Consider the following 70,143-nt stretch of genomic DNA (forward strand, 5'->3'; position numbering starts at 1 on the left):
CCAGTAGTTCGAGCTGGCTTCACCCCCCCCCCCCCAGGCTGGATACCTGGAGGTCTCCACCCACCTCCGCCAATCGCCCAATCCCATCTGGGGAGCCATTGCCAGGTGATTGGCCTGGTAGGGGGCGGGACCGCCCTGCCCACACAACAGAAGGTGAATCTTACCTACGAAGCGTCAGTTGGCTCCAGAGCTTCTCCCACCCTGCCCTCCCTCAGTTAAGCCTTCTTTTGCAGGTTAACCTCTTCTCTACAGGTATGCAGGCGCTGCTACGTCAGGCTGTTGAAGGGCCAGAAAGGTATTCTCCTGCATTGGCAGGTTTGTCTTTCCCGTAGCAAAACGTCACAACTTTGGCAGTATCAGGCCTTGGGCGGAATCCTTTAGTCTATCTTCCCTAAATGGGGGGGGGGCGTGAAGTGGTGACCCACGCCCCCCTTGCGGTGGTGATCCCAGGGTTCCCCGTTAAAGGGGTCTTGAGGGGAGGCATTGGCCATACGCCGAGAGGTTGTCATTGCTCTCCCCTGTGACAGCGACGAAACGGGGCCAGGCTCTCTGCTTGAACATATGTTCTCCAGAGCCAGCCCAATCCCCACACATTCTGGATAACCCTGATGTCTCCCAGATCCCCGGCTGGCGACTGGGAAGGATAAATGGCCAATGCCTGAGCCAAGGTCTCCCTACACCTGAAACTTAATAAAGTTGTGGCCAATTTTAATCCCATAGCACGTTGTCTTGAGTCATTATTCTGCTCAGGGGTCACCTGGGGTTGGGAGGACTCCACCTGTCCACGCAAATGTCAATGAGCAGCATCTTAGGCAATGCATTTGGATTCTAGGGTGTGTTGCGTTGGGCTGGGGCCTTATCCCATTTCTAACTCCTCTAATCAAATCGCCCAACAGAAGTAATTGCTGACCAGAGTTGTATGTTAAAAAACAACAACAAGCACCATTTATTGCATTTTTAAATAAGTGTGAGACAGTTCAGACCTCTGAGTTTTGCAGGCAGATTTTTCACCTTGTTACTTATTTATACAACACATGTTGCTTTAAAAAAAGTGGGGGGGGGTTGTACTTAGCTTTGCATTTTTCAACTCCTCAGCCTACATATTTAGTCCTTCATCAGCTCGTGGGGGTGGGGTGGGGATACATTATGGAACTGTAAATCAGTGCAAAAACCATCTCTTGTAACTGTCAAACTATATAATGGGAAAAGTCATAACTCTAAGATGTTTCCCAACATCCCTCTGCTGCCTTAAATGAAGATATAATTAACCAGTGAAGTATTTTGAGTCAATTTGCTGTTTAGGAACTTCTCTGTCAAGAGCCCAGTGATTCACTGCTGTATCTTATGCATGTCTTGAAGTTGCCCGTTAAATCATCCCAAAATGAAATGCTTCTCTAGTGTATGTTGTAAGCTAATTGCTATATTAACAAAGCCATTAGTAGGGAATCCAACCAAATTTCAGAGCGATTTCAGTCATAGGCCTTATTAAAGAATAGTGCTTGCTCCCTTGATTGGAAATAAATGATCAGTCACTTTCACTGAATAACTGTTTCCTTACTAATGAAAAGTCAGTAGAATTAGGATCATTTTCCCTGAGTCGAGTCCTACTTCAGAGGGAGGGCAGCTCAGGTAGGGGATGACATGGTGGGGAAGTAGCAGTCTCCTGACCTCCTGACAGCTGAGTCAGTCAACTGGGAAGTTGATCACGGTGAGGGTTTGCAAAGCATGCCTTCCTATTCGCTTGTTTTTCCCTTTTGTCCTGAGTTCGAGTGTCTTCAAAGTCCACGACACCGTTTTGTAAAGGCTGTTCTCCAACTGGAGCACTCACAGGCCAGCATTTTCCGATTGTTTACAGTACTACATTTCTTTAGATTAGCCTTGAGAGAGTCTTTCGTTGACCACCAGCATTACATTTTAAAGTTTCTTGGGAAGACAATAATCAGGCATAGCCCAGGTCTATAAGGCTGCTTTCCAGGTGCTTTGAGAAGGTGGTGTGAGGCATCTGGACATTAGGAATACAAGCCAAGCCTGGCTCTGTGGCCCTCCTAAATTGAGGTTAATCTGTTCCTGGGCAGCTGGCAGAGCCCCTCTTCGCTGGGCATGGAACTGCCACATTCCCCGGCCTCCACAGGAGACTCACAGTCCCTCTCTGTGTCTGTTCGTTTTTGGACACCATCAAACGAGGGCAATGGCAACTGGACTTCTGATCCTAAACTGAATTATTATTAAAATGGTGTGAAGCTTCTGGGTATTAGCATTACAAGCCAAGCCCTGGCTCCATGGCTCACCTAAATTTAGGGAATTCTGTTCCCAGGCAGCTGGCAGAGCCCCTCTTCACCACATACCCCTGGCAACGTCGACTGTCCTACTGATCCTAAGCCCAACCCAGCTTCAGGCCCCTCACCAAGAGCCCCCCTTCTAGAACCCACCACTCTCAACACTCTCAATTGCCTCCCCCCAACATTTGAACTCCCTTTCCAAGCTTCCTCCAAGCTTCTCTCTCCCCCAGAATTCCACTCTCTCTCTTCCCCCCTCCCTCCCTTCTTGACATTCCCTTTGGAACTGTAATAGCATCACCTCAATTACCATATTGCAAAAACAGAGGAAGAGGGTACAGATGGGAAATGTCCGGGAATCCCAAAGTCTAAACTCAGAGACCCTGGCTTATGTCTCGCAGGAGAAGTCAGGATCCACCCTGGACCCCAACCTTTCTCTCTTCCCTCCCTGTGTCATATTAAAGATTGTAAGACCCCTTGGGGCAGGAACCTTCTCATCAAGGGTCACACGCAGCAATGGTGCAAAGATATAATATAAAATAAATCTCACTGGGCTCCTGCCCCGTGCAGACTGAAGCCCGCTAGACACCTTTCCCTTAAAACCAAAGGGTGTGCACAAACCATCCATTTGGGGCTCCAGCAGCATGAAAAGGAGCTAAGTCTGCAGAGCTGCACTGCTGAGAGACAGGGATTCAGACCTTAGAAATACAACTGGCAGAGAGGGCTCTGTGTGAGGTCCCTTTCCCTGCAGACATGCTTCTTCTGCATGTGCCTGGCGTTGGTTATCATGTAAATATCAGAACTGTTAAAAAAGCTGGGTGCCACCCCCACACTCTGCAAGATGCCGGGGGCATCTGACAGCCTGGTCCTGTCCAGAGGGGCTTCTCCCCCACAGCAGGGCAGCCCTGGAACCCCAGGCATCTCTCCCAGGTTTTCCCATGGACCACCAACCCCTTTGGGCCTGTTCCTGTCTCTATCCCAGGTGAGGCCCTGGCTTGGAAATAAATCTGAGCCTGCACTTTCCCCCTGACTTCCAATTTGCCCTTCAATACTCCAAATCTTCAAAATCTTACCATTTCTTAATCTCTAGGGTTTAGGGGTGACCCCTGCAAATGTATAACACACTCTTTTGCCTCCATAGATTTTTCTGCTACTGTTGCTATGAATTTATTATTATTATTATTATTATTATTATTACTCCTTTATGTATATGCCACTCATCTCCTCTGGGCCTCGGAGCTCCTCCTACCTTCACAGTTCCTTCTCATGATGGCTGATGGGCACATTTGTCTTGGCAAGTCCTTCACCATCATCTGACAGGCATCCCTCTTGCTGGCCACTATAAGGCTTGCATGCAAATCAGCACTTTGTGACATCAGCTGGCAACCCAGGCTGCTGGGTTGTCAGGCAGTTGAATTAAGAATAATGAAATGAGGGGGGGGGGGAGTCAAAGTGTGCTGGGATGAGGCCCCCGTGGGTCAGGCCAGAGGGTGCTGTTGGGGTGTGTGGTTGTGCCTCCCTTTGTTCTGCATCTTGCTCCCCTGCCTTTGCCACTTCCTTTGTATCTGGGATTGGACCCCCTTATTGACAAAGCAGTAGAGGACGCTCACCCACAGGCCCCGCAAGGAGTTGAGCAATAGCTCAAAGAAGAAGTTGAGGTAGCCCATTGCATGTTCATCAGGAACCAGCACAAGCACCACCTCATGAACCCCCAACAGCGGGATGAGGGTCACAATTGACTTGGCCAGCCTGAATCTGTAATCGGTAATGCATCTGTTGCGGCCGGAGTTTGCAGAGCATGATCTCAAGGAAGAAGAAGAAGAAGAGTTTGGATTTGATATCCCACCTTTCACTCCCTTTAAGGAGTCTCAAAGCGGCTAACATTCTCCTTTCCCTTCCTCCCCCACAACAAACACTCTGTGAGGTGAGTGAGGCTGAGAGACTTCACAGAAGTGTGACTGGCCCAAGGTCACCCAGCAGCAGCTGCATGTGGAGGAGCAGAGACTCGAACCTGGTTCCCCAGATTACGAGACTACCACTCTTAACCACCACACCACATGAAGATGTGCATGAAGATCACAAAGTAGAATAATGCCAGCAGTTCTGCATGTACTTGCCAGTGCTGAGAGTACATTGTTGTCGAAATCCACCAAAGTGAAATCCCAAGACTATGAAGAGTTCTTCAAAGAGGGAAGGACAAAATAAGGGTTTGATGCAAATGCAGCATGTAGCATTTTGGGATGTTTTTTGGAGCACCACCACCTGGCAGGCACATTAGGATTTTGAAACAGCCTGCCTTGCTGTTACATTTCTTAAATAAAAAATAAAAAAGACAAATTTCTAGTCCCCACGAGAAAATATGGTATATTTAGAGCTGCAGCTGATCATGGGACAAGGCAAAGTGGGCCGTGTTTGCTGCACGGCAAGATTGCAGAGTCCCCTCCCCACAAGAGACAGTCTCTGCCTCTCTCTCTGTGCCATCTCTGGGATGCATGGAATCAGATGGTGGGCCTTGGGTTGCTCATCCCAGCTGTCAACTGCCTGGCCATGGTTGTCCAAAGGGGGGCAGGTAGCAGTTGCTCCCAGCCTGGCCTAGATATACCAAAGATGGACCCACCCAGGGGCCTTTTTAGGCCATAGCTCAGCGCACGTGGAAGGCCACAGGGTCAGTCCTCAGCATCTCCAGGTGAGGCTTGGGAATCTCTGATCCCCAGGTGAGCTGCTGCCAGCCAGGCCAGAGGAAGGCAGTCTGGAGCTCCCGGGACCTGGCTCCTCAGGCAGCTGTCTATGCAGCCCAGTGGGTGAGGTCTTCTGCCAGGCAAAGGGCCAGGCGCTTTCCTGCATATTCACCTCTGGTGACTGAACACTCCGTGGCCGAGCTTCAATCTGTCTCTCTGTGTGCCTGTGTTGCGTTAGCACAGCAGGAGTGCCAATGCTTCTTGCATCCTTAGACTCAAAGAATCACAGAGCAGGAAGGGGCCTTGAGGGTCATCTAGTCCAACCCCCTGCATTGCAGGAAGATGCAGCTGTGCCAGATGGGGATCGAACCTGCAAGCTGGGCCTCCTCATCCCCACACCTGAAGCCAAGCAGGGAGTTGAATCAAGGCCCTTCTGGGTGCCCAGAAGATGCTCTGCCACTGAGCCACAGCCCCTCCCAAACAGAAACACAGGAAGGGGATTTAGACCCTGGATCGCTCCTTCTACCTCAAAGTAGAAGACAGCCTCCAGATTAGGACTGGAGACCACCCTTTCCCCCTAGATGTTGCCCCAATTGGTTCTTTTGTTATATTATATTATATTATATTATATTATATTATATTATATTATATTATATTATATTATATTATATTATATCACATTGAATTCCCTAAAACGATTCTCATCTTAAGTCTGCGTTACACCTCCTGCAGTCCTGCATCACTTTTGAGCTTTTCCATCATGCCCACTTTCCCTCCCCACTGCACCCCACCCTGTTACTCTGCTTCCCCTCCAGTTCACTCAGAGAAACATTCCTGGGTATTCCCAAGTCTTATTCACCACGCTGTGACTTTGCAGGTGGTGCTGATAAAGATATCCCCGAATGGCAGCTTTATTTCTTTGCCCACCCATTCCTGCATCCACACAGCTACAAGACGTCCAGGAATCAGCATCCCAGAAGCTGCCTGCTTCTTCTTGCACTGCTTCCCAATCAGCATCCCTCTCTTTACACACGAGGTGTCCGCTGCAGCCCTTCCCTGGGCACAAGGCAGCAAGCCATCTTAGCTATGTTGCCAGGGGGTGAGATTCCTTTCCCGGCCAGAAGGGTAAAAGCAGGCGGAAGTTGGGCAAAATAAATAAATAAATATTAATCTTTTTAAGATGCTTGAATGGAGTTGAGGAGAATTCTGGCTGGAGAAAAGCACTGCTGCTCCCTGCAATCATCCTGATAGAACAAGCACTTCATCATCCCATTCTGGGTTCCAAGGAAATGGGTGTGAGGAAGCTGCAGGTTCCTCATCCCTGTTCTAAAAAGCAGATGTCTTCCCCCCCCCCCCATGATCCTGGGAACTGTAGTTTGTTAGGGGCTCTGGGAACAGCTCCCATTAGCAGAGATCCGTGGAGTCCTAGGAACTCAGTCATGAGGAGGAACCAGGAAGGTAGGAGGAGCTCAGATGCCAGGTTTTTGACTTGGGGAGGGACCCCGTGCCTTGGAAATGGAAAACCGTTGGGTGTTGAGGGTCCCAGGATTGTGCCTTGCCTTCAAGGGGGCCGCCTGGGAGATGGGGTTTGGTCCTGCTCAAGCTCAGGAAGGGATTCCCCTTAGATCAGATTGGCTCAGGCATATCTGAGAGGAGCTAGCAGATGTAGCGACAGCTAGACTGGGAGCAGCTGGCAGGACCACAGAACACCGGTCCTAAAGGACGTATGGTGGCTCCCAGTACGTTTGCTAGAACAATTCAAAGTGTGGATTCTGTATACCTGAAGAAGGGTTGCCAGCTGCACCTTAAAAAACAGAATTTTAAAATCCCATCCTTGACAGAAACTTAAAAGGATAGGAATCAGGCTGCAAAACCTTATTTTGAGCAAGTCCAGCCATGAAGCTAGCTGCCTCCCCTCCCTTTTCCCCACTTAAGAAAGAATCAGGCATGAACATGGGAACTTTAAAAATAAGCTTTATTTACTTTATAAATCATGCATCAGTTCACATCAATAGTGGCATTAAAAACTGTGCAGGCAAAAAAGTGTTATACATTTGCCGGAGACACCCCCCCTCCCAAACCCCAGAAATACACAAAAGGTAGATTTTTGATTAATTGGGATATCAATGAAAGTACAGGCTGCACAACTGTGCCAGACAAGGAATTCCTGGGCTGACTTTTGCAAACTAGGCTCGCCGGTCTAGCAAAGAGCAAATCTGTTAACACACCTGAGATTGCTGGGCACATGACCCAAGGGGAAGTGGGGATGAGCCCCAAAGGTGGGGGGACGACACAGTCTATCATTTCAAGGGAAAGGTCTCTAGCAGGCTTTAGCTTACACGGGGCAGAAACGTAGTGAGATTTATTTTGCATTATTTCTCTGCACCATCACTGCGTGTGACCCTTTAAAAAGAGGTTCCTTAAACTCTTTAATTTGAGGCAAGGAGGCAACAGCGAAAGGCTGAGGATCCAGGGTGGTCCCTGAGTCCTGCTGAAAGACAGAAGTCAGGATTTGTCAATTTAGACTTCTGGGTTCCCTGGCATTTCCCATATGTATCCTCTGGGACAACACAGGGCCTCCACTACCACTGGCTATTCCTGGTCTCAGTTCGCGTGTGACGCTACAGTTCCCAGATGGACGCAGAGTACAATTGTGAGCATTAAAACCTCAGGAGCCACCAGCAATTTCATGTTCTGCGAGTTTGCCCAGCAGCATGGTGTGGCGATGCAATAATTGGGGAATCTGCAGACAGTGAGAGCCCATTCACATGAGAGCCCATACTGTATCCTGCTTCCTCCACAGGGCCAGGCTCCAGGGATGAGGCTCCAGATCCGGCACCCGGGATGAAGAACCGAACAACATCCCTGCGGTTCCCGGCTGACGTCCCTCGCACCTCTTCCCCACTGCCCCTTCTCCATGTGGGCATGGCTCCTTCCCGGCCCTGTTTGGCGCAGAAGCAGCAGCCAAGGTTTCCACCCATCAAAAACACTTATTCCAGAGCCGGGGGAGAATTTGGCTGCTGCTTCTGTTCTAGGCCGGTCAGGACGGAGCCCAGACACCCGAACGGAGGAGTTCAGGGTGGGGCAGCTTATAAGATCAGGTAGGAGGAAATACCCCCTTCCCGGATCCCCCACCCTTCAGACTGTGCTAGCGTGGCTGGGAGCTAGGAGCCTGCTGATGTCTCCGTTTTTTTGCAGGGAGGGAGCCTTTCCCCAACATAGACTTTGTTCTGGTCAAATCCCTGGAGAGACGTGACGACTCTCAGGTACTGGGGCAGAGGGAACAAAGGGGTCCTTCCATTGTTTTTGGCCCATCTGAGGCCCATTCTCATATGACGTCCTGCTTCCTCCCCAGGGCCACACCTCCAGGGATGAGGCTCCAGCGCCAGGATTATTAACAAGAGACCATCATGGCGGTTCCCAGCCCCTGACCCTCGGCTGCCTCACCCTCCGTCCGTTCTCCGTGCGGGCATGGCTCCTTCCTGGCCCTACTTGGCACAGAAGCAGCAGCCAAGGTTTCCACCCATCAAAAGCACCTCCCGAGTTATTCCAGAGCCAGGGGAGACTTGGGCTGCTGCCTCTGTGTCAGGCCGGTCGGGATGGAGCCCAGACGCCCGTAGGGAGGAGTACAGGTTGGGGCAGCTAATAAGATCAGGTAGGAGGAAATGCCCCCTTCCCAGATCCCCCACCCTTCAGACTGTGCTAGCTGGCTGGGAGCTAGGAGCCTGCTGATGTCTCCGTTTTCTTTGCAGGGAGGGAGCCTTTCCCCAACATATATACTTTCTTCTGGTCAAATCCCTGGAGAGATGTGACGACCCTCAGGTACCGGGGCAGAGGGAACAAAGGGGTCCTTCCATAGTTTTTGGCCCATCTGAGGCCCATTCTCATATGATGTCCTGCTTCCTCCACAGGACCATGCCCCCAGGGATGAGGCTGCAGCGCCTGCTCCCGGGACGAAGAAGAACAGAGCATAATGGTGGTTCCCGGCCCCTGATCCTCGCCTGCCTCACCCTCCATCCGTTCCCCGTGCGGGCATGGCTCCTTCCCGGCCCTACTTGGCGCAGAAGTAGCAGCCAAGGTTTCGCCCCATCAAGAACACCTCCAGAGTTATTCTGGAGCCGGGGGAGACTTGGGCTGCTGCCTCTGTGCCAAGCCGGCCGAGACGGAGCCCAGATGCCTGTACGGAGGAGGTCAGGTTGGGGCAGCTAATAAGATCAGGTAGGAGGAAATGCCCCATTCCCAGGTCCCCCCCCCTGCCCCAGACTGGGCTATCGTGCCTGGGAGCCAGGCGCCTGCTGATGTCTCTGTTTCCTTTGCAGCGAGGAGAAGGTTCAGCCTGGGAGCCGCTGCATCCTGGGAGGGACTGGAGCCCAGACAAAGGCCTCTCACCCCAGAGGTACTGGGACAGGGGGAAGGACAAAGACCCCCGCAGGGAGGCAAAGTGTGGAAAGGCTCAGAGTTCAGGTAGGGGGAAATGCCAATTGAGTGCTGGTGGGGGGGGGGAGCAGGCCTGTCTCTCCCCAGCCCCTCGCCCCCTCCTTCCAAGCCAGGGGTCTGGTCATTATGTGCCCAGGCAGGAGCAGCGTTCGTTGGCAGCCATTGGTGACGTGGGCATGGGCAGTCTGCCAGGGGTGCTTGTTCTGTCCCCCTCCCTCCCTGGGTCAGCTGGCCAGACACCCTCGCCAGCACTCAGGCTGTCCCTACAGAAGTTGGGGGGCTGCTCCGCCCGGGAGCCCTATGTCTCCACCGCAGGAAGGCCCTGCCTCTCATCAGATGCTTCCTGCTTCCCCCACAGGACCACGCCTCAAGGGATGAGGCTCCAGCGCCTGCTCCTGAGACGAAGAACAACAGACCATCCCAGCGGTTCCCGGCTGGCAACCCTCGCACCTCTTCCCCACTGCCCCTTCTCCATGTGGGCATGGCTCATTCCCGGCCCTACTTGGCGCAGAAGCAGCAGCCAATGTTTCCCCCCGTCAAAAGCACCTCCCGAGTTATTCCGGAGCCGGGGGAGACTTTGGCTGCTGCCTCTGTGCCAGGCTGGTCGGGACGGAGCCCAGACGCCCGTACGGAGGAGGTCAGGTTGGGGCAGCTAATAAGATCAGGTAGGAGGAAATGCCCCTTCCCAGGTCCCCCCCTCCTGCCCCAGACTGGGGCTAGTGGGGCTGGGAGCCAGGCGCCTGCTTATGTCTCCGTTTGTTTTGCAGGGAGGAGAAGGTTCAGCCTGGGAGCCGCTGCATCCTGGGAGGGACAAAGACTCCCGTACGTACAGGGCAGGCCTCCAGGGATGAGGCTCCAGCTCCCGGGATGAAGGGCGAGAGAACATCCCGGCGGTTCCCGGCTGGCAACCCTCGCATCTCTTCCCCACTACCCCTTCTCCCATGTGGGCATGGCTCCTTCCTGGACCTACTTGGCACAGAAGTAGCAGCCAAGGTTTCGCCCCATCAAGAACACCTCCAGAGTTATTCCGGAGCCGGGGGAGACTTGGGCTGCTGCCTCTGTGCCAGGCCGGTCGGGACGGAGCCCAGACGCCCGTACGGAGGAGGTCAGGTTGGGGCAGCTAATAAGATCAGGTAGGAGGAAATGCCCCTTCCCAGGTCCCCCCCTCCTGCCCCAGACTGGGGCTAGTGGGGCTGGGAGCCAGGCGCCTGCTGATGTCTCCGTTTGCTCCGTTTGCTTTGCAGTGAGGGAGAAGTTCAGCCGTGGAACTGCCACATTCTGGGAGGGACTGGAGCCCAGATGACAGCCTCTCGCCCTGAGGTACTGGGACAGGGGGAAGGACAAAGACCCCTGTACGGACGCAAAGTGTGGAAAGGCTCAGAGTTCAGGTAGGGGGAAATGCCAATTGAGTGCTGGAGTGGGGGGGGAGGAGCAGGCCTGTCTCTCCCCAGCCCCTCACCCCCTCCTTCCAAGCCAGGGGTCTGGTCATTATGTGCCCAGGCAGGAGCAGCCATGGTTGGCAGCCAGTGGTGACGGGGGCATGGGCAGCATGGCAGGGGGGCTTGTTCTGTCCCCCTCCCTCCCTGGGTCAGCTGGCCAGACACCCTCGCCAGCACTCAGGCTGTCCCTACAGAAGTTTGGGGGCTGCTCCCCCCGGGGGCCCTATGTGTCCACCGCAGGAGGGCCCTGTCTCCACTGGCTTGCCTGCCCATGGGCTGCTGCCGGGCTGCTCTGTGCCAAACAAGGGTGGGAGCTGGGAAGGCAGACGGGGGGGGGGGTAATATTGAGGTATGTTGTGACCTTGTGTGGCAGGGGAAGTGTTTCCCAGTGATCTTGCCAGCTGGAGGAGGAAGGCCTGATTTAGAGATCCCTATAGTTTTATGGAGAGGGTTTCTCTGTGGTCCACCTGGCCAGGACAAGGAGTGGGATCCTCTGCCAAGGCTGCGCTGGGGCAGTTTTAGGATGGCACGACAGTGGCGCTCACGCTGGGCACCATGCTGCAGAGGGGGCTAAAACAATGCGGGAGGGGTGCCAAATCGTAGGGTGGTACAGGCAGGGCCGTAGCTAGGGGGTGGTGAGGTGGGCCCCCAACAGGTGAGGGGTGGGGCACAAAATGGGCTCAAAAATATGCACATAAATATGTCTAAATATATAGATGATAATAATAAATATTATCATCTATATATTTATCTGGAACTCCTCCAAGCAATCAGAAGAACAGCTTGTTTCTTCCTCAGGCGAGAGGCCCGCCAGAACGAGGGGGGAAAGGCTCTGACTTCAGGTAAGTGGAAATGCCAACTGAGTGCCCCATATTTTAGGAATGCTTCCTTCCTGTGTGTCCCCCCCCCTCATGCGCCAGGCTGGTGCTATCATCTGGGGTCTAGGCGCTTGCTGATTACTCCATTTCCTTTGCAGGGAGGGAGCCTTTCCAGAAACGTCTACTTTGTGCTGGCGAAATCCCTGGAGGGACGTGGCGAACATCAGGGACTGGGAGAGCAGGAAGGGGTCCTTGTGGAACTTCTTTTGGGGGGTCATCAAAAAGGGGCAGTAGTTTTTCATCCGCCCCAGCCCCTTCTCATCAGATGCTTCCTGCTTCCTCCACAGGACCATGCCTCCAGGGATGAGGCTCCAGCGCCTGCTCCCAGGATGAAGAACAACAGACCATCACGGCGGTTCCCGGCCCCTGATCCTCGCCTGCCTCCCCCTCCAACCGTTCCCCGTGCGGGCATGGCTCCTTCCCGGCCCTACTTGGCGCAGAAGTAGCAGTCAAGGTTTCCCCCCATCAAGAACACCTCCAGAGTTATTCCAGAGCCGGGGGAGACTTGGGCTGCTGCCTCTGTGCCAAGCCGGCCGGGACGGAGGCCAGACGCCCGTACGGAGCAGGTCAGGTTGGGGCAGCTCTTAAGATCAGGTAGGAGGAAATGCCCCTTTCCCAGGTCCCCCACCCTTCTGCCCCAGACTGGGGCTAGTGGGGCTGGGAGTCAGGCGCCTGCTGATTTTTCCGTTTGTTTTGCAGCGAGGAGAAGGTTCAGGCTGGGAGCCGCTGCATCCCGGGAGGGACTGGAGCCCAGACAAAGGCCTCTAGGAGCCTGCTGATGTCTCCATTTTCTTTGCAGGGAGGGAGCCTTTCCCCAACATATACTTTGTTCTGGTCAAATCCCTGGAGAGATGTGACAACCCTCAGGTACTGGGACAGAGGGAACAAAGGGGTCCTTCCATAGTTTTTGGCCCACCACAGCCCATTCTCATATGATGTCCTGCTTCCTCCACAGGACCACACCTCCAGGGATGAGGCTCCAGCACCTGCTCCAGGGACGAAGAATGAGAGACCATCGTGGCGGTCCTTGTGGAACTTCTTTTGGGGGGTCATCAAAAAGGGGCAGTAGTTTTTCATCTGCCCCAGCCCCTTCTCATCAGATGCTTCCTGCTTCCTCCACAGGACCACGCCTCCAGGGATGAGGCTCCAGCGCCTGCTCCCGGGACAAAGAATAACAGACCATCGCGGCGGTTCCCGGCCCCTGATCCTCGCCTGCCTCACCCTCCATCTGTTCCCCGTGCAGGCATGGCTCCTCCTCCAAGCAATCAGAATAACAGAGTTTGTTTCTTCCTTAGGCGAGAGGCCTGCCAAAACGAGGGGGGAAAGGCTCCCACTTCAGGTAAGTGGAAATGCCAACTGAGTGCCCCATATTTTAGGAATGCTTCCTTCCTGTGTCCCCCCCCCCCATGCGCCAGGCTGGTGCTATCATCTGGGGTCTAGGCGCTTGCTGATTACTCCATTTCCTTTGCAGGGAGGGAGCCTTTCCCCAACGTCTACTTCGTGCTGGCGAAATCCCTGGAGGGACGTGGCGAACATCAGGTACTGGGACAGAAGGAAGGGGTCTTTGTGGAACTTCTTTTGGGGGGGTCATCAAAAATGGGGCAGTAGTTTTTCATCCGCCCCAGCCCCTTATCATCAGATGCTTCCTGCTTCTACCACAGGACCACGCCTCAAGGGATGAGGCTCCAGCGCCTGCTCCCGGGACGAAGAACAACAGAACATCACGGCGGTTCCTGGCCCCTGATCCTCGCCTGCCTCACCCTCCATCTGTTCCCCATGCGGGCATGGCTCCTTCCCAGCCCTACTTGGCACAGAAGTAGCAGCCAAGGTTTCGCCCCATCAAGAACACCTCCAGAGTTATTCCGGAGCCGGGGGAGACTTGGGCTGCTGCCTCTGTGCCAAGCCGGCCGGGATGGAGCCCAGACGCCCGTATGGAGGAGTACAGGTTGGGGCAGCTAATAAGATCAGGTAGGAGGAAATGCCCCCTTCCCAGCCCCCCCCCCTCGTGCCCCAGACTGGGGCTAGTGGGACTGGGAGCAAGGCGCCTGCTGATGTCTCCGTTTTCTTTGCAGGGAGGGAGCCTTTCCCCAACATATACTTTGTTCTGGACAAATCCCTGGAGAGATGTGACGACCCTCAGGTACTGGGGCAGAGGGAACAAAGGGGTCCTTCCATTGTTTTTGGCCCATCTGAGGCCCATTCTCATATGATGTCCTGCTTCCTCCCCAGGGCCACACCTCCAGGGATGAGGCTCCAGCGCCAGGATTATTATGAAGAAACTATCATGAAGGTTCCCGGCCCCTGATCCTCGCCTGCCTCACCCTCCGTACGTTCTCCATGTGGGCATGGCTCCTTCCCGGCCCTACTTGGCGCAGAAGTAGCAGCCAAGGTTTTGCCCCCATCAAGAACACCTCCCGAGTTATTCCGGAGCCGGGGGGAGACTTTGGCTGCTGCCTCTGTGCCAAGCCGGCCGGGACGGAGCCCAGATGCCCGTATGGAGGAGTACAGGTTGGGGCAGCTAATAAGATCAGGTAGGAGGAAATGCCCATTCCCAGGTCCCCCACCCTCCTGCCCCAGACTGGGCTATCGTGCCTGGGAGCCAGGCGCCTGCTGATGTCTCTGTTTCCTTTGCAGCGAGGAGAAGGTTCAGGCTGGGAGCCGCTGCATCCTGGGAGGGACTGGAGCCCAGACAAAGGCCTCTCACCCCAGAGGTACTGGGACAGGGGGAAGGACAAAGACCCCCATAGGGAGGCAAAGTGTGGAAAGGCTCAGAGTTCAGGTAGGGGGAAATGCCAATTGAGTGCTGGAGTGGGGGGGGGGAGCAGGCCTGTCTCTCCCCAGCCCCTCGCCCCCTCCTTCCAAGCCAGGGGTCTGGTCATTATGTGCCCAGGCAGGAGCAGCGTTCGTTGGCAGCCAGTGGTGACGTGGGCATGGGCAGCATGGCAGGGGTGCTTGTTCTGTCCCCCTCCTTCCCTGGGTCAGCTGGCCAGACACCCTCGCCCGTGGGTGTACTTTGTTCTGGCCAAATCCCTGGAGAGACGTGAGGACCCTCAGGTACTGGGGCAGAAGGAAGGAAGGGGTCCTTCTGAAATATGTTTGGGGAGTCGTAGGAACACTGTCCCCTGTGGCTGTTGCCCAAACCGCCCTTAAAAAAGAACAGGTAAGAGGAAGGAAAGATTTGCATGGGGCTGGAGAACACCCTACAAGTTGAGTGTCAACAGAGAATGGAAGAACCTTCCTGCATGAGAGGAGAAAAGAGATGGTCTCGTCCGGAAGTGGATTCCTCCACAGGGCCACGCTTCCAGAGAATGGTCTCCATCGCCACTTCCCAAGCTGATAGACAAGAGCCAAACGCAGTCTTCCGTGACATTTCGGTCTTGCTTTTCTGGATTGTAAAGTCCTTCCATGTCGCTGGAGGAATCTATGCTACTCAGTGCCTTGCATGTTTTCTCGGATGTCCTGGTTGCTGTCTGAATGTGCCCTTCCCTGAAAGCGGAGAGCGGCATGACTGGCACATGTTAAAACTAAACAAAGAAATTAGAGCAATTGGTTGCTTTCGATATGCCAATGATCAAATAATATTTCATAATAAATAGTGTTAAAAAGGAAAAAAGCAAGCTGTTTTCTTTCCTTCTCTGGCTACTAATGGGAGCTCTGCTTAAGAAGGCTGGAGGCAGCTGGTTTTCATCAGCGCTTTCTTCTTGGAGTCCTTGAAGCCGCAGGTGAAGTCACTCCCCCTTCTCCCCCTTCAGGCTGCTGTTCAGCAGGTGAAGCAGATTCCTGCCCCATGACACTATCCCCCTCCCCAAGGTGCGCCTCCACCTGCTGGGTGGGTGCCAGCATTTGGGGAGCACAATGGTGGAAGTGATGGACCAACCGGGGGGAGGGGGAGCATCTTCCCAGAAGGATTTTCCATGAAGGCCATGAAATTGGCTGTAGACCCCAAATCTATCATCTTCTTCTTTGGCGATCACTCGTAGCCAAGTAAGATTGTCTTCCACGAACATGGTCTTAAGAGTGAGTCCATAATGGACTGTGGAGGCCAATTCTGGATCCACACGTCCTTCCACAGTGGGGACATAGGTTTCTGGTGGGAGTTGATCACGGTGAGGGTTTGCCAAGTGTGCCTTCCTCTTAGCTTGTTTCTCCCTTTTGCCCTGAGTTCGAGTGTCTTCAAAGTCCATGACACCATTGGTAAAGGCTGTTCTCCAATTGGAGCACTCACAGGCCATCGTTCCATGACTGTTTATACAGTACTGCATTTTTTTTAGATCTGCCTTGAGAGAGTCTTTAAACTTCTTTCGTTGAGCACCAGCATTACATTTCTAACTTGCTTGGGAAGATGATAATCAGGCATAGCCCAGGTCTGTTAAGCTGTTTTCCAGGTGTTTTCAGAGGGTGGTGTGAGGTAACTGGGCATCAGGAAAACAAGCCAAGCCTGGTTCTGTGGCCATCCAAAATTGTGGTTATTCTGTTTCTGGGCATGGAACTGCCACATTCCCCGGCCTCCACAGGAGACTCACAGTCCCTCTCTGCGTCTCTGTTCCTTTTTGGCCACCGTCAAACGACTCTCATACTGATCCTAAGCTGAAGAGCTGCCCAGCCCAGCTGACCTCCCCCCTCCAGAACCCACCGCTCTCAACCGACTCTCAACTGCCTCCCCACCAACATTCAAACTCCCTTTCCAAGCCTCCTCCAATCGTCTCTCTCCCCCAGAATTCCACTCTCTCTCTTCCCCCCTCCCTCCCTGCTTGACATTCCCTTCGGAATTCTGATATCATTACCTCAATTACCCTAGTACCCACAATATTGTTATAGATTGAGGGGGGGTCCCATTAAACAATAGAAATTAATAAATGGTAGGATTTGGGCTTATTTGGTTCTCTCCCCTTACTCCACCCTAGGAGGAATTGCAAGGGGTCTGTGCATCTGGCTGGTAAGAAGATGGTCAGAGTTTGGAGCCCAGCCAGGGCTGGCATTGGGCAGGATCCTGGCATTGTCTGGGGTTGGACTAGATGACCCTTGGGATCCCTCTCAAATCTACCCTGCTATGATTCCACCAAGCAGCTAAAGGAAGGGGTGGGGGAGCACAACCACACCCCAACAGCACCCTCTGGCCTGACCCATTATGGCCTCATCCCAGCACACTTTGACCCTATTAATTCAGCTGCCTGACAACCCAGCAACCTGGCCCCTCTTTGCCAGCTGATGTCACAAAGTGCTGCTATGCAAGCAAGTCTTACAGTGGCCTGCAAGAGGGATGCCTGTCAGATGATGGTGAGAGACTTACAGAGAAAAGTGTGCCCATCAGCTATAATGAGAAGGAACTGTGAAGGTAGGAGGAGCTCCCAGGCCCAGATGGGAGATGAGTGGCATAGAATTATTATTATTATTATTATTATTATTATTATTATTATTATTATTATTATCAGCGTCATCCGTCACTGTTGCCTGTGACTTGGCTCACTGGCTTGACTTTTCCACAGCTCTTGACAGCTGGGCAGGCCCTCAGCTGTGATCCCTACATTATATATACTGTTGTGAATATCTGGTTGGGTACTAGATTGAACCATATGGCCTTTCCATGCCTCTATTCTCTGAAATCTAAGGCTGCGGAAACATCTCACCTTGAAGTCACGGGGGCATTCCATTAAATGTCAACTTACAGACTCATTTTTCCTTTAAAAAAAATCTAGATCATTTTAAAGAGAATTTCTCAAAGTTTGGGGATCTTGTCTCTGTGTGGGATGGTGTTTAACAGGAAGGAGAGTATATGTGAATTGAAATTAATCCCTCCAGATACCCACAGGTGTTGATGAATTGAAGGTAGAGTGAATGTTGGGGGGGCAGTTGAAAGTAGTGAGTTCTAGGAGGCACTTGGTGGAGGATCTGAAACTGGGCTGTTACATGGATGTCAAGTCGGATGAATGACGCAGCGAGAAAACCACTAAAAAGGAGGCACAGAATGCCAGCTGGGGGAGATACAGGTTTCTGCCTTGGCCGCACCTGACCCACCGCAAATAAGGATCCTGTGTATTTCTGCATTTTTATGTTCTGTCTGCTGTACACAGCCCAGAAATCTTTTCTTTAAATTGCTCTGTTAGCACACGTACTTGCAGGGATAACACATGTTCATCTGACCTGCTGGAGCTACAGCATGCAGAAGGTATAATAGGGTACAGAATCCAACTTCCTGCTAATCTTACTGTCAGGGGTTCAGGAGCAGAGGCGAGGGCAAGGGAGGAAACAGAGAGCGAGGGGGAGGAGTCCGAAGAAAAGATGAGTGACGACGACGACCCGAGATCTCCGAGTCTGTCCAGTGAATCAGAAGATTCACAGAAAGGAGCGCCAGTGGCCAGAGCAAGGGGGGAGCTTAGGGGGACACCCCAGGAAGAAGGGTCCAGAGAGGGTTCAGAGGGCAGCAGTTGGAAATCGGGGCCAGCGTCACCAACAGAGCGCAGTGGAGAGGAAGGCCGCCAGGTATCGAGCTCTGGCAGCTCGCAGCAGGGGGGAGGGCATGAGTCAGGAGTGGCCACACCTCCATCGGAGAGCGAAGAAACGGTCAAGCGGAAAGTGGAAGGTTGGGCGCGCGAGCCAAGTTCAAATGCACAGGAAGGCGGCGCAGTAAGCAGCCCGGAAAGGGAGCCAGGTCCTAAAGCCCGACGCAAGGAGACAGGAGGGTCCGGGGGGTCAGCGTCAGAAGAGTCCAGGAAGGAAGAGACCACGGGGGGCAGAGGGACCCAGAGAAGAACGGTCAGGCGGAAAAGGTGGAGTAAGGCTAGGGTATTAAGTTGGTGTACAAGGGGCGGAGACTCAGACGGAGCTTCGCCGGTCTAGCTTATAAGACGTAGAGCTGCACGCGGCAGCTTGGAAATGGAAACTGTAACTCAATAAAGACTTTTATAAAGTGAATGCTGGCTAGCGTGATCCTCTGTGAGCTAGGATCTGGGAGCAGCTCTGACAGTAAGCTCCGTCTCACGTTGTGGGCACCTAAAGCCTCGCGGAGAGGAGAGAAGGTTGGTGCCTACTAGCGAGCTCACGAACGGCAGACAAGATGACGGCCGAACAGCAGATAGCGGATCTCAGAGAAGCAGTGACACAACTGAATGCCGAGATACTTGCATCCAGGAAGAGAGAGGAGGACGCAGCTGCCGCCTACAGGGATCTCCAGGTCAGGTTGGAAATGCTTACGAAGCAAGGGCAACTGACACCCAGACCGGAGGGGATTGGGTTGGGGAGACGAGCAGGCGGTCTAGTCTCTCACTTCGATGGGAATTTACAACAGTACCCCAACTTTAGAGCAGATGTAAAGTGTGCACTGCAACTGCTGGACAAGGACTTTAGAGATGAGCAAGAGAAGGTGGGGTTTATCATGTCCCATTTGCATGGAGATGCTAAAGCATGGCTGCGCAATTTGTGGAGAGATAAGGATCCGGCGCTCCAAAATGCGGATGCCTTTATTAAAGCGATGGATGGGTGCTTTTTATCAAGCATAGACGTGGATCTTGCCCGGAAGGAGGTACATGGACTGAAGCAGGGGAGGGCCAGTGTAAGGCAGTATCATGCCCGCTTTTTTGCATTGGTCAGTGCCCTGGAATGGGACAGAGATTCGGCTCCAGTCAGAGACCTGTTTTGGGAAGGATTGAACGGCGCGGTTAAAGACGAAATTGCGAGGGGGGAGAGACCCCGGAGCACGCAGGAGATCGTTCAGAGGGCGCTGGCGGTTGGGGTGCGTCTGGAAGAACGTCCATGGAGCAGGGACGAAGGGCAAGGAGGGCGCGAACCAGCCAGAGGCTATTCCTTCATTCCCAGAGAAGCAGCGCGTGCGCAATCCACACCTCCGCCAGGAGGAGGAGCGGAACCTATGGAGGTTGGAGGTGCAAGGGCTCAGTCAGCAACCAGAGCCCTAGCACCGGGAGCAGCGAAAGCGAAGCCTCCTAGAGGGAACCGGAAGTGTTACATCTGCGACGATCCCCAGCACATGGCAAAAGAGTGTCCCCAGAGGCTCCACAAGCACACTGCAGCTTCAGCGATGGTAACTGCAGCAACTCAGCAAGGAGAACCACAGCAGGGAAACGACGGAGTCTGGCTGGAGAGAGAGGCACTGGGGCCCAACCAGATGTGTCAGTGAAGCAGTCCCCAGAGATTTTGCAGCCCACAGACCCCCTCCCACCCAAACCAGTAGTGAGGCTCACCGCATCTCTCCAGCTACCCAATGGACTCACCATGGACGTGCCAATCACCATTGACTCAGGAAGCAATGCGGACTTTATAGGGCAAGACTTTGTCGACCGGCACGCTATACAGTTGCTGCCTGCCACACTGCCCCTGCAGGTCGTCACGGTGGATGGCAGGGAGCTGCTAGGGGGGCAGGTGGTGAAGCAAACGCCACCAATGGTGATGCGACTTGGAAATCACAGGGAAGTCATCAGCTTTAATGTCACTCAACTATCGGACACGCCTATTGTATTGGGCATGAGTTGGCTGGACAAGCACAGCCCGACGCTGGCTTGGTACCAGAGGCAGCTGACCTTTGGCTCTTCCTATTGTGCTGAACACTGCATCCTGCCCCGGCAGGAAGGAGAGGAAGAGGAGTCACAGCTGCAGCTGGGGACGCTGCAAGCAGTTCCCCACAAGTACGCAGCATTTTTGGAGGTTTTCTGCGAGAAGGAGGCGGACAAGCTACCCCCCCACAGACCATACGACTGCAAGATTGACCTCCTGCCAGGGGCGGCGTTGCCAAAAGGGAAGCTGTATTCCATGTCTGAGGACGAACTACAGGAACTCAAAGAGTTCATAGATCACAATTTGGAGCGCGGTTTCATCCGAGAGTCCAAGGCAGTGGGGGGCAGTCCTGTATTCTTTGTCAAGAAGAAAGACACGCCCCAAAAAAGGCTCGTAGTGGATTATCGGACCTTAAACGCTTTGACCAAGCCGTCGGATTTCCCCATGCCCAGGATCGACGACCTCCTCGCGACGGTGCGCAAAGGACGCGTCTTCACCAAGTTGGACCTGCGAGGGGCGTACAACCTCATTCGCATGCGGGAAGGCGATGAGTGGAAGACAGCCATGTTCACGCGCCTGGGCACCTACGAATACAGAGTTATGCCTTTTGGATTACAAAATGGCTCCCACTGTTTTCAAGCTTTCATGCATCACGTGTTGGCGGGGCTCCTCTACAAGAAGTGTGTCTGTTTCCTGGATGACATACTGATCTTTTCTGAATCGCAGCAGGATCACGACAGAGACGTCAAGGAAGTGCTGAGCAGACTGCAGCAGCATAGGCTCTACGCCAAGCTGGAAAAGTGCCAGTTCGACGTGTCGGAGGTGGACTTCCTGGGCTACAGGTTGTCAGACAAGGGGCTCGCCATGGACAGCGCCAAGGTTCGCGCGGTGTTGGATTGGAAAAGCCCGCGCAACCGGAAGGAGGTCCAGCGGTTTGTCGGCTTTGCGAACTTCTATCGCAAGTTTATCAAAGGGTTTGCGATGCCGACGGCGGCCATCACAGACACGCTCAGCTCCAAGAAGAAGAAGTTCATCTGGACGGAGCAGGCGGAGCAGTCCTTTCAGGCACTCAAGCGTCTCTTCGCATCGGAGGAGCAGCTACTACACGTCAACCCCAGCAGACCGATGAGGGTGGAGACGGACGCTTCGGACAGAGCCGTGGGAGCAGTTCTGTTGCAGCAAGACCCGCAGGGGGCTTGGAGACCGGGAGCGTTCTACTCCAGGAAGCTCACCAAGTCGGAACAGAACTACACCATCTGGGACAGGGAGTTGTTGGCCATTCATGCAGCATTCAAGGCGTGGAGGCACTTCCTGATCGGAGCCAAGCACACAGTGCAGGTCTGCACGGACCACAAGAATCTGGAGCACTGGCGCACGGCGCGGTTCCTGAACCAGAGGCAGATACGTTGGGCAGAGTTCTTTGCGGACTTCGACTTCCGTATAGAGTATGTCCCGGGGGACACCAACGTCATGGCGGACGCCCTATCTCGTAAACCGCAATACCTCGAGGAGGCGACGCCAGCGGCGGCCATGCACATCTTCGCACCGACAGCGTGGGCGTGCGCTTCGGCGACGGTTGACCTGGAGGCGGTACGGCGTGCGTTGCAGGACGACTCCTTCGTGCGAGCAAAAATGGCAGAGGTGCACAAGGGCACGGCGGCGACCGGCGAGTTCCAGATTCACGATGGATTACTCATCCGTAAAGGGGCCATCTACGTGCCAGGAGATGACCTTCGCGCCAAGATACTGCAGCAGTTGCACGACGCGCCCACTGCCGGGCGCTTTGGCACGGAGAAGACGATGGAATTAGTCGCCAGAGACTTCTGGTGGCCCAGAATGAGAGGGGAAGTCACGGACTACGTGGCGAGGTGCGACACCTGCCAGAGGGCCAAACCAGTACACAGACCGTTGGCGGGACTGCTGGAACCGCTGCAAACCCCGTTCGAACCATGGGAGAGAGTGGCCCTGGACTTTGTCACGGATCTGCCCAGCTCGAGGGGCAAGACGGCAGTGCTAGTGGTGGTGGACTTGTTCTCCAAGATGGCACATTTCATTCCGTGTGCGAAGGTGGCCACGGCGGAACAAACCGCCAAACTGTTCATAGATCACGGGTTCAAGGTTCACGGTCTGCCGCGGTCTATACTGTCCGACCGGGGGCGGCAGTTCATCTCGAACTTCTGGCAGAAGCTGATGGGCTTCCTGAACGTCAAGATCAACCTGGCTTCGGCTAGACACCCGCAGACCAACGGACAAGCGGAGCGGGTCAACGCCATCATGCAGCAGTACCTGAGATGTTATGCGAATCAACAGCCTGCGACGTGGGTGGATTACCTGCCTCTCGCCGAATTCGCCTACAACAACACGAAGCACGTGTCCACGGGGGTGACGCCATTCTTCGCCAACAACGGAAGGCACCCCAGAACCTTCCCGGGACTGGAGAGAATGGGGGAGGGGGAGCCGCAGACTGCAGCCGCGTTTGCGTCGGAGTTGCAGGAGGTCCACGATCAGCTTCGGAGGCACCTGGAGCTGGCTAAGCACGCATACAAGGTACAAGCGGACAAACACAGGAGGGTTGGCGAAGAGATCCAGGTGGGAGACTGGGTCTGGTTGGCAGCCCACGCAGTGCCGGCCAGGTCGTTAGCAAAGAAGAAACTAGGGCATAAACAACTGGGGCCCTACCAAGTTGAAGAGCAGGTCAACCCGGTGGCCTTCAGGCTGACGCTTCCGGAGGGCTCCAGGATGCATCCGGTGTTCCACAGATCGGTGCTCACTCCCTACAAGACACCTCACAGATTTCAGGAACCAGGAACGGCGCCGAGTCCGATCCGAGAGGGAACCGAGCAAGGGGGAGTGCCACAAGAGGAGCCAATCAACGAGGTCACAGAGATTTTGGACTCTAGATGGGGAGAAGAGGGAGTAGAATACCTCCTCGCCAAGGAGGGCACCCCGGCCTGGGCCAACAGCTGGGTGCCGAGCTATGCTTTGGAGGAACCTCTGCTCAAAGACGAGTTTCATGCCCTTTCCCCACACAGGCCCATGCCAGCAGACTTTTTCGACGATTGGCTTTTCACACCGACGCTTTCAGGCAGCACGTTCCAGGGGTTCGACTCGGACGAGGAACCGACACGGGACACACGTTCCCCGGAGGGGTCACCCTCAGGATCTGCCTCAGAACCCTCGTATTGGTGGGACGATAGACCAGAGGAACAGTGGTGCAGGAAGTGGCTGGAGGTTCCAGGTCGAACGACGGACCCGGGAACGACTGAGGCGGAGACGGACGTGGACATGTACGGGGAGGATTTTGGGTTCGAGCACGGAGGCACAGAGATGGAAGCGGAGGTGACCGTTGTCGACGAGCGCAGGGAGGAAGAACCGGAAGTCTTCAGTTGGAGGCCCGCCAAGGGGAGCGAACTGTATCCGGCATTCGTCCCCATGACACTGCAGCACCCAGCTCCCGCACCGGAAGGAGGGGAGGGGGGAAGGGGGGGCTTCGAGGGGGGGATGGATGTCAGGGGTTCAGGAGCAGAGGCGAGGGCAAGGGAGGAAACAGAGAGCGAGGGGGAGGAGTCCGAAGAAAAGATGAGTGACGACGACGACCCGAGATCTCCGAGTCTGTCCAGTGAATCAGAAGATTCACAGAAAGGAGCGCCAGTGGCCAGAGCAAGGGGGGAGCTTAGGGGGACACCCCAGGAAGAAGGGTCCAGAGAGGGTTCAGAGGGCAGCAGTTGGAAATCGGGGCCAGCGTCACCAACAGAGCGCAGTGGAGAGGAAGGGCGCCAGGTATCGAGCTCTGGCAGCTCGCAGCAGGGGGGAGGGCATGAGTCAGGAGTGGCCACACCTCCATCGGAGAGCGAAGAAACGGTCAAGCCGAAAGTGAAGGTTGGGCACGCGCGCCAAGTTCAAATGCACAGGAAGGCGGCGCAGTAAGCAGCCCGGAAAGGGAGCCAGGTCCTAAAGCCCGACGCAAGGAGACAGGAGGGTCCGGGGGGTCAGCGTCAGAAGAGTCCAGGAAGGAAGAGACCACGGGGGGCAGAGGGACCCAGAGAAGAACGGTCAGGCGGAAAAGGTAGAGTAAGGCTAGGGTATTAAGTTGGTGTACAAGGGGCGGAGACTCAGACGGAGCTTCGCCGGTCTAGCTTATAAGACGTAGAGCTGCACGCGGCAGCTTGGAAATGGAAACTGTAACTCAATAAAGACTTTTATAAAGTGAACGCTGGCTAGCGTGATCCTCTGTGAGCTAGGATCTGGGAGCAGCTCTGACACTTACCTTTTTTTAATTAAAAAAAATTAAATGGCAAATTTCTGGTCCTCATGGTCTTTGAAAACTTGAAACTCTGTAGATAACGCCTGATAAAGTCTCAGACACTAGACAGGTTGCTGAATAAGATTTTGGGGGCTTGTGGGTGGGGCTTTCACATCCTTGGAATGCCCAGACGGAACAAACTTACAATGCATCTGAACAGAATCAGAATGTTCTGCAAAAGGAGGAATTATGCAGATGGGCTCAGTTTGATCCCCAAGCATCTTTTCTTGGCAGTTTTAAAATGGCCTTAAAAGTTTTTGCACAGTCACTGGTAGGGCTGCACTTGAAAGAAACTGGGAGATTATTTGGTGTGGGGAGTGCTCAGAGAGCCCTGCCAGGAACAAACTAGATATGACGTTGAATGCAACAAGTAGCTTTTTAAAATGCAAGGAGGAGAGGGCTGATTGTTACCAGGATCACAGCAGATTGGAAGGACCTCTCCCCTGTTTCAGTCACAAGGGAAATTCCTCCCTTGAAACTACTATTGACATTGGGATTGGAAAGCCACCAGCGGTGCCCAAGGGAGCTTCCCTCTCATCAAAGGGTTAAGCTGCTCTCACTCACCCACCCACCCAGCTGCTATTTGTGGTTTTGCAAAAATGGCACCTGTTAAATGCAAAGACGTATTCAATGTCACTTCTAGTTTCGGCCTCACTGAAAACATGTAAAGACAGTTTGAGTTCTGCGGTACCAAAAGCAGCAGCAATGGTGTCAAAACTATTAGGGAGGAAGATAATGCGATCATGGTGCCATATGCAAGTAGAATGATAATCAGAGAAATCCCTTTATCTAGTTGCTGCCATAGATATTTCATCCTCCGCCACCAAGTCCAGAACAACATCCATCACCCCACTGTCTTTAAACTGACAAGAGGCTTCAGTTTTCCATTGGGATGACGCCGTTTGGGCCCTTTTCGTGGAGCTTGGGATTTTGAGGGGTGGTGATGGGGGAGAGAGAACTTGCAGAGCACAACAATCCCAGACCCCGGAGCTGAAGGACAAAGTTGTAGCGCTGATTACCATTTACAAACTGTCTCACTGATACAAATGTTTTCACCAATAACAATATATGAATACTGTAACATAATTTAATAAAGCACGTTAAGACACCATACAGCTTTGCAAACATACAGAGTGATATTGCTGGAACCATATTTTTAAAAATGTACAAAAAAGGTTGTTCTGGGGGGAGGGGAGCGCAGAAGAGAAAAAAGCGAGGCCTTCAGTCGCCTGTCTCATTTCGCTCGGTATGTACAAAGCCAATGTGCAGGTGGGACACCTCTTTTGGATTTTCAAAGTCCAGCAAATCTTAAAAGACGGCGCAGTGCCATTAGCAAGGTCACAGTTGGGTCTTGGCCAACAAGAAAAAGAGGAGCAACATGACTGGTCAATCAAATGTGCACTACTGGCCCCTCTAGGCCTCCTATACTTCCTTGTAAGGGGGTAAAAAAGCTTTTTATCTTCTGGGTCGGTGGATGGAGGCGCCAGAACCAAATCCAGCCCACCGGGAGGTGCCTCGTTCACCCACACCAGAGGCAAGAGATGCAGACAAAGGGGCTGGTAGGGGAAACTGCCTTATTATCCTGACCGTGGGTCCACGCCTTGTTCGGTGTATGGTCTACGCCGGCAGGGCTCTGCAGGATTTCAGGCCCAGCATCTCCCAGCCTTATGCGGATGGAATCTGGCCCTTCTGTCTCCAAAGGAGATGCTCCACCAAGGAGCCACTTTTTAAAGGAGGACCATAGTTGTTATGTTCCCTATGAGGTGGTGGCCTAAGGCATGCCTCTCCCCAATGGCTGCAGTTCCCCCAAAACGTAGGAACCGCCCCCTTCACAATAGAGCTTGTCAGATCAGAGAGGGGTGTGTGTGTGTGTGTGTGTGTGTGTGTGTGTAGTTGTTATGAGGCTTCCCCCTGAGTCCATTCACACCCTGGACATTATGGCAATACTACAAATGCAGTAGGATAAAACCGCAAGGTGGTTTTTGTTTTTGTTTCAAGAGGAGGAATCTGACTTAAAAGAATTTTGGGGAAACAGCTGCTGCCCAAGCCTCCCTTGAGAAAAGAGGAAGGAAAGATGTGAAAAAACAAATTTGTAGTCCCAATGGGAAAATATGGTAAATTTGGAGCTTCGGGTAAAGCACTTTGGGATGTTTTTGAAGCACCACCACCTAGCAGGCACATTAGGATTTTGAAACAGTCTGCCTTGGTCTAATATTGCATTTCTTAAATAAAAAATTAAAAAGACAAATTTCTAATCCCCAGGAGAAAATATGGTATATTTAGAGCTGCAGCTGATCGTGGGTCAAGGCAAAGTGAGCCGTGTTGCAGAGTCCCCTCCCCACAAGAGACAGTCTCTGCCTCTCTCTGTGCCATCTCTGGGATGCATGGAATCAGATGGTGGGCCTTGGGTTGCTCATCCCAGCTGTCAACTGCCTGGCCATGGTTGTCCAAAGGGGGGCAGGTAGCAGTTGCTCCCAGCCTGGCCTAGATATACCAAGGATGGACCCACCCAGGGGCCTTTTTAGGCCATAGCTCAGCGCACGTGGAAGGCCACAGGGTCAGTCCTCAGCATCTCCAGGTGAGGCTTGGGGAAACTCTGATCCCCAGGTGGGCTGCTGCCAGCCAGGCCAGAGGAAGACAGTCTGGAGCCCCCGGGACCCGGGATCTGGCTCCTGAGGCAGCTGTCTATGCAGCCCAGTGGGTGAGGTCTTCTGCCAGGCAAAGGGCCAGGCGCTTTCCTGCATATTCACCTCTGGCGACTGAACACTTCATGGCCGAGCTTCAATCTGTCTCTCTGTGTGCCTGTGTTGGGTTAGCACAGCAGGAGTGCCAATGCTTCTTGCATCCTTAGACGCAAAGAATCACAGAGCAGGAAGGGACCTTGAGGGTCATCTAGTCTAACCCCCTGCATTGCGGGAAGATGCAGCTGTGCCAGATGGGAATCGAACCTGCAAGCTGGGCCTTCTCATCCCCATACCTGAAGCCAAGCAGGGAGTTGAGTCAAGGCCCTTCTGGGTGCCCAGAAGATGCTCTGCCACTGAGCCACAGCCCCCCCCAAACAGAAACACAGGAAGGGGATTTAGACCCTGGATTGCTCCATCTACCTCAAAGTAGAAGACAGCCTCCAGATTAGGATTGGAGACCACCCTTTCCCCCTAGATGTTGCCCCAATTGGTTCTTTTGTTTTATATTATATTATATTATATTATATTATATTATATTATATTATATTATATTATATTATATTATATTATATTATATTATATTATATTATATTATATTATATTATATTAATTATATTATTATATTATATTATTATATTATATTATTATATTTTATTATATTATATTACATTACATTACATTACATTACATTACATTACATTACATTACATTACATTACATTACATTATAATACACATTGAATTCCCTAAAACGATTCTCATCTTAAGTCTGCATTACACCTCCTGCAGTCCTGCATCACTTTTGAGCTTTTCCACCATGCCCACTTTCCCTCCCCACTGCACCCCACCCTGTTACTCTGCTTCCCCTCCAGTTCACTCAGAGAAACATTCCTGGGTATTCCCAAGTCTTATTCACCACGCTGTGACTTTGCAGGTGGTGCTGATAAAGATATCCCCGAATGGCAGCTTCATTTCTTTGCCCACCCATTCCTGCATCCACACAGCTACAAGATGTCCAGGAATCAGCATCCCAGAAGCTGCCTGCTTCTTCTTGCACTGCTTCCCAATCAGCATCCCTCTCTTTACACACGAGGTGTCCGCTGCAGCCCTTCCCTGGGCACAAGGCAGCAAGCCATCTTAGCTGTGTTGCCAGGGGGTGAGATTCCTTTCCCGGCCAGAAGGGTAAAAGCAGGCGGAAGTTGGGCAAAATAAATAAATAAATATTTATCTTTTTAAGATGCTTGAATGGAGTTGAGGAGAATTCTGGCTGAAGAAAAGCACTGCTGCTCCCTGCAATCATCCTGATAGAACAAGCACTTCATCATCCCATTCTGGGATCCAAGGAAATGGGTGTGAGGAAGCTGCAGGTTCCTCATCCCTGTTCTAAAAAGCAGATGTCCCCCCCCCCCCCCCGATGATCCTGGGAACTGTAGTTTGTTAGGGGCTCTGGGAACAGCTCCCATTAGCAGAGATCCGTGGAGTCCTAGGAACTCAGTCATGAGGAGGAACCAGGAAGGTAGGAGGAGCTCAGATGCCAGGTTTTTGACTTGGGGAGGGACCCCGTGCCTTGGAAATGGAAAACCGTTGGGTGTTGAGGGTCCCAGGATTGTGCCTTGCCTTCAAGGGGGACGCCTGGGAGATGGGGTTTGGTCCTGCTCAAGCTCAGGAAGGGATTCCCATCAGATTGGCTCAGGCATATCTGAGAGGAGCCAGCAGATGTAGCAACAGCTAGACTGGGAGCAGCTGGCAGGACCACAGAACACCGGTCCTAAAGGATCTACGGTGGCTCCCAGTACGTTTGCTAGAACAATTCAAAGTGTGGATTCTGTATACCTGAAGTAGGGTTGTCCTTAAAAAACAGAATTTTAAAATTCCATCCTTGACAGGAAACTTAAATGGATAGGGATCAGGCTGCAAAACCTTGTTTTGAGCAAGTCCAGCCATGAAGCTAGCTGCCTCCCCTCCCTTTTCCCCACTTAAGAAAGAATCAGGCATCAACATGGGAACTTTAAAAATAAGCTTTATTTACTTTATAAATCATGCATCAGTTCACATCAATAGTGGCATTAAAAACTGTGCAGGCAAAAAAGTGTTATACATTTGCTGGAGACACCCCCCCCTCCCCGCAAACCACAGAAATATACAAAAGGTAGATTTTTGATAAATTGGGATATCTATGAAAGTACAGGCTGCACAACTGTGCCGGACAAGGAATTCCTGGGCTGACTTTGGCAAACCAGGCTGGCCCGTCTAGCAAAGGGCAAATCTGTTAACACACTTGAGCTTGCTGGGCACACGACCCAAGGGGAAGTGGGGATGAGCCCCAAAGGTATGGTGGGTACACAGTCTATCATTTCAAGGGAAAGGTCTCTAGCAGGCTTTAGCTTACACGGGGCAGAAACGTAGTGAGATTTATTTTGCATTATTTCTCTGCACCATCACTGCATGTGACCCTTTGAAAAGAGGTTCCTTAAACTCTTTAATTTGAGGCAAGGAGGCAACAGCGAAAGGCCGAGGGTCCAGGGTGGTCCCTGAGTCCTGCTGAAAGACAGAAGTCAGGATCTGTCAATTTAGACTTCTGGGTTCCCTGGCATTTCCCATATGTATCCTCTGTGACAACACAGGGCCTCCACTACCACTGGCTATTCCTGGTCTCAGCTCGCGTGTGACGCTACAGTTCCCAGATGGACGCAGAGTACAACTGCCAGCATTAAAACCTCAGGAGCCACCAGCAATTTCATGTTCTGCGAGTTTGCCCAGCAGCATGGTGTGGCGATGCAATAATTGGGGAATCTGCAGACAGTGAGAGCCCATTCACATGAGAGCCCATACTGTATCCTGCTTCCTCCACAGGGCCAGGCCTCCAGGGATGAGGCTCCAGATCCTGCACCCGGGATGAAGAACCGAACAACATCCCGGCAGTTCCCGGCTGACGTCCCTCGCACCTCTTCCCCACTGCCCCTTCTCCATGTGGGCATGGCTCCTTCCCGGCCCTGTTTGGCGCAGAAGCAGCAGCCAAGGTTTCCACCCATCAAAAGCACTTATTCCGGAGCCGGGGGAGAATTTGGCAGCTGCTTCTGTTCTAGGCCGGTCGGGACGGAGCCCAGACACCCGAAAGGAGGAGTTCAGGGTGGGGCAGCTTATAAGATCAGGTAGGAGGAAATACCCCCTTCCCGGATCCCCCACCCTTCAGACTGTGCTAGCATGGTTGGGAACTTGGAGCCTGCTGATGTCTCCATTTTCTTTGCAGGGAGGGAGCCTTTCCCCAACATATACTTTGTTCTGGTCAAATCCCTGGAGAGATTTGACGACCCTCAGGTACTGGGGCAGAGGGAACAAAGGGGTCCTGCCATTGTTTTTGGCCCATCTGAGGCCCATTCTCATATGATGTCCTGCTTCCTCCCCAGGGCCACACCTCCATGGACGAGGCTCCAGCGCCAGGATTATTAACAAGAGACCATCACGGCGGTTCCCGGCCCCTGACCCTTGCCTGCCTCCCCCTCCGTCCGTTCTCCATGTGGGCATGGCTCCTTCCTGGCCCTACTTGGCGCAGAAGCAGCAGCCATTGTTTCGCCTCCATCAAGAACACCTCCCGAGTTATTCCGGAGCCGGGGGAGACTTTGGCTGCTGCCTCTGTGCCAGGCCGGTCGGGACGGAGCCCAGACGTCCGTACGGAGGAGTTCAGGTTGGGGCAGCTAATAAGATCAGGTAGGAGGAAATGCCCCTTCCCAGGTCCCCCCCCCCCCGTCCCAGACTGGGACTAGCGTGGCTGGGAGCCAGGCGCCTGCTTATGTCTCCGTTTGCTCCGTTTGCTTTGCAGTGAGGGAGAAGTTCAGCCGTGGAACCGCCACATTCTGGGAGGGACTGGAGCCCAGATGACAGCCTCTCGCCCCTGAGGTACTGGGACAGAGGGAAGGACAAAGACCCCTGTACGGACGCAAAGTGTGGAAAGGCTCAGAGTTCAGGTAGGGGGAAATGCCAATTGAGTGCTGGAGGGGGGGGGAGCAGGCCTGTCTCTCCCCAGCCCCTCACCCCCTCCTTCCAAGCCAGGGGTCTGGCCATTATGTGCCCAGGCAGGAGCAGCGATTGTTGGCAGCCAGTGGTGACGTGGGCATGGGCAGCCTGGCAGGGGGGGCTTGTTTTGTCCCCCTCCTTCCCTGGGTCAGCTGGCCAGAAACCCTCGCCAGCGCTCAGGCTGTCCCTACAGAAGGGGGCCCTATGTCTCCACGCAGGAGGGCCCTGCCTCCACTGGCTTGCCTGCCCATGGGGGGCTGCCGGGCTGCTCTGTGCCAAACAGGAGAAGGAAAGAAGGAAGAGTGAGGAAGGGAGGGAGGGAGCTGGGAAGGCAGACTGGGGGGGGGGGGGGAGAAAATATTGAGGGTGATGTGCCCCAGAAGGAAATCACTGGGGATGGCCCACGGGACCCCTGTCCCCTAGAGAGTACAACATCCTTCTTCCTTCACAGGGACGTGGTTTGGGGAAACCACAACCAGCCCAGCAGCAGCCCAGCGGTGCAGGGAAACCCACCAAAATCCGGATTTATGTTGTGACCTTGTGTGGCAGGGGAAGTGTTTCCCAGTGATCTTGCCAGCTGGAGGAGGAAGGCCTGATTTAGAGATCCCTATAGTTTTATGGAGAGGGTTTCTCTGTGGTCCACCTGGCCAGAACAAAGAGTGGGATCCTCTGCCAAGGCTGCGCTAGGGCAGTTTTAGGATGGCATTACTGGGGCGCTCCAGAGGGCACCATGCTGCAGAGGGGGCTAAAACAATGCGGGAGTAGTGCCAAATTGTAGGGTGGTACAGGCAGGGCCGTAGCTAGGGGGCGCAGGTGAGGGGTGGGGCACAAAATGGGCTCAAAAATATTCCATAAATATGTCTAAATATATAGATGATAATAATAAATATTGTCATCTATATATTTATCTGGAACTCCTCCAAGCAATCAGAATAACAGCTTGTTTCTTCCTCAGGCGAGAGGCCCGCCAGAACGAGGGGGAAAAGGCTCCCACTTCAGGTAAGTGGAAATGCCAACTGAGTGCCCCATATTTTACGAATGCTTCCTTCCTGTGTCGTTCCCCCCCCCCATGCGCCAGACAGGTGCTATCATCTGGGGTCTAGGCGCTGGCTGATTACTCCATTTCCTTTGCAGGGAGGGAGCCTTTCCCCAACGTCTACTTCGTGCTGGCGAAATCCCTGGAGGGACGTGGTGAACATCAGGGACTGGGACAGCAGGAAGGGGTCCTTGTGGAACTTCTTTTGGGGGGTCATCAAAAATGGGGCAGTAGTTTTTCAGCCGCCCCAGCCCCTTCTCATCAGATGCTTCCTGCTTCCTCCACAGGACCACGCCTCCAGGGATGAGGCTCCAGCTCTTGCTCCCGGGACGAAGAACAACAGAGCATCATGGCGGTTCCCGGCCCCTGATCCTCGCCTGCCTCACCCTCCATCCGTTCCCCGTTCGGGCATGGCTCCTTCCTGGTCCTACTTGGCGCAGAAGTAGCAGCCAAGGTTTCGCCCCATCAAGAACACCTCCAGAGTTATTCTGGAGCCGGGGGAGACTTGGGCTGCTGCCTCTGTGCCAAGCCGGCCGGGACGGAGCCCAGATGCCTGTACGGAGGAGGTCAGGTTGGGGCAGCTGATAAGATCAGGTAGGAGGAAATGCCCCATTCCCAGGTGTCCCCCCCCCTGCCCCAGACTGGACTATCGTGCCTGGGAGCCAGGTGCCTGCTGATGTCTCTGTTTCCTTTGCAGCGAGGAGAAGGTTCAGCCTGGGAGCCGCTGCATCATGGGACGGACTGGAGCCCAGACAAAGGCCTCTCACCCCAGAGGTACTGGGACAGGGGGAAGGACAAAGACCCCCGTATGGACGCAAAGTGTGGAAAGGCTCAGAGTTCAGGTAGGGGGAAATGCCAATTGAGTGCTGGTGGGGGGGAGGAGCAGGCCTGTCTCTCCCCAGCCCCTCGCCCCCTCCTTCCAAGCCAGGGGTCTGGTCATTATGTGCCCAGGCAGGAGCAGCGTTCGTTGGCAGCCATTGGTGACGTGGGCATGGGCAGTCTGCCAGGGGTGCTTGTTCTGTCCCCCTCCCTCCCTGGGTCAGCTGGCCAGACACCCTTGCCAGCACCCCTGCTGTCCCTACAGAAGTTGGGGGGCTGCTCCGCCCGGGGGCCCTATGTCTCTACCGCAGGAAGGCCCTGCCTCCACTGCCTTGCCTGCCCATGGGGGGCTGCCGGGCTGCTCTGTGCCAAACAGGAGAAGGAGAGATGTGGAAGAGTGAGGAAGGGAGGGAGCTGGGAAGGCAGACGGAGGGGGGGGGCAATATTGAGGTATGTTGTGACCTTGTGTGGCAGGCGAAGTGATTCCCAGTGCTCTTGCTAGCTGGAGGAGGAAGGTCTGATTTAGAGATCCCTATAGTTTTATCCAGAGGGTTTCTCTGTGGTCCACCTGGCCAGGACAAGGAGTGGGATCCTCTGTCAAGGCTGCGCTGGGGCAGTTTTAGGATGGCATGACTGGGGCGCTCACGCTGGGCACCACGCTGCAGAGGGGGCTTAAACTATGCAGAAGAACAAGAGGGAGGGGTGGGCCAAATCGTAGGGTGGTACAGGCAGGGCCGTAGCTAGGGGGTGGTGAGGTGGGCCCCCAACAGGTGAGGGGTGGGGCACAAAATGGGCTCAAAAATATGTCCATAAATATGTCTAAATATATAGATGATAATAATAAATATTATCATCTATATATCTATCTGGAACTCCTCCAAGCAATCAGAATAACAGCTTATTTCTTCCTCAGCCGAGAGGCCCGCCAGAACAAGGGGGAAAAGGCTCCCACTTCAGGTAAGTGGAAATGCCTACTGAGTGCCCCATATTTTAGGAATGCTTCCTTCCCGTGTCCCCCCTCCCTCATGCGCCAGACTGGTGCTATCATCTGGGATCCAGGCGCTTGCTGATTCCTCCGGTTTCTCTGCAGGGAGGGAGCCTTTCCCCAACGTCTACTTCGTGCTGGCGAAATCCCTGGAGGGACGTGGTGAACATCAGGGACTGGGACAGCAGGAAGGGGTCCTTGTGGAACTTCTTTTGGGGGGTCATCAAAAATGGGGCAGTAGTTTTTCAGCCGCCCCAGCCCCTTCTCATCAGATGCTTCCTGCTTCCTCCACAGGACCACGCCTCCAGGGATGAGGCTCCAGCACCTGCTCCCGGGACGAAGAACAACAGAGCATCATGGCGGTTCCCGGCCCCTGATCCTCGCCTGCCTCACCCTCCATCCGTTCCCTGTGCGGGCATGGCTCCTTCCCGGCCCTACTTGGCGCAGAAGTAGCAGCCAAGGTTTCGCCCCATCAAGAACACCTCCAGAGTTATTCCGGAGCCGGGGGAGACTTGGGCTGCTGCCTCTGTGCCAAGCCGGCCGGGATGGAGCCCAGACGCCCGTATGGAGGAGTACAGGTTGGGGCAGCTAATAAGATCAGGTAGGAGGAAATGCCCCCTTCCCAGGTTCCCCCCTCCTGCCCCAGACTGGGCTAGCGTGGCTGGGAGCTAGGAGCCTGCTGATGTCTCCGTTTTCTTTGCAGGGAGGGAGCCTTTCCCCAACATATACTTTGTTCTGGACAAATCCCTGGAGAGATGTGACGACCCTCAGGTACTGGGGCAGAGGGAACAAAGGGGTCCTTCCATTGTTTTTGGCCCATCTGAGGCCCATTCTCATATGATGTCCTGCTTCCTCCCCAGGGCCACACCTCCAGGGATGAGGCTCCAGCGCCAGGATTATTAACAAGAGACCATCACGGCGGTTCCCGGCCCCTGATCTTCGCCTGCCTCACCCTCCATCCGTTCTCCGTGCAGGCATGGCTCCTTCCCGGCCCTACTTGGCGCAGAAGTAGCAGCCAAGGTTTCCCCCCATCAAGAACACCTCCAGAGTTATTCCGGAGCCGGGGGAGACTTGGGCTGCTGCCTCTGTGCCAGGCCAGTCGGGACGGAGCCCAGACGCCCGTACAGAGCAGGTCAGGTTGGGACAGCTGATAAGATCAGGTAGGAGGAAATGCCCCTTCCCAGGTCCCCACCCTCCTGCCCCAGACTGGGACTAGCGTGGCTGGGAACCAGGCGCCTGCTGATGTCTCTGTTTGTTTTGCAGTGAGGAGAAGGTTCAGCCTGGGAGCCGCTGCATCCTGGGAGGGACTGGAGCCCAGACAAAGGCCTCTCACCCCAGAGGTACTGGGACAGAGGGAAGGACAAAGACCCCCATAGGGAGGCAAAGTGTGGAAAGGCTCAGAGTTCAGGTAGGGGGAAATGCCAATTGAGTGCTGGTGGGGGGGGGGAGCAGGCCTGTCTCTCCCCAGCCCCTCGCCCCCTCCTTCCAAGCCAGGGGTCTGGCCATTATGTGTCCAGGCAGGAGCAGTGATGGTTGGCAGCCAGTGGTGACGTGGGCATGGGCAGCATGGCAGGGGTGCTTGTTCTGTCCCCCTCCTTCCCTGGGTCAGCTGGCCAGACACCCTCGCCAGTGGGTGTACTTTGTTCTGGCCAAATCCCTGGAGAGACGTGTGGACCCTCAGGTACTGGGGCAGAAGGAAGGGAGGGGTCCTTTTGAAACATGTTTGGGGAGTCGTAGGAACACTGTCCCCTGTGGCTGTTGCCCAAACCGCCCTTATAAAAAGAACAGGTAAGAGGAAGGAAGGATTTGCATGGGGCTGGGAGAACAACCTACAAGTTGAGTGTCAACAGAGAATGGAAGAACCTTCCTGCATGAGAGGAGAAAAGAGATCGTCTTGTCCGGAAGTGGATTCCTCCACAGGGCCACGCTTCCAGAGAATGGTCTCCATCGCCACTTCCCAAGCTGACGGACAAGAGCCAAACTCCGTCATCTGTGGCATTCCAGTCTTGCATTTCTGGATTGACTCCCAAAATATATGAACAGGAAAGAGCGATCACATGCACCAGCTCCTTGATTAAGCACTTCTCTCAACATTTGAACTTTGATGTGAGGAAGCAGGTCTCAATGTGACTTCTGGACTAAGGCTTAATGCTGAAAATTCAGATTAATATTTTCATAGGGCCACGCTTCCAGAGAATGGTCTTCGTCGCCACTTACCAAGCTGATAGACAAGAGCCAAACGCAGTCTTCCGTGACATTTCGGTCTTGCTTTTCTGGATTGTAAAGTCCTTCCATGTCGCTGGAGGAATCTATGCTACTCAGTGCCTTGCATGTTTTCTCGGATGTCCTGGTTGCTGTCTGAATGTGCCCTTCCCTGAAAGCGGAGAGCGGCATGACTGGCACATGTTAAAACTAAACAAAGAAATTAGAGCAATTGGTTGCTTTCGATATGCCAATGATCAAATAATATTTCATAATAAATAGTGTTAAAAAGGAAAAAAAGCAAGCTGTTTTCTTTCCTTCTCTGCCTTCTCTGGCTGCTACTGGGAGCTCTGCTTAAGAAGGCTGGAGCCAGCTGGTTTTCACCAGCGCTTTCTCCTTGGAGTCCTTGAAGCTGCAGGTGAAGTCACTCCCCCTTTTACCCCTTCAGGCTGCTGTTCAGCAGGTGAAGCAGATTCCTGCCCCATGACACTATCCCACTCCCCAAGGTGCGCCTCCACCTGCTGGGTGGGTGCCTGCATTTGGGGAGCACAATGGTGGAAGTGATGGACCAACTGGGGGGAGGGAGAGCATCTTCCCATGTAAGGCATCTTCCCAGGAGGATTTTCCATGAAGGCCATGAAATTGGCTGTAGAACCCAAATCTATCATCTTCGTCTTTGGCGATCACTCGTAGCCGAGTAAGATTGTCTTCCATGAACATGGTCTTAAGAGTGAGTCCATAATGGACTGTGGAGGCCAATTCTGGATCCACACTTCCTTCCACAGTGGGGACATAGGTTTCTGGTGGGAGTTGATCACGGTGAGGGTTTGCCAAGCCTGCCTTCCTCTTAGCTTGTTTCTCCCTTTTGCCCTGAGTTTGAGTGTCTTCAAAGTCCATGACACCGTTGGTAAAGGCTGTTCTCCAATTGGAGCATTGGCAGGCTAGTATTTCCCCATTGTTTACACAACATTTCTTTTAGATCTGCCTTGAGAGAGTCTTTAAACTTCTTTCGTTGACCACCAGCATTACATTTCTAACTTGCTTGGGAAGATGATAATCAGGCATAGCCCAGGTCTGTTAAGCTGCTTCCCAGGTGTTTTCAGAGGGTGGTGTGAGGTATCTGGGCATTAGGAAAACAAGCCAAGCCTGGCTCTGTGGCCATCCAAAATTGAGGTTATTCTCTTTCTGGGCAGCTGGCAGAGCCCCTCTTCGCTGGGCATGGGACTGCCACATTCCCCGGCCTCCACAGGAGACTCAAAGTCCCTCTCTGCGTCTCTGTTCCTTTTTGGCCACCGTCAAACGACTCTCATACTGATCCTAAGCTGAAGAGCTGCCCAGCCCAGCTGACCTCCCCCCTCCAGAACCCACCGCTCTCAACTGACTTTCAACTGCCTCCCCACCAACATTCAAACTCCCTTTCCAAGCCTCCTCCAATCGTCTCTCTCCCCCAGAATTCCACTCTCTCTCTTCCCCCCTCCCTCCCTGCTTGACATTCCCTTCGGAATTCTGATATCATTACCTCAATTACCCTATTACCCACAATGTTGTTATAGATTTTGGGGGGACATCCCATTAAACAATAGAAATTAATAAATGGTAGGATTTGGGCTTATTTGGTTCTCTCTCCCCTTACTCCACCCTAGGAGGAATTGCAAGGGGTCTCTGCATCTGGCTGGTAAGGAGAAGATGGTCAGAGTTTGGAGCCCAGCCAGGGCTGGCATTGGGCAGGATCCTGGCATTGTCTGGGGTTGGACTAGATGACCCTTGGGATCCCTCTCAAATCTACCCTGCTATGATTCCATCAAGCAGCTAAAGGAAGGAGCGGGGGAGCAAGATGCAGAACAAGGGGAGGCACAACACCCCAACAGCACCCTCTGGCCTGACCCACGGTGGCCTCATCCCAGCACACTTTGACAACCGCCCCCCATTTTATTTTTATTAATTCAGCTGCCTGGCAACCCAGCCGCCTGGCCCCTCTTTGCCAGCTGATGTCACAAAGTGCTGCTTTGCATGCAAGCCTTATAGTGGCCTGCAAGAGGGATGCCTGTCAGATGATGGTGAGAGACTTGATGAGACAATTGTGCCCATCAGCTATAATGAGAAGGAACTGTGAAGGTAGGAGGCGCTCCGAGGCCCAGAGGGGAGATGAGTGGCATAGAATTATTATTATTATTATTATTATTATTATTATTATTATTATTATTATTAGCATCATCCGTCACTGGTGCCTGTGACGTGGCTCACCGGCTTGACTTGTCCACAGCTCTTGACAGCTGGGCAGGCCCTCAGCTGTGATCCCTACATTATATTTACTGCTGTGAATATCTGGTTGGGTACAAGATTGAACCATATGGCCTTTCCATGCCTCTATTCTCTGAAATCTAAGGCTGCGGAAACATCTCACCTTGAAGTCACGGGGGCATTCCATTAAATGTCAACTTACAGACTCATTTTTTCTTTAAAAAAAATCTAGATCATTTCAAAGAGAATTTCTCAAAGTTTTGGGATCTTGCCTCTGTGTGGGATGGGTTTTAACAGGAAGGAGAGTATATGTGAATTGAAATTAATCCCTCCAGATACCTGCAGGTCTTGATGAATTGAAGGTAGAGTGAATGTTGGGGGGGCAGTTGAGAGTAGTGAGTTCTAGGAGGCACTTGGTGGGGGATCTGAAACTGGGCTGTTACATGGATGTCAAGTCGGATGAATGACGCAGTCATTCTCCTAAAAAGGAGGCCAGCTGGAGAAGATACTGGTTTCTGCCATGGCTGCACCTCACCCACTGCAAATAAGGATCCTGTGTATTTCTGCATTTTTATGTTCTGTCTGCTGTACACAGCCCAGAAATCTTTTCTTTAAATTGCTCTGTTAGCACAGGTACTTACAGGGATAACACATGTTCACCTGACCTGCTGGAGCTACAGCATGCAGAAGGTATAATAGGGTACAGAATCCAACTTCCTGCTAATCTTACCTTTTTTTTAATTAAAAAAAATTAAATGGCAAATTTCTGGTCCTCATGGTCTTTGAAAACTTGAAACTCTGTAGATAACGCCTGATAATGTCTCAGACACTAGACAGGTTGCTGAATAAGATTTTGGGGGCTTGTGGGTGGGGCTTTCACATCCTTGGAATGCCCAGACGGAACAAACTTACAATGCATCTGAACAGAATCAGAATATTCTGCAAAAGGAGGAGTTATGCAGATGGGCTCAGTTTGATCCCCAAGCATCTTTTCTTGGCAGTTTTAAAATGGCCTTAAAAGTTTTTGCACAGTCACTGGTAGGGCTGCACTTGAAAGAAATTGAGAGATTATTTGGTGTGGGGAGTGCTCAGAGAGCCCTGCCAGGAACAAACTAGATATGAAGTTGAATGCAACAAGTAGCTTTTTAAAATGCAAGGAGGAGAGCGCTGATTGTTATCAGGATCACAGCAGATTGGAAGGACCTCTCCCCTGTTTCAGTCACAAGGAAAATTCCTCCCTTGAAACTACTATTGAGATTGGGATTGGAAAGCCACCAGCGGTGCCCAAGGGAGCTTCCCTCTCATCAAAGGGTTAAGCTGCTCTCACTCACCCACCCACCCAGCTGCTATTTGTGGTTTTGCAAAAATGGCACCTGTTAAATGCAAAGACGTATTCAATGTCACTTCTAGTTTCGGCCTCACTGAAAACATGTAAAGACAGTTAGAGTTCTGTGGTACCAAAAGCAGCAGCAATGGTGTCAAAACTATTAGGAAGGAAGATAATGCAATCATGGTGCCACATGCAAGTAGAATGATAATCAGAGAAATCCCTTTATCTAGTTGCTGCCATAGATATTTCATACTCCGCCACCAAGTCCAGAACAACATCCATCACCCCATTGTCTTCAAACTGACAAGAGGCTTCAGTTTTCCATTGGGATGACGCCATCTGGGCCCTTTTTGTGGAGCTTGGGATTTTGAGGGGTGGCGATGGGGGAGAGAGAACTTGCAAAGCACAACAATCCCAGACCCCGGAGCTGAAGGACAAAGTTGTAGCACTGATTACCATTTACAAACTGTCTCACTGATACAAATGTTTTCACCAATAACAATATATGAATAACATAATTTAATAAAGCACGTTAAGACATCATACAGCTTTGCAAACATACAGAGTGATATTGCTTGAACCATATTTTTAAAAATGTACAAAAAAGGTTGTTCTGGGGGGAGGGGAGCGCAGAAGAGAAAAAAGCGAGGCCTTCAGTCGCCTGTCTCATTTCGCTCGGTATGTACAAAGCCAATGTGCAGATGGGAAACCTCTTTTGGATTTTCAAAGTCCAGCAAATCTTAAAAGACGGCACAGTGCCATTAGCAAGGTCACAGTTGGGTCTTGGCCAACAAGAAAAAGAGGAGCAACATGACTGGTCAATCAAATGTGCACTACTGGCCCCTCTAGGCCTCCTATACTTCCTTGTAAGGGGGTAAAAAAGCTTTTTATCTTCTGGGTCGGTGGGTGGAGGCGCCAGAACCAAATCCAGCCCACCGGGAGGTGCCTCGTTCACCCACACCAGAGGCAAGAGATGCAGACAAAGGGGCTGGTAGGGGAAACTGCCTTATTATACTGACTGTGGGTCCACGCCTTGTTCGGTGTATGGTCTACGCCGGCAGGGCTCTGCAGGATTTCAGGCCCAGCATGTCCCAGCCTTCTCCGGATGGAATCTGGGCCCTTCTGTCTCCAAAGAAGATGCTTCACCAAGGAGCCACTTTTTAAAGGAGGACCATAGTTGTTACGTTCCCTATGAGGTGGTGGCCTAAGGCATGCCTCTCCCCAATGGCTGCAGTTCCCCCGAAACGTAGGAACCGTTGCCTTCAGAATAGAGCTTGTCAGATCAGAGAGGGGTGTGTGTGTGTGTGGGTGGGTGGGTGGGTGGGTGGGTGTAGTTGTTACTAGGCTTCCCCCTAAGTCCATTCACACCCTTGACATTATGGCAATACTACAAATGCAGTAGGATAAAACCGCAAGGTGGTTTTTGTTTTTGTTTCAAGAGGAGGAATCTGACTTAAAAGAATTTTGGGGAAACTGCTGCTGCCCAAGCCTCCCTTGAGAAAAGAACAGGTAAGAGGAAGGAAAGATGTGAAAAGACAGATTTCTAGTCCCAATGGGAAAATATGGCAAATTTGGAGCTTTGGGTAAAGCACTTTGGGATGTTTTTGAAGCACCACCACCTAGCAGGCACATTAGGATTTTGAAACAGTCTGCCTTGGTCTAATATTGCATTTCTTAAATAAAAAATTAAAAAGACAAATTTCTAATCCCCAGGAGAAAATATGGTATATTTAGAGCTGCAGCTTGTCGTGGGACAAGGCAAAGTGGGCCGTGTTTGCTGCACTGCAAGATTGCAGAGTCCCCTCCCCACAAGAGACAGTCTCTGCCTCTCTCTCTGTGCCATCTCTAGGATGCATGGAATCAGATGGTGGGCCTTGGGTTGCTCATCCCAGCTGTCAACTGCCTGGCCATGGTTGTCCAAAGGGGGGCAGGTAGCAGTTGCTCCCAGCCTGGCCTAGATATCCCAAGGATGGACCCACCCAGGGGCCTTTTTAGGCCATAGCTCAGCGCACGTGGAAGGCCACAGGCTCAGTCCTCAGCATCTCCAGGTGAGGCTTGGGAATCTCTGATCCCCAGGTGAGCTGCTGCCAGCCAGGCCAGAGGAAGGCAGTCTGGAGCTCCCGGTACCTGGGATCTGGCTCCTGAGGCAGCTGTCTATGCAGCCCAGTGGGTGAGGTCTTCTGCCAGGCAAAGGGCCAGGCGCTTTCCTGCATATTCACCTCTGGCGACTGAAGACTTCATGGCCGAGCTTCAATCTGTCTCTCTGTGTGCCTGTGTTGCGTTAGCACAGCGGGAGTGCCAATGCTTCTTGCATCCTTAGAATCAAAGAATCACAGAGCAGGAAGGGACCTTGAGGGTCATCTAGTCGAGGAAGATGCAGCTGCGCCAGAAGGGGATCGAACCTGCAAGCTGGGCCTTCTCATCCCCACACCTGAAGCCAAGCAGGGAGTTGACTCAAGGCCCTTCTGGGTGCCCAGAAGATGCTCTGCCACTGAGCCACAGCCCCTCCCAAACAGAAACACAGGAAGGGGATTTAGACCCTGGATCGCTCCTTCTACCTCAAAGTAGAAGACAGCCTCCAGATTAGAACTGGAGACCACCCTTTCCCCCTAGATGTTGCCCCAATTGGTTCTTTTGTTATTATATTATATTATATTATATTATATTATATTATATTATATTATATTATATTACACATTGAATTCCCTAAAACGATTCTCATCTTAAGTCTGCGTTACACCTCCTGCAGTCCTGCATCACTTTTGAGCTTTGCCATCATGCCCACTTTCCCTCCCCACTGCACCCCACCCTGTTACTCTGCTTCCCCTCCAGTTTACTCTGAGTAACATTCCTGGGTATTCCCAAGTCTTATTCACCATGCTGTGACTTTGCAGGTGGTGCTGATAAAGATATCCCCGAATGGCAGCTTTATTTCTTTGCCCACCCATTCCTGCATCCACACAGCTACAAGACGTCCAGGAATCAGCATCCCAGAAGCTGCCTGCTTCTTCTTGCACTGCTTCCCAATCAGCATCCCTCTCTTTACACACGAGGTGTCCGCTGCAGCCCTTCCCTGGGCACAAAGCAGCAAGCCATCTTAGCTGTGTTGCCAGGGGGTGAGATTCCTTTCCCGGCCAGAAGGGTAAAAGCAGGCGGAAGTTGGGCAAAATAAATAAATAAATATTAATCTTTTTAAGATGCTTGAATGGAGTTGAGGAGAATTCTGGCTGAAGAAAAGCACTGCTGCTCCCTGCAACCATCCTGATAGAAAAAGCACTTCAGCTTCCTGTTCCTGGTTCCAAGGAAATGGGCGTGAGGAAGCTGCAGGTTCCTCATCCCTGTTCTAAAAAGCAGGTGTCTCCCCCCCCCCCCATGATCCTGGGAACTGTAGTTTGTTAGGGGCTCTGGGAACAGCTCCCATTAGCAGAGATCCGTGGAGTCCTAGGAACTCAGTCATGAGGAGGAACCAGGGAGGTGGGAGGAGCTCAGATGCCCCGTTCTTGAGTTGGGGAGGGACCCCGTGCCTTGGAAATGGAAAACCGTTGGGTGTTGAGGGTCCCAGGATTGTGCCTTGCCTTCAAGGGGGCCGCCTGGGAGATGGGGTTTGGTCCTGCTCAAGCTCTAACAGATGACCATATATTGGAGGACAGGAAGGGATTCCCCTCAGAACAGATTGGCTCAGGCATATCTGAGAGGCGCCAGCAGATGTAGCGACAGCTAGACTGGGAGCAGCTGGCAGGACCAGAGAACCCCAGTCCTAAAGGACATATGGTGGCTCCCAGTACGTTTGTGAGCACAATTCACAGTGTGGATTCTGTATACCTGAAGAAGGGTTGCCAGCTGCTCCTTAAAAAACAGAATTTTAAAATCCCATCCTTGACAGAAACTTAAAAGGATAGGGATCAGGCTGCAAAACCTTGTTTTGAGCAAGTCCAGCCATGAAGCTAGCTGCCTCCCCTCCCTTTTCCCCACTTAAGAAAGAATCAGGCATGAACATGGGAACTTTAAAAATAAGCTTTATTTACTTTATAAATCATGCATCAGTTCACATCAATATTGGCATTAAAAACTGTGCAGGCAAAATAGTGTTATACATTTGCCGGGGACACACCCCCTCCCCGCAAACCCCAGAAATACACAAAAGGTAGAATTTTGATTAATTGGGATATCAATGAAAGTACAGACTGCACAACTCTGCCAGACAAGGAATTCCTGGGCTGACTTTAGCAAACCAGGCTGGCCCATCTAGCAAAGGTCAAATATGTTAACACACCTGAGCTTGCTGGGCACATGACCCAAGGGGAAGTGGGGATGAGCCCCAAAGGTATGGTGGGTACACAGTCTATCATTTCAAGGGAAAGGTCTCTAGCAGGCTTTAGCTTACACAGGGCAAAAACGTAGTGAGATTTATTTTGTATTATTTCTCTGCACCATCACTGCGTGTGACCCTTTAAAAAGAGGTTCCTTAAACTGTTTAATTTGAGGCAAGGAGGCAACAGCGAAAGGCTGAGGATCCAGGGTGGTCCCCTGAGTCGTGCTGAAAGACAGAAGTCAGGATCTGTCAGTTTAGACTTCTGGGTTCCCTGGCATTTCCCATATGTATCCTCTGTGACAACACTGGGCCTCCACTACCACTGGCTATTCCTGGTCTCAGTTCGCGTGTGACGCTACAGTTCCCAGATGGACGCAGAGTACAATTGTGAGCATTAAAACCTCAGGAGCCACCAGCAATTTCATGTTCTGCGAGTTTGCCCAGCAGCATGGTGTGGCGATGCAATAATTGGGGAATCTGCAGACAGTGAGAGCCCATTCACATGAGATCCCATACTGCATCCTGCTTCCTCCACAGGGCCAGGCCTCCAGGGATGAGGCTCCAGATCCGGCACCCGGGATGAAGAACCGAACAACATCCCTGCGGTTCCCGGCTGACGTCCCTCGCACCTCTTCCCCACTGCCCCTTCTCCATGTGGGCATGGCTCCTTCCCGGCCCAGTTTGGCACAGAAGCAGCAGCCAAGGTTTCCACCCATCAAAAGCACTTATTCCGGAGCCGGGGGAGAATTTGGCTGCTGCTTCTGTTCTAGGCCGGTCGGGACGGAGCCCAGACACCCGAACGGAGGAGTTCAGGGTGGGGCAGCTTATAAGATCAGGTAGGAGGAAATACCCCCTTCCCGGATCCCCCACCCTTCAGACTGTGCTAGCATGGCTGGGAGCTAGGAGCCTGCTGATGTCTCCGTTTTCTTTGCAGGGAGGGAGCCTTTCCCCAACATAGACTTTGTTCTGGTCAAATCCCTGGAGAGACGTGACGACTCTCAGGTACTGGGGCAGAGGGAACAAAGGGGTCCTTCCATTGTTTTTGGCCCATCTGAGGCCCATTCTCATATGATGTCCTGCTTCCTCCCCAGGGCCACACCTCCATGGACGAGGCTCCAGCGCCAGGATTATTAACAAGAGACCATCGTGCTTCCAGGATGAAGAATGAGAGACCATCATGGCGGTTCCCGGCCCCTGACCCTTGCCTGCCTCCCCCTCCGTCCGTTCTCCATGCGGGCATGGCTCCTTCCCGGTCCTACTTGGCGCAGAAGCAGCAGCCAATGTTTCCCCTCCATCAAGAACACCTCCCGAGTTATTCCGGAGTCGGGGGGAGACTTTGGCTGCTACCTCTGTGCCAGGCCGGTCGGGACGGAGCCCAGACGTCCGTACGGAGGAGGTCAGGTTGGGGCAGCTAATAAGATCAGGTAGGAGGAAATGCCCCTTCCCAGGTCCCCCCCCCCCGCCCCAGACTGGGACTAGCGTGCCTGGGAGCCAGGTGCCTGATGATATCTCCGTTTGCTCCGTTTGCTTTGCAGTGAGGGAGAAGTTCAGCCGTGGAACCGCCACATTCTGGGAGGGACTGGAGCCCAGATGACAGCCTCTCGCCCCTGAGGTACTGGGACAGGGGGAAGGACAAAGACCCCCATACGGACGCAAAGTGTGGAAAGGCTCAGAGTTCAGGTAGGGGGAAATGCCAATTGAGTGCTGGTGGGGGGGAGGAGCAGGCCTGTCTCTCCCCAGCCCCTCGCCCCCTCCTTCCAAGCCAGCGGTCTGGTCATTATGTGTCCAGGCAGGAGCAGCCATGGTTGGCAGCCAGTGGTGACGTGGGCATGGGCAGCATGGCAGGGGGGCTTGTTTTGTCCCCCTCCTTCCTTGGGTCAGCTGGCCAGAAACCCTCGCCAGCGCTCAGGCTGTCCCTACAGAAGGGGGCCCTATGTCTCCACGCAGGAGGGCCCTGCCTCCACTGGCTTGCCTGCCCATGGGGGGCTGCCGGGCTGCTCTATGTCAAACAGGAGAAGGAAAGAAGGAAGAGTGAGGAAGGGAGGGAGGGAGCTGGGAAGGCAGACTGGCGGGGGGGGGGAGAGAAAATATTGAGGGTGATGTGCCCCAGAGGAAATCACTGGGGATGGCCCACGGGACCCCTGTCCCCTAGAGAGTACAATATCCTTCTTCCTTCACAGGGACGTGGTTTGGGGAAACCACAACCAGCCCAGCAGCAGCCCAGCGGTGCAGGGAAACCCACCAAAATCCGGATTTATGTTGTGACCTTGTGTGGCAGGGGAAGTGTTTCCCAGTGATCTTGCCAGCTGGAGGAGGAAGGCCTGATTTAGAGATCCCTATAGTTTTATGGAGAGGGTTTCTCTGTGGTCCACCTGGCCAGGACAAGGAGTGGGATCCTCTGTCAAGGCTGCGCTAGGGCAGTTTTAGGATGGCATGACTGGGGCGCTCACGCTGGGCACCATGCTGCAGAGGGGGCTAAAACAATGCGGGAGTAGTGCCAAATTGTAGGGTGGTACAGGCAGGGCCGTAGCTAGGGGGTTGAGGTGGGCCCCCAACAGGGGCGCAGGTGAGGGGTGGGGCACAAAATGGGCTCAAAAATATTCCATAAATATGTCTAAATATATAGATGATAATAATAAATATTGTCATCTATATATTTATCTGGAACTCCTCCAAGCAATCAGAATAACAGCTTGTTTCTTCCTCAGGCGAGAGGCCCGCCAGAACGAGGGGGAAAAGGCTCCCACTTCAGGTAAGTGGAAATGCCAACTGAGTGCCCCATATTTTAGGAATGCTTCCTTCCTGTGTCGTCCCCCCCCCTCATGCGCCAGACTGGTGCTATCATCTGGGGTCTAGGCGCTGGCTGATTACTCCATTTCCTTTGCAGGGAGGGAGCCTTTCCCCAACGTCTACTTTGTGCTGGCGAAATCCCTGGAGGGACGTGGCGAACATCATGTACTGGGACAGAAGGAAGGGGTCCTTGTGGAACTTCTTTTGGGGGGTCATCAAAAATGGGGCAGTAGTTTTTCATCCGCCCCAGCCCCTTCTCATCAGATGCTTCCTGCTTCCTCCACAGGACCATGCCTCCAGGGATGAGGCTCCAGCGCCTGCTCCCGGGACGAAGAACAACAGAGCATCATGGCGGTTCCTGGGCCCTGATCCTCGCCTGCCTCACCCTCCATCCGTTCCCCATGCGGGCATGGCTCCTTCCCGGCCCTACTTGGCGCAGAAGTAGCAGGCAAGGTTTCGCCCCATCAAGAACACCTCCAGAGTTATTCTGGAGCCGGGGGAGACTTGGGCTGCTGCCTCTGTGCCAAGCCGGCTGAGACGGAGCCCAGATGCCTGTACGGAGGAGGTCAGGTTGGGGCAGCTGATAAGATCAGGTAGGAGGAAATGCCCATTCCCAGGTCCCCCACCCTCCTGCCCCAGACTGGGGCTAGTGGGGCTGGGAGCCAGGCGCCTGCTGATGTCTCTGTTTCCTTTGCAGCGAGGAGAAGGTTCAGCCTGGGAGCCGCTGCATCATGGGACGGACTGGAGCCCAGACAAAGGCCTCTCACCCCAGAGGTACTGGGACAGGGGGAAGGACAAAGACCCCCGTATGGACGCAAAGTGTGGAAAGGCTCAGAGTTCAGGTAGGGGGAAATGCCAATTGAGTGCTGGTGGGGGGGAGGAGCAGGCCTGTCTCTCCCCAGCCCCTCGCCCCCTCCTTCCAAGCCAGGGGTCTGGTCATTATGTGCCCAGGCAGGAGCAGCGTTCGTTGGCAGCCATTGGTGACGTGGGCATGGGCAGTCTGCCAGGGGTGCTTGTTCTGTCCCCCTCCCTCCCTGGGTCAGCTGGCCAGACACCCTTGCCAGCACTCAGGCTGTCCCTACAGAAGTTGGGGGGCTGCTCCGCCCGGGGGCCCTATGTCTCCACCGCAGGAAGGCCCTGCCTCCACTGGCTTGCCTGCCCATGGGCTGCTGCCGGGCTGCTCTGTGCCAAACAGGAGAAGGAGAGATGTGGAAGAGTGAGGAAGGGAGGGAGCTGGGAAGGCAGACGGGGGGGGGCAATATTGAGGTATGTTGTGACCTTGTGTGGCAGGCGAAGTGATTCCCAGTGCTCTTGCTAGCTGGAGGAGGAAGGTCTGATTTAGAGATCCCTATAATTTTATGGAGAGGGTTTCTCTGTGGTCCACCTGGCCAGGACAAGGAGTGGGATCCTCTGTCAAGGCTGCGCTGGGGCAGTTTTAGGATGGCATGACTGGTGCGCTCACGCTGGGCACCACGCTGCAGAGGGGGCTTAAACTATGCGGAAGAACATGAGGGAGGGGTGGGCCAAATCGTAGGGTGGTACAGTCAGGGCCGTAGCTAGGGGGTGGTGAGGTGGGCCCCCAACAGGTGAGGGGTGGGGCACAAAATGGGCTCAAAAATATGTCCATAAATATGTCTAAATATATAGATGATAATAATAAATATTGTCATCTATATATCTATCTGGAACTCCTCCAAGCAATCAGAATAACAGCTTATTTCTTCCTCAGGCGAGAGGCCCGCCAGAACGAGGGGGGAAAGGCTCCCACTTCAGGTAAGTGGAAATGCCTACTGAGTGCCCCATATTTTAGGAATGCTTCCTTCCCGTGTCCCCCACCCTCATGCGCCAGACTGGTGCTATCATCTGGGATCCAGGCGCTTGCTGATTCCTCTGGTTTCTCTGCAGGGAGGGAGCCTTTCCCCAACGTTTACATCGTACTGGCGAAATCCCTGGAGGGACGTGGCGAACATCAGGGACTGGGACAGCAGGAAGGGGTCCTTGTGGAACTTCTTTTGGGGGGTCATCAAAAATGGGCCAGTAGTTTTTCAGCCGCCCCAGCCCCTTCTCATCAGATGCTTCCTGCTTCCTCCACAGGACCACGCCTCCAGGGATGAGGCTCCAGCACCTGCTCCCGGGACGAAGAACAACAGACCATCACGGCGGTTCCCGGCCCCTGATCCTCGCCTGCCTCACCCTCCATCCGTTCCCCGTGCGGGCATGGCTCCTTCCCGGCCCTACTTGGCGCAGAAGTAGCAGCCAAGGTTTCGCCCCATCAAGAACACCTCCAGAGTTATTCCGGAGCCGGGGGAGACTTGGGCTGCTGCCTCTGTGCCAAGCCGGCCGGGATGGAGCCCAGACGCCCGTATGGAGGAGTACAGGTTGGGGCAGCTAATAAGATCAGGTAGGAGGAAATGCCCCCTTCCCAGGTCCCCCCCTCCTGCCCCAGACTGGGCTAGCGTGCCTGGGAGCCAGGCGCCTGCTGATGTCTCTGTTTGTTTTGCAGTGAGGAGAAGGTTCAGGCTGGGAGCCGCTGCATCCTGGGAGGGACTGGAGCCCAGACAAAGGCCTCTCACCCCAGAGGTACTGGGACAGAGGGAAGGACAAAGACCCCCATAGGGAGGCAAAGTGCGGAAAGGCTCAGAGTTCAAGTAGGGGGAAATGCCAATTGAGTGCTGGAGTGGGGGGGGGGAGCAGGCCTGTCTCTCCCCAGCCCCTCGCCCCCTCCTTCCAAGCCAGGGGTCTGGCCATTATGTGCCCAGGCAGGAGCAGTGATGGTTGGCAGCCAGTGGTGACGTGGGCATGGGCAGCCTGGCAGGGGTGCTTGTTCTGTCCCCCTCCTTCCCTGGGTCAGCTGGCCAGACACCCTCGCCAGTGGGTGCACTTTGTTCTGGCCAAATCCCTGGAGAGACGTGAGGACCCTCAGGTACTGGGGCAGAAGGAAGGAAGGGGTCCTTTTGAAACATGTTTGGGGAGTCGTAGGAACACTGTCCCCTGTGGCTGTTGCCCAAACCGCCCTTATAAAAAGAACAGGTAAGAGGAAGGAAAGATTTGCATGGGGCTGGAGAACACCCTACAAGTTGAGTGTCAACAGAGAATGGAAGAACCTTCCTGCATGAGAGGAGAAAAGAGATCGTCTTGTCCGGAAGTGGATTCCTCCACAGGGCCACGCTTCCAGAGAATGGTCTCCATCGCCACTTCCCAAGCTGTCGGACAAGAGCCAAACTCCGCCATCTGTGGCATTCCAGTCTTGCATTTCTGGATTGACTCCCAAAATATATGAACAGGAAAGAGCGATCACATGCACCAGCTCCTTGATTAAGCACTTCTCTCAACATTTGAACTTTGATGTGAGTAAGCAGGTCTCAAGGTGACGTCTGGACTAAGGCTTAATGCTGAAAATTCAGATTAATATTTTCATAGGGCCACGCTTCCAGAGAATGGTCTTCGTCGCCACTTCCCAAGCTGATAGACAAGAGCCAAAGTCAGTCTTCCGTGACATTTCGGTCTTGCTTTTCTGGATTGTAAAGTCCTTCCATGTCGCTGGAGGAATCTATGCTACTCAGTGCCTTGCATGTTTTCTCGGATGTCCTGGTTGCTGTCTGAATGTGCCCTTCCCTGAAAGCGGAGAGCGGCATGACTGGCACATGTTAAAACTAAACAAAGAAATTAGAGCAACTGGTTGCTTTCGATATGACAACGATCAAATAATATTTCATAATAAATAGTGTTAAAAAGGAAAAAAGCAAGCTGTTTTCTTTCCTTCTCTGCCTTCTCTGGCTGCTACTGGGAGCTCTGCTTAAGAAGGCTGGAGCCAGCTGGTTTTCATCAGCACTTTCTTCTTGGAGTCCTTGAAGCTGCAGGTGAAGTCACTCCCCCTTTTACCCCTTCAGGCTGCTGTTCAGCAGGTGAAGCAGATTCCTGCCCCGTGACACTATCCCCCTCCCCAAGGTGCGCCTCCAGCTGCTGGGTGGGTGCCGCCTTTTGGGGAGCACAATGGTGGAAGTGATGGACCAACTGGGGGGAGGGGGAGCATCTTCCCCTGAGGATTTTCCATGAAGGCCATGAAATTGGCTGTAGAACCCAAATCTATCATCTTTTTCTTTGGCGATCACTCGTAGCCGAGTAAGATTGTCTTCCATGAACATGGTCTTAAGAGTGAGTCCATAATGGACTGTGGAGGCCAATTCTGGATCCACACTTCCTTCCACAGTGGGGACATAGGTTTCTGGTGGGAGTTGATCACGGTGAGGGTTTGCCAAGCGTGCCTTCCTCTTAGCTTGTTTCTCCCTTTTGCCCTGAGTTCGAGTGTCTTCAAAGTCCATGACACCATTGGTAAAGGCTGTTCTCCAATTGGAGCACTCACAGGCCATTGTTCCATGACTGTTTATACAGTACTGCATTTTTTTTAAGATCTGCCTTGAGAGAGTCTTTAAACTTCTTTCGTTGAGCACCAGCATTACATTTCTAACTTGCTTGGGAAGATGATAATCAGGCATAGCCCAGGTCTGTTAAGCTGCTTTCCAGGTGTTTTCAGAGGGTGGTGTGAGGTATCTGGGCATTAGGAAAACAAGCCAATCCTGGCTCTGTGGCCATCCAAAATTGTGGTTATTCTGTTTCTGGGCAGCTGGCAGAGCCCCTCTTCGCTGGGCATGGAACTGCCACATTCCCCGGCCTCCACAGGAGACTCACAGTCCCTCTCTGCGTCTCTGTTCCTTTTTGGCCACCGTCAAACGACTCTCATACTGATCCTAAGCTGAATAACTGCCCACCCCAACTGACCTCCCCCCTCCAGAACCCACCGCTCTCAACCGACTCTCAACTGCCTCCCCACCAACATTCAAACTCCCTTTCCAAGCCTCCTCCAATCGTCTCTCTCCCCCAGAATTCCACTCTCTCTCTTCCCCCTCCCTCCCTGCTTGACATTCCCTTGGGAATTCTGATATCATTACCTCAATTACCCTATTACACACAATGTTGTTATAGATTTTTGGGGGACATCCCAAACCCTAGAAATTGATAAATGGTACAAATTTGGGGTTATTTGGGATGTGAAGGGAGAAATGCAAGCTGCAGAGGAATTCATGGGCTAGCCTGTGCAAAAGGACCTGACCAAACTAGGACCATTAAGGATCAGTTGCCCAGAGGTATGGACAAAGACAGTGGATTTGGAAGGGGGCCAGACTGCCACGCGATTTCTGTTCTCATCCTGCAGCAAAGTTCTTAACCAGAGGTACTATTTCTGGGTTAGCGGAGTCTGTAACCTGAAGCGTCTGTAACCCGAGGTACCACTGTACCTGGGTGTGAGGTGACAGGAAAACTGAGGCTAGTGTGGAATCCAACTTGGGAAGATTGGCTGCCCTGTTGTGGGGGACAAGTCCCTCTTGACTCTGCTGTAAGTTCTGGACTCCCTCCATGCAAACTGATTTTGTAAACAGGTGAATAAACCGTATTTCTTAAAGGTAAGACAGTCTCTGCCATATCTCAGTTCTCCAAAGGTGAGAGCCATGGACTCTTGGCATCGCTCAGTAGAGAGAGGGGTGGCACCTTTTGGAACAAAATTTTATAAGCCTGCTTTGTCAAGTCATCCTATTAGAAGCACTTGAGCTTCCCATTCCTGGTTCCTAGGAAATTGGGGGAAGTGTGCAGCAGGTACTCCCTGTTCTAAAAAGCAGGTGTCTTCCCCCAAACGATTCTGGGAATTGTAGTTTGTCAGGGGTTCTGGGAATTGTAGTTCTGCGAGAGGAAAGCCGCAATGCCCAGGATCATTTGGGGGACGCTGTGTGCTTTAAATTCTCATTGGATGCACTTTTAATCATAGGATCATAGAACTGTAGAGTTGGGAGGGAACCCGAGGGTCATCTAGACCAACCCGCCTCCCAAGGGATTTCTTCCCACTGTCAAGCAGCTCTTCCTGTCAGAAAGTTCTTCCTGAGACTGAGTCAGAGTCTCCTTTTTTGTAGCTTCAGTTCCTGAGGGCCTCTGGAGCAGAAGAAAACAAGCTTCCTTCCTCCGCCCTGTGACGGCCCTTGAGATATTGAGAGGGCTTCATGGCGTGGCTCTCATATCCATGTCCTGAGGGAAAGAGAGCAAAACATTTCTCTCTCCCCTTTCTCCCGCCCAGGCAGAATTGCAAGGGGTCAGTGCATCTGGTTGCTAAGAAGATGGCCAGAGTTTGGGGTCCAGCCAGGGCTGGCAGTGGGCAGGATGCTGGCATTGTTGGGGTTGGACTAGATGACCCTTGGGATCCCTCCCAACTCTTTGTTGTTGTTTAGTTGTTTAGTCGTTTAGTCGTGTCTGACTCTTCGTGACCTCATGGACCAGAGCACACCAGGCACTCCTGTCTTCCTTTTTTTAAAAAAAAGATATTTATTAAGGTTTTCAAAATATTACAAAATAGAAAAAGAAAAAAGAAAAAAAGAAAATAAAAATAGTTAAAAACAATTCAATCTTTCAATAACTTATCTTTCATTTGCTTATTTCCCGGACCTCCTCACGCCTCCCTTTTCTGTATTCCAGTTCAGTTTGTTGGTTCAGCAAATCCCTCCCCTCTTTGTTTATCCTGGTCTTCAATCTTAAAATATTTTAGCATTGGATTTTTACCTATTAATAGTTCATTTTCTCATATTCCCTTATAACATTACAGCTATAAACCACTTAGTTTCTATCCAACATCATGCTAACATTCATAAATTTTACAATATTTCTGTAAATAGTCTTTAAACTTTTTCCAATCTTCTTCCACCGACTCTTCTTCCTGGTCTCGGATTCTGCCAGTCATTTCTGCCAATTCCATATAGTCCATCACCTTCATCTGCCACTCTTCCAGGGTGGGTAGATCTTCCAATACTTTGCGATAAGTATTCTTGCTCAAGCACTCCTGTCTTCCACTGCCTCCTTGTCTGGGGTTGGACTAGATGACCCTTGGGATCCCTCCCAACTCTGCTATGCTATGATTCCATCAAGCAGCTAAAGGAACGGGGAGGGGAGCAAGATGTAGAACAAGGGAAGGCACAATCACACACCCCAACAGCACCCTCTGGCCTGACCCACGGGGGCCTCATCCCAGCACACTTTGACACGCGCCCCCTTGTTTTTATTTTTATTAATTCAGCTGCCTGGCAACCCAGCAACCTGGCCCGTCTTTGCCAGCTGATGTCACAAAGTGCTGATTTGCAAGCAAGCCTTACAGTGACCTGCAAGAGGGATGCCTGTCAGATGATGGTGAGAGACTTGCTGAGACAACTGATAATGAGAAGGAACTGTGAAGGTAGGAGGTGCTCCGAGGCCCAGAGGAGATGAGTGGCATATAAATATTATTATTATTATTATTGCTATTGTTATTAGTGTCACCTGTCACTGGTGCACGGCGACTTGGCTCCCTGGCTTGACTTGTCCACAGCTGTTGAAAGCTTCGCAGGTCTTCTTCAGCTGTGGTCCATTCTCCAAAGGAACACAGACTCTGGGTGAGTGCTTGAACCCCCCTGGCATCTTGCAGAGTGTGGGGGTGGCACCCGCCTTTTGTAACAGTTCTGATATTTACTTGATAACCAACACCAGGCACATGCTGAAGAGGCATGTCCAACACAGGTCAAAGGAAGAGAGAGGGGAACAATTTGCTCTTTTTTCTCCAGGAGAGCAGGGAAAGGGACATCACACAGAGCCCTCTCTGACAATTGTCTTTCTAAGGTCTGAGTCCCTGTCTCTCAGCAGTGCAGCTCTGTAGACTTAGCTCCTTTTCATGCTGCAGGAGACCCAAATGGATGGTTTGTGCACAGCCTTTGGTTTTAAGGGAAAGGCTTCTAGCAGGCTTTAGCTCAGGGCAGGAGCGTAGTGAGATTTATTTTATATTATATCTTTGCACCATTGCTGATTGTGACCCTTGAGAAAGAGGTTCCTGCCCCAAGGGGCTTACAATCTTTAATATGACACAGGGAGGGAACAGGGAAGGGTTGAGGTCCAAGGTGGATCCTGAGTCCTCCTGCAAGACCTAAGCCAGGGTCTGTAACCTCTGGATTCCATCTGTACCCTCTTCCACTTTTTTTGCAGTATGGTAATTGAGGTGATGCTAGAATTCCAAAGGGAATGTCAAGCAGGGAGGGAGGGGGGAAGAGAGTGGAATTCTGGTGGAGATGGGGGGTTGGAGGAGGATTTGAAAGGGAGTTTGAATGTTGGAGGGAGGCAGTTGAGAGTCGGTTGAGAGCAGTGGGTTCTAGAAGGGGGGTTCTTGGTGGGGGACCTGAAGCTGGGCTGGGCTTAGGACCAGTAGGACAGTCGATATCCCCAGGGGCATGTGGCAAAGAGGGGCTCTGCCAGCTGCCCGGGAACAGAATTCCCTAAATTTAGGTGAGCCATGGAGCCAGGCTTGGCTTGTACTGCGAATGCCCAGATTCCTCGCACCACCCCCTCTAAACACCTGGAAACAGCTTGACAGACCCAGTTATGCCTGATTATCATCTTCCAAAGCAACTACTTTGTCCCAAACTTATATACTTTATCATGCATTGGCAAAATACTGTTATGGATTTGTAGGGGACACCTCTAAACCCTAGAAATAAATAAATGGTAGGATGGTGATGATTTGGAAATTTAAGGAAAAGGCGTCCAGTGGGCTTCAACTTGTATGGGGCAGGGGCCTAGAGAGATTTATTTTATATTATTTCTCTGCACCATCACTGCGTATGACCCTTGAGAAAGAGGTTCCTGCCCTGAGGGGCTTACAATCTTTAATTTGACACAGGGAGGGAACAGTTTAAGTTTGAGGTCCTGGGTGGATCCTAAGTCCTGCTGCGAAACATAAGCCAGGGTCTCTGAGTTTATGTCCCCGACATTTCCCATCTGTAACCTCTTCCTCTGTTTTTATTTTCCTTTCTGTCTCCTAGGTCCTAAGAGGCTTCTGTGGTGCCGGGAACAGATGGAGGAAGGGGAGGCGGCCACACTTAAAAATGGCATTTTGGAAGTTGTGGTATGTTTATTCCATGAGGAATCCATTCTCCACATGTGCCAGGAGGTTGTGGTGCCAACCTGAGCAAACATTCTGGTGAAATCCCTGGACAGACGTGACGACGCTCAGGTACTGGGCCAGAGGGAAGGAAGGGCGACCTTCTGAAACATGTTTGGGGAGTTGTAGGAACACTCTCTCCACCTGTGGCTTCCAGAAAGTGCTTTTCAGAAGCATTCCTCCCTCCAACCTGGTTGCCTTGCAATAACGCTCTCCACCAGGCAATTGTCTCACCCTCTTTGAAAGCCACCTCATCCAAGATGCTCTTGTGGGGCATCTGATTCTCCTGGGCTTCCTTGTTCCTGCAAGATTGGCAGTGTGATCTTGTTCACTCATCTAAAGAATGGAAAAGGGGGCCGAAAGCAGGCGGGTGTCCGGGAAAAGGGACTTTGTCATTTCCACCCAGCCCTGAATCCCATGTGTTTTGACCCTGTGAAATTCTGGTGTGAGCCCCAGAACATAACCCCCATGTCAGTGGCAGGCTTCCTGTTGAGAGCATCCACCACACCGGACGTTCAAAGGCCTCTTCTACCACTTTCACAGTCTTGGCTTCCACCAAGGAATCCTGGGAACTGTCCTTTGTCCAGGACCTACCATTCCCGACAGCTCCCATTCCCAGCACCCGGAACACACTACAGGATTTCCAGGATTCTCCATGATGGTGAAAGTGGAGAGAGAAGCCTTTGAATATTTGGTGTGGCTGAGACAGCTGAATGTGCATCTGAGCTGACGTTCTGTCTGTAGTTTTTGGCCAGTCACAGCCCTTTCCCATACTGTATCCTGCTTCCTCCACAGGGCCAGGCCCCTGGCTGCCATCCCTCGTGCCTCTGCCCCACTGCCCCTTCTCTGTGTGGGCATGGCTCAGTCTCAGCCATCTTTGACACAGAAGTAGCAGCCATAGTTTCCTCTAATTAAGACAGCATCTCAAGTTATTTCAGAGAAAGAGGAGACTTTGGCTGCTGCTTCTGAGCTAGGCCGGCTGGGACGGAGCCGAAATGCCCATATGGAGGGGGACAAGTTGGGGCAGCTGATAAGATCAGGTAGGAGGAAATGCCCCTTCCCAGGCCCCCCACCCTCCTGCCCCAGACTGGGGCTAGTGTGGCTGGGAGCTAGGAGCCTGCTGATGTCTCCATTTTCTTTGCAGGGAGGGAGCCTTTCCCCAACAAATGCTTTGTTGTGGTCAAATCCCTGGAGAGACGTGACGACCCTCAGGTACTGGGGCAGAGGGAACAAAGGGCTCCTTCCATAGTTTTTGGCCCATCTGAGGCCCATTCTCATATGATGTCCTGCTTCCTCCACAGGGCCACACCTCCAGGGATGAGGCTCCAGCGCCTGCTTCCAGGATGAAGAATGGGAGACCATCGTGGTGGTTCCCGGCCCCTGACCCTCACCTGCCTCCCCCTCCGTCCATTCTCTGTGTGGGTATGGCTCCTTCCTGGCCCTACTTGACACAGAAGGACGAGCCAAGGTTTCCACCCATCAAAAGCACCTCCTGAGTTATTCCAGAGCCGGGGGAGACCTTGGCTGCTCCTTCTGAGCCAGGCCGGCCAGGACAGAGCCCAAACGCCTGTATGGAGGACAGATTGGGGCAGCTGATAAGATCAGGTAGGAGGAAATGCCCCCTTCCCAGATCCCCCACCCTTCAGACTGGGCTAGCGTGGCTGGGAGCTAGGAGCCTGCTGATGTCTCCATTTTCTTTACAGGGAGGGAGCCTTTCCCCAACAAATGCTTTGTTCTGGTCAAATCCCTGGAGAGATGTGACGACCCTCAGGTACTGGGGCAGAGGGAACAAAGGGGTCCTTCCATAGTTTTTGGCCCACCAGAGGCCCATTCTCATTTGATGTCCTTCTTCCTCCACAGGGCCACACCTCCAGGGATGAGGCTCCAGCGCCTGCTTCCAGGATGAAGAATGAGAGACCATCGTGGCGGTTCCCGGCCCCTGACCCTCGCCTGCCTCCCCCTCCGTCCATTCTCTGTGTGGCCATGGCTCCTTCCTGGCCCTACTTGACGCAGAAGGACGAGCCACGGTTTCCACCCATCAAGAACACCTCAAGAGTTACTCCGGAGCGGGGGAGACTTCGGCTGCTGCTTCTGTGCCAAGCTGGCCGGGACAGAGCCCAGACGCCCGTACAGAGGAGGACAGGTTGGGGCAGCTAATAAGATCAGGTAGGAGGAAATGCCCCTTCCCAGGTCCCCCCCTCCTGCCCCAAACTGGGGCTAGCATGGCTGAGAGCCAGGCGCCTGCTGATGTCTCTGTTTCCTTTGCAGGGAGGAGAAGGTTCAGCCTGGGAGCCGCCGCATCCTGGGAGGGACAGGAGCCCAGATGAAGTCTTCTTGTCTCAGAGGTGATGGGACAGGGGGAAGGAGGGGGGGCTTAGGAAACGCACAAGAAGGGCCAGCAGGATCAGGCCAAGGGCCCCTCTGGTCCAGCCTTTTCTTCTCCCGGGGGCCACCCAGATGTGTGTGGGAAAGCCGCTAGCACGATTCGAGCCCAAGAGCCCTCTGCCCACCTGGGACTTCCTGCAACGGCTTTTCTGAAGCATGTTGTCTCCATCAGGAGAAGTAGCCTTTGACTGCCCTCTCCTCCGTTAAGTCGTCTAACCCTAATTTAAAGCCCTGCCGTCAGAGATGCTCTTCTGCTGCATCTCCTGGTCACCTGACGGTTTCTGCCAAAAGGCTGCTCTTGTGAGCTCTGCAGTGGAATCTGCTTTAAGTCCCTGGGGAGGGTGTGACAGCTGAATGGGCGTCTGAGGGGTGTCCCTGGCGTTCGGCCTGTGATAGCCCCTTCACATCTTTAGGGATTCTTCCCTTGAAGCAGCCCTTAGCATCGAGTTCTCTCCTGCTTCAAAGATTCCTTATTTCTTGCAGGAACCCCTGTCTGCACTGCTGTGGCTGCTGCCAAAGCCTCCCTTTTGAATTCAACAGGTAAGAGGAAAGAAAGATTTGCACGGGGCGGGGAGAACACACTACAAGTTGAGCGTACGTGTTCAAGCTGCAATGAATCCAGAATGCGGCAGCCAGACTGGGGACTGGGAGCGGCCTCCAGGACCACATAACACTGGTCTTGAGAGATCTGCATTGGCTCCCAGTACGTTTCCGAGCACAATTCAAAGTGTGGGTGCTGACCTTTAAAGCCCTAAACGGCCTCGGTCCTGTATACCTAAAGAAGCGTCTCCACCCCCATCATTCAGCCCGGACACTGAGATCCAGCGCCGAGGGCCTTCTGGCGGTTCCCTCTTTGGGAGAAGTGAGGCTACAGGGAACCAGGCAGAGGGCCTTCTCGGTAGTGACACCCGCCCGCCCTGTGGAACACCCTCCCTTCAGATGCGAAGGAAACAAGCATCTGAAGGCAGCCCTGTTTAGGGAAGTTTTTAATATTTAATGCTGTACTGTTTTTAACACTTGATTGGGAGCCGCCCAGAGTGGCTGGGGTATAAATAAATTATTATTATTATTGGAGGCATTTCTTTAAAAAAGGCTTACACTAGTAAGATGGGTTTGGGCACTGGAGGCCTTCCTACAGGGGTTGCTTGACTACAACTCCCATTGTCCTTGACCAATGTCCTTTCCCCCCTGCTTTTCAGCCAAACCCCCAGGTGGCCACGCTGCAGGTGGACATTCTGCTCCTTCTGGGGTCCATCTTTCAGCCTGCAAGGGAGATGTGAAGGGCCTTGCCTGGATGAGGACATGGTGCACCTCTTTCATCTCAGAACCTCTTACATCAATTTGTTTGTTTTATCTAATGTTTATTAAAGAAATTCTTGATTTCCAAAGTATGTGTATTTCTCTTTTTTCAGGTTGTGTTTTCTACAGTTCAATTGCATTTGTTGTGAAACATTCGTGTTGTGTATAGCATAAGACTGGGGAAGAAAAGGGGGGAGAGAGGAGATGAGGTGGGAAAACATATATTCTTTTACTTTGTGTCAGCATCAACTGGGTAGCTTCTCATTTTATTCGTTTATTATATTTCCTTGGTAGTGGGTGGTAGGGCATGGTTGGTTGTCTTTTAGTTGGCTGCAGTGAGAATTCTTTGCCTGTGGGGGGGAATTGTTGAGTCAAGATATTGGTTCATATGCTGTCTATAGATTTCTTGTTGTTTTCTTGCCCCAGAACCTCTCTTGAAATTCTGGCATCAGAATTTTAGAGATGCTTAGGTGGGAAATGGCCAAGAACGGTTGGGAACCACTGCTAGAGAGCTTTCTGTCTAAGCTCAGAGACTCTGTAGCTGTAGCTGTTTTCTTCAGAGTGGATGCTAAACACAGATCAGAACCAACTCTGTACACCTCTCTCTCTTCAACCATCTCCCTATTTATCTGCTCACTCCCTCAGAAACGGCTCCTTTTATTCTCCTTCCCAAAGTGCTGGCTCCACCCTCCTTTGGTCAGTTGCCTTGGTAGCCAATCAGAGGGAGGTTCCAGCCCTCGGAAGCACTGCACCCCCAGACTCCAGTCTGGCTCAGCTGTCCATCAAACCTGGCAAGTGAATCAGTCAACCATTCTGGGCTATTAACCAGCAAGCTGCCTAACAAAGGTTGGATAAGTGACAATAGAACCTCATTTAAATAAATAAAACAAGTTTAAAGCCCATACTTATGGAAGAGTTACACATATATGTAACACTGTGCTGCTTTTACGTCTTCAAAGGCTATGTGGTCCTAGTTCATAAACCGGTGGTGTTTTTAAATGTCAGCTCAGAGAGTCAGAGGCGTCTTGTGTGTATGTGTTGATACCTACCAGGCTCTATTGCACATTCTGATATCAGTGACATCTTGCCTCACCCTTGGGGAAACGGAGTTCTTTGGTCATATATCAAAGCTGTCATTATATAGCCTGTGCTGGCATGCCTCTCCCAGAGAGTCTTGAACCATATCTGTTAAATGCATTAAGAGTCTAAACAAATTCTCAAGCTTTTGGATAAGCACACAGTAAGTAGGTGAGGCAAATAGACTTATGTCACTCCAGCCACATTTCGCGTTTCAAAAACGGCACCAGAAAATCATTTGGACGTTTCTGTTTGAAGTAATGCCTGGACCACGTGCCTTGACTGCAGCCCTTTCTTGGATTGCTGGAGAGGAATAAAGCAAGAATGGCAGTCCCGGTCTGTGGTACTTCTAAGTTATGCAGTTTGTAGACAAGAGAATTGTGCAGGGGGGGGGCGGAGGGGCAGATAATAGCTTGGGACATGACTAGCACTGGATGGAAGATGAATGACCTTCAAGGAAGACAGCAGCACAGAAGCACAATAAATAAATAGAGGGCAGGCATAGCAAGTGAACCTCTGGAGATTGCAACCCACCAAGCTGAATGCCGCTCACTGGCTGCTCAACAAAACTGCCCACCCAAGGATGTTATCAAGCAGTGCGCAGACCACAATACATGGTTGGTGGGCCACACTCAGCTTGGTGGGTCACAAGTTGTGCTTTTCGTAAAGCTTTTTTTTAAAAAAAAAATCAATCATTTTATAATGTATATAAACTAGATAGAGCAATTATAACAGCTGGAAATTAAAGGATGAAAAGCAAAACGATAAAATAGGCATGTAGAACGAGTACACTCCCACATGGGTTAAAATAGCAAAGTCCAAGTAAAGACTGTCAACGTTATCAGATTATAAAGTCTAGTTCTAGATTTGCCGGGTTTGTGAGGAGAATTGTCTTGAAAACGATAGTTCCACTGTATATGTCCTAAAATAATGCAAAATTATATAAAAAGTCAGTTGTGCAAGATGTTTGACACACGTGTGTGTGTGTGTGTGTGTGTGTGAGAGAGAGAGAGAGAGAGAGAGAGAGAGAGAGAGAGAGAGAGAGAGAGAGAGACATCCCATCTGAATATTTGGAGTTAATTGCAATGACCCCCAATCCCAAACATGCCATGTCTGGATGCACCAGGCCACCTGACCAGTACTGGCGATTTCATTATCTCCAAAGTGTCAGACAGCAATGACAGGCTGCAGACGGGCAATTTTAATTTTGAAATTCGCTTACTGATGATAAATTCTGCATGTTCAAAGGTTACGCAGAGTTTCGTTTAATATTCATGAGCCCAACAGCAAGAAGATCCTGGTATTTCAAAGGTGATTGTCAATGTGAGCCCATGAACCTAAACGTCCTGGGTTCCCACCCACTGGAGGTGAACGCCGTAACCTTGAATTCCTAATGCATAATCTCACTGGGAGGAAGGTGGCAGAGGCTTGCCCCCTTAAATTAAATCTACTTTCTCAATCCCATGGTTCTAGAAGTGACACTGACATTCCCAGGACACCATCCACTGGTGAGAAACCCCCGCTTGAAACTTGGCCATTACTTTGGTTTTTATTATTCTGTGCAAAGTCAGAATTATCATTAATGTGGCTATTATTAATCCAACCAATAATTTATTTAATAGCATCAGACTGCATGCCTCATTCATGCTGTATGTAACCACAGGGATTATAGAAGTTGTAGTTAATTTAGCTTTAAATAGCTGATCTGGAGTCTCATTCCTTTTTTACCTTCATAATAAATTACAGCATTCCTCATCAGAATGCCCCATCACCTGGGTGACCATGGGTCCTATTTTTAAAAAGACAGTCTTCTGTTTGATCAGCTGTCACTCCTCTGAACAGCTGTTCTGTCCAAGTCCCGTTTAAAAGTGAAGGACCCTAAGGAGGGAAAGCAACAGGAACGACTGGCCTGTCTGCTCAATAATAATAATAATAATAATAATAATAATAATTTATTCATACCCCACCCATCTGGCTGGGTTTCCCCAGCCACTCTGGGCAGCTTCCAACAAAATGTTAAAATACAATAGTCCGTCAAACATTAAAAGCTTCCCTAAACAGGGTGACCGTCAGATGTCTTCTAAAAGTCTGGTAGTTGTTTTTCTCTTTGACATTTGGTGGGGGAGCATTCCAAAGGGTGGGTGCCACTACCAAGAAGGCCCTCTGCCTTGTTCCCTATAACTTCACTTCTTGCAGTGAGGGAACCGCCACAAGGCCCTCGGTGCTGGACCTCAGTGTCCGGGCAAAACGATGGGGGTGGAAACGTTCCTTCAGGTATACTGGACTGAGGCCATTTAGGGCTTCAAAGGTCACCACCAACACTTTGAATTGTGCTCAGAAACATACTGGGAGCTAATGTAGGTCTTTCAAGACCGGTGTTATGTGGTCTCAGCGGCAGCTCCCGGTCACCAGTCTAGCTGCCACATTCTGGATTAGTTGTAGTTTCTGGATCACCTTCAAAGATAGCCCGACGTAGAGCGCATTGCAGTAGTCCAAGTGAGAGATAGCTAAAGCATGCACCACTCTGGCAAGACAGTCCACAGGCAGATCCAGGGACTCAATGGTTTGGTCAACACCTGAGAGGGGATTGTGCCCATGCCTGAATCCAGGGGGACATCTGGGTGGCAGAGATAGCCTGTTCCCAGCTTTCCGTTTATCCAGGTGTTCACCCTTGGCTGAGCTATGCTGGAACCCTGGGTCAGCGCTACCTGCATGGCAGGGAGCTAGTCGAACCAGAGCCTATGCAACCATTCACTTGCTGTAATTAATAATTCTGCCAAAAACCAAAACTAAAATTTGAGTCAAGTGTGAATTTATTTAGGGGGGAGGTTTCTGGGTCTGAACACGCAAACAGCTGCCCCAGACACAGAATTGACTATGGTGAGATGTATTGTGTTTTCATTTAAATGACAGTAGTGCTCTCTACTTTTGCATTTATACATATAGATTAACATATGCAAATTTAATGCAAATCTGTGTTCTCCTTTGTTTTGTGATACATTTTCCTTTTTGGGGGTGATGCACAAATGGCTGCCCAAATACCTGTCTTTTACATTACCTTGAATGGTAGGCTGTCTCCAGGAATAAGACATTCTTCTGGCCATAGTGTTAATATGATTAACTTCTGTTCATCTAGCCAGTAACATGCTGGCAGCAGTGGCAGACCTTGGGGTCTCAAATTTCAGAGGTGCCCTGTGCCACACCTAAATTTGGTGTGTCCCCCTCACCTTCCATTCCACATCATAGACGCAGCTCCTCCAGAGGAACATCTGGGGCTCTGCACTGGGTGCAACTGAACTGCTCAGAAGTCCCCTAAATTTGCCTCTGCTGGTAGCGACCACAGCAGTGGGTTATTTCCAGTACACAGCCATGTGCGCTACATATTCATGCCATAAACTGTAATAACAGAAGCAGAAGATATACCTATTACCAAAACCACAAACAATTCCTAATCAGGTTCCTTCAAGCATGAAAATGTCTGTCAGTCCGTGACTAATCTCCAAGACAGTAGCGTGTGTTGAATTTTTCAACTTTCGAATTCCAAAAATGAGGGGTGCTAAAAAGTTGTAACATGACTTGGGAATCCAAAAGATATTTTGGTTAAATTAATATAATATTACTTTTGCCTGACAAGTAAAATGTGCATAAAATTGCATAGATATCATCAGTGCTTTTTTTCTAAAAAAATGTTTAAGGGTACTCTCATTTTGACTCAAGAAAATCACCATTTTATAGTTCAAATTGGGAAAAATAAATACAGTTAATGGACCAAAGTAAAAGATTCACAAAATGTTTAGGGGTATGCATACCCCTGCGTCCCTCCAGAAAAAAACACTGGATGTCATTAAAAATGATTGCTTAGTACTTTAAGTTATATTGTATAAATATATTATTTTTATTTATGTATTTTTTGTTATTATTTAGCATTGCTTAACATTTTCAGAAGGTAAAATTAAAAAAATTTGGATTTCCAAAAGCAATTTATGTGCTTCTTCATCAAACATAGACTTAGCAAGCTAAATGTTGTCCACTCACAAAAATAAAGGCAGATTTGAATTCCTGCCACCCTAAGATTCCTCATGGAAGGAATTTGCAGAAAAATTCACCCCCTAAAATGACATGGCCTCAGCTAGGGAATCTGTTCTGGCGCAAGCAAATGGGGATCAGAAGGGCCAGAGGCAGATAATGACATCAAAGACACGCTGGAGTTTGTGATGGTCCGGTTCCAGAGCAGACAGCCTAGGAAAGCAAAGGGAGGAGACTGAGTCTGTGTGGATAGGTTGGGAAAGAAGCTGCAAAGCTTGGACCTTTCATGTAAAGTCTTTAAAACAGCAAAGTGCATTGAAATGGGCTTGTGAAACCAGCTGACTATTTTCAGGCTGGAATTTCAATTGCTGAGAGACTAAAATGCTGGTGGCACAGGTGATAAGTTACTAGGGAATGAATTGCTACTGAAGGCACTGGTTCGAGTCTCTCTCTCTGTTAGGTTGCGGGCGAACATATCAGACGACATGAAGCGATTCTTCAGACAGCTCTTGTTTATTCACTGAACAGAACTGAACTGAAAGTTTCAGCCAACCTGCTTATATAGAGCTCATCTACAAAGCAACAGTAACAACTTTCTGTAACTATCCAATCATTGTACGTCGCTTTCAATTCCTTATTTGCATATGTGGACCTGAGTGAAAACTATCTACAGTATCCCCTTGCTGGCTCCCTCCCCACACACTTACTTTGCCATATCTAAGGCCGGTATGATGTCAAGTCATCATTTGACAGAAAGACTGCTGAATTCATATAGCAGAAAAGTGGCAGAACGTGGAATACCCATAGTGCCTTTGGTCCCATGGATCGATTTAAACTGATGGAATTTAAACTGCCAAGAAAAAAAAGACATATTTAAATAATTGATTTAAATTAGGTTTGCCATTTTGCAAGGCATATGCTTCTGAAAAATATGCATAGCATTTTGTTTTTATTACAAAAACATATTGGTTTGCAACTAAACAGAGTCTGTATACTTCCTAGGGATGAATTACAAATGCTCTGATCAGGCAGACTTCATGTTTTTGCACTACAGGTTGGCATCTGCTCAGAGACAAGGGAGGCTGGTGTGAAATTAATGAATTTCAGTTTAGTTTCTTCATATGCCTGCAAGGATAAGTAAGAACACTTCCAATTTCTGCACGCATATTACTTCCTGCATTAGGGATAACCACAGATGGAAATCAGATACACATACAGATGGGAATGTGTATTTGAGTGTGGATGCTGTATTGCTTTAGAATTCACTTTTGAACATAGATTCAAATATGCATCTCCTACATTCTGCCACAGCTTGTTGTTGTTTAGTTGTTTAGTCATTTCTGACTCTTCATGACCCCATGGACTGTCGCGAATACCTCGCGGCGCTTTCAGCAGAAACGCTCAGAGTCCCAGGTTTCTTTTCAGTGCAGTCTTTTTAATGTGAGCTATATACAAGTATTTACAAAAACAGTCCATACAGAGTACCTGTTCCTTAAGGCAAACGAATACTCTCCACCACAGCACCACCACACCACAGCACAACCACCACACTACTGTTGAACAGGCTTTCCTTTTTAAAACAGGTGATAGCCAATCACATTAATCACACTCCGCTGAGTCACTCTGACCCAGCACTTCACAGAGTATTGCATCATCCTGTTGAAGCCCGCAGACTTACTCAGTATCCTGCGAATCCCAACATGGACCAGAGTGCATCAAGCACTCCTGTCTTCCACTACCTCCCGCAGTTTGGTCAAACTCATGTTGGTAGCTTTGAGAACACTGTCCCACCATCTCGTCCTCTGATTTCCTTAAGAATGGATCGGTTTGATCTTCTTGCAGTCCATGGGACTCTCAAGAGTCTCCTCCAGCACCATAATTCAAAAGCATCAATTCTTCAGCGACCAGCCTTCTTTATGGTCCAGCTCTCACTTCCATGTATCACTCCTGGGAAAATCACTACGTTCTGCCACAGCTAGTAGTGCATAAACACCTAGAGTGGGAACTGGGAGTAAATGCCCACTTCCAGAAGCAAAGTAGGTACAGTAGTTACCAGAACTAGACCAAAACATTTTGGCACCTGAGGCGAATTGCAAAATGATACCCCTTGCCACCAGCAAAGAAGTGGGAAGTGAAGATCTACGTTGGGAATGGGGGCAGGAATCAAAACAACCTTACCCAATGGTTGAAGTGGGAATCAAAGGCCATCCCGGTCTAGGAAGGGAGGAAGGGCCTGTTCTGAATCATTCCAGGTGGATGCAGAGCCCAAGAGACCCCAGAGGGTCTCCCACCATTTCCTCCCTTAGAGGTGGAAGACTGACAGCACCTCCTATTCACAAAGAGGCCACTTTAAAGGCAGGGCTGCCAAGAAGGGGACAGATCTGGCCTCCAAGGAGCATGCTGTAGCCACCACTGGACATTGATTGGGAAACAGCAAATTCTTACTACAGTACCTTCATCAAGCTGCCAATATTTGTAAGTGAATACCATGACCGCTGTACTGGCACAAAACTGATACAGGTTTGCTGATCTCTTATACCTCAAAGTTGGCTTGTATTGTACAGTGGTACCTCTGGTTGTGTGGGATGCAGGTGGCGCTGTGGTCTAAACCACTGAGCCTAGGGCTTGCCAATCGGAAGGCCAGCGGTTCAAATCCCCACAACAGGGTCCCAGCTCCTGCCAACCTAGCAGTTCAAAAGCACATCAATGTGCAAGTAGATAAATAGGTAGGAAGGTAAACGGTGTTTCCGTGCGCTGCTCTGGTTCGCCAGAAGCGGTTTAGTCATGCTAGCCACATGACCCGGAAGCTGTCTGTGGTCAAACGCCGGCTCCCTCGGCCAGTAAAGCGAGATGAGCGCTGCAACCCCAGAGTCCTTTGCGACTGGACTTAACTGTCAGGGGTCCTTCACCTTTACCTTTTTACCTCTGGTTGTGAACGCTTCCGGTTGTGCACGCTTTGGGTTACAAGCTCCGGTAACCCAGAAGTAGCTGCTCCCGGTTGCGAACTTTGCCCCGGGATGCAAGCAGAAATCGCACTCCAGAGGCACGCTTTCGCTAATGGCGCCTCAGGATAAGAACAGTTTCAGGATAAGAACGGACCTCCGGAATGAATTACGTTTGGAACCAGAGGTGCCACTGTATTTCCCATAGCTTTCAGAACTTGCAATGTCTGTTGATGTTCTTACTATGCTGTCTCCTTTTCTTGGTTCTGGTCTTTGTTAAGCAGTGCTATATTTCTAGAAAAAGGTGCCAGAACTCACCATGAAAGCCTCCCTTGTTCTCTTATAATGGCAATGGCGCCCACTTGAGAGGTGCCGGAACTGAGTTCCAGCTGAAGAAAAGCCTTGTTAAGTATATTTGGTTTAATTTACACTGAAATGAGAATGTGTGTGTGTGTTGGTGAGAGGGTTTAACTGGAAGATTCCATTGAAGCTAAGTTAAGAGCAAAAGGCGCTCTCTGACATGCCTTGATGGGTAAATGATTAACTGTTATCATTCTCAGGTATCTCTGACATGATGTTTTAACCATAGGTCACATTAGAGGTAAAGGTAAAGGACCCCTGACCATTAGATCCAGTCGTGGCCGACTCTGGGGTTGCGGCGCTCATCTCACTTTATTGGCCGAGGGAGCTGGCATACAGCTTCCGGGTCATGTGGCCAGCATGACTAAGCCGCTTCTGGTGAACCAGAGTAGCGCACGGAAACGCCGTTTACCTTCCCACCAGAGCGGTACCTATTTATCTACTTGCACTTTGACGTGCTTTCGAACTGCTAGGTGGGCAGGAGCAGGGACCGAGCAACGGGAGCTCACCCCGTCGCGGGGATTTGAACCACCGACCTTCTGATCAGCAAGTCCTAGGCTCAGTGGTTTAACCCACAGCGCCACCCGCGTCCCACACATTAGAGGCTCTGAATTGCAAATTCGCCATCTAGGAAGGGTGGTGGCGGGAGTCCTTTGTTCTCAGACTCTTTAAGGTTGTGAGGATGAAAATGAAGCTCTCCAGGAGCACATGACCACACACAACCTAGAGCAGGCATTGGCAAACTTGGCCCTCCAGATGTTTTGGGACTACAACTCCCATCATCCCTGACCACTGGTTCTGTTAGCTACGGATGATGGGAGTTGTAGTCCCAAAACATCTGGAGGGCCAAGTTTGCCTATGCCTGACCTAGAGCCTTTGCTTCTAGGTCTGTTTGGAGTATTTTATATTTTCAAAGGTGCTGAGCATCTTAGAAACACAAGACAGCACAACATGTCTTATGAAATTATTTGGATGTATCTTTGATGTTTTTGTTTTGTTTTGAAGAAACTTCTGCAAGTAAAGATTTACTTAAGGGCCTTGACAATGTTTTATTTCCAAGAGGAGCCAGCTTCTATGCACCCAGGCACTTCAAACTGCGCAATATTAACACCTGGAATAGTCCTGTGCCCTGGAGAACAGCCCTACATATATAAATGCAGAAAATGTTTTTTTTCCTTACCCAGTACTTATTTTGATCCAGGAAAAGTTGTATATCTGGTGGCCTATAGCATTCTGCTCCCTGTTTATGTGTTATACCGTGTTTATTTGTTATATATTGAAAATCAATAAAATCTGCTACAAAGAAAACCCATCCTGCTGAAATGCTGTCATTCTTTATAGCAGCAATGTTCTGATTTATTTTTGTCCCTCCAGACAGCAATAATGTGGTTGCATGAGGGAAGCACCACTGAATTAATCCACCTCTTATGTACCATTATTGAATCAAGAACATGCAGCAGAATATAAGGGGTTGGCAGAGCAAATTTTGTCAATTTATAAATATTGCAAAACTGACCGCAACTATAAGAGGAAAATCAAACAAAAAAAATAAAAAAAGAATGGAGTTGTGTAAAGGAATATATGGAAAAACATTGTTTTGGTATTGGAATATGGATATGAAGTCAAAAATATCGCAAGGAGAAGTGACAGAGTAATAACAGGCATAACAGAAACAATGGTACGGTGGTACCTTGGGTTACATACGCTTCAGCTTACATACGCTTCAGGTTACAGACTCCGCTAACCCAGAAATAATACCTCGGGTTAAGAACTTTGCTTCAGGATGAGAACAGAAATCGTGCTCCAGCGGCGCGGCAGCAGTGGGAGGCCCCATTAGCTAAAGTGGTCTTCAGGTTAAGAACAGTTTCAGGTTAAGAACAGACCTCCGGAATGAATTAAGTACTTAACCCGAGGTACCACTGTATAAGATAGTATAAGAACACAACGAGACAAGTAAAATTTAAAAGGAAAAATCACATACAGGTAGAGGGAAATCGTTTTTATTTTTTATATGCCATCTTGATTTGTATTGATTATTCTACCTCATATGTTGGTATTTGATATTTGTTTTAATTATGCAAAATAAAAAAGAACATGCAGCAGAATACACTCCCAATAAAGCAGCAGT

The 70,143-nt window shown here is 51.4% G+C and overlaps 1 protein-coding gene and 2 long non-coding RNA genes across 12 annotated transcripts; 2 read left to right on the forward strand and 1 right to left on the reverse strand.

The window, feature by feature from the left end:
* Nucleotides 1–6,912: 6,912 nt before the first annotated feature.
* Nucleotides 6,913–7,580, reverse strand: LOC310692446. Its single transcript, XR_014518821.1, has 2 exons — nucleotides 7,481–7,580; nucleotides 6,913–7,415 (listed from the first exon to the last, which is right to left on the reverse strand). It is a non-coding gene; the product is annotated as an uncharacterized lncRNA (long non-coding RNA).
* A 6,566-nt stretch (nucleotides 7,581–14,146) lies between these two features.
* Nucleotides 14,147–59,699, forward strand: LOC310692387 (uncharacterized protein). 10 transcript variants are annotated; one of them, XR_014518752.1, is made up of 11 exons: nucleotides 14,147–14,239; nucleotides 14,343–14,487; nucleotides 30,450–30,517; nucleotides 30,607–30,907; nucleotides 32,947–33,091; nucleotides 34,757–34,824; nucleotides 49,023–49,329; nucleotides 57,630–57,697; nucleotides 57,787–58,271; nucleotides 58,795–58,851; nucleotides 59,511–59,699. XR_014518752.1 is itself a non-coding variant. In XM_083473322.1 (8 exons), exons 4-7 carry the CDS (start codon nucleotides 30,723–30,725, stop codon nucleotides 49,318–49,320), a joined length of 696 nt encoding a protein of 231 aa, XP_083329448.1. In that variant the 5' UTR covers nucleotides 14,147–14,239; nucleotides 14,343–14,487; nucleotides 30,450–30,517; nucleotides 30,607–30,722; the 3' UTR covers nucleotides 49,321–49,329; nucleotides 49,432–49,498. The 10 variants fall into 10 exon arrangements, 3 of the variants coding, with proteins under 3 accessions (XP_083329448.1, XP_083329450.1, XP_083329449.1); XR_014518751.1 differs by lacking the exon at nucleotides 57,630–57,697 and having other exon boundaries at nucleotides 49,023–49,354; nucleotides 58,117–58,271; XR_014518753.1 differs by lacking the exon at nucleotides 57,630–57,697 and having other exon boundaries at nucleotides 58,195–58,271.
* On the forward strand, nucleotides 30,998–31,797 carry LOC310692447. Its single transcript, XR_014518822.1, has 2 exons — nucleotides 30,998–31,164; nucleotides 31,665–31,797. It is a non-coding gene; the product is annotated as an uncharacterized lncRNA (long non-coding RNA).
* Nucleotides 59,700–70,143: the final 10,444 nt, after the last annotated feature.

This window comes from Podarcis liolepis, assembly GCF_965112155.1.
Source record: "Podarcis liolepis genome assembly, chromosome: 13".
NCBI lineage: Eukaryota > Metazoa > Chordata > Lepidosauria > Squamata > Lacertidae > Podarcis > Podarcis liolepis.

Excerpts from the sequence above, each read along its gene's own strand:
- LOC310692387 (XM_083473322.1), top strand. The coding sequence starts at position 30,723 with ATGGCTCCTTCCTGGCCCTACTTGGCGCAGAAGCAGCAGCCATTGTTT. Across the intron at positions 30,908-32,946 it reads GGGGCAGCTAATAAGATCAG|CGAGGAGAAGGTTCAGCCTG; the intron begins GTAGGAGGAAAT and ends TTTCCTTTGCAG. Across the intron at positions 34,825-49,022 it reads AGAGATGTGACGACCCTCAG|GACCACGCCTCCAGGGATGA; the intron begins GTACTGGGGCAG and ends CTTCCTCCACAG.